We start from the raw sequence: 72089 nt of genomic DNA, 5'->3' as shown, positions 1-72089 counted from the left end.
TAGAGGATAGAGAGAGAGAGAGAACACAGATAGAGGATAGAGAGAGAGAGAGGGAACACAGATAGAGGATAGAGAGAGAGAGAGAGAGAGAGAGAACACATATAGAGGATAGAGAGAGAGAGAGAACGTAGATAGAGGATAGAGAGAGAGAGAGAACACAGATAGAGGATAGAGAGAGAGAGAGAGAACAGAGATAGAAGATAGAGAGAGAGAGAACATAGATAGAGGATAGAGAGAGAGAGAGAGAGAACATATATAGACGATAGAGAGAGAGAGGGAACACAGATAGAGGATAGAGAGAGATAGAGAGAAATATAGCGAGAGAGAGAGAACACAGATAGAGGATAGAGAGAGAGAGAGAACACAGATAGAGAGAGAGAGAGAGAGAGAAAGAAACATAGATAGAGGACAGAGAGAGAGAGAGAGAGAGAGAGAGGCAGAGAGAGAGAGAGAACATAGATAGAGGATACAGAAAGAGAGAGAGAGAGAGATAGCGAGAGAGAGAGAACACAGATAGAGGATAGAGAGAGAGAGAACATAGATAAAAGATAGAGAGAGACAGAGAGAGAGAGCACAGATAGAGGATCGAGAGAGAGAGAGAGAACATAGATAGAGGATAGAGAGAGAGAGAGAACGCAGATAGAGGATAGAGAGAGAGAGAACATAGATAGAAGATAGAGAGAGAGAGAGAGAACACAGATAGAGGACAGAGAGAGAGAGAACACAGATAGAGGACAGAGGAAGAGAGAGAGAGGCAGAGAGAGAGAGAGAACATAGATAGAAGAGAGAGAGACAGAGAGAGCACAGATAGAGAGAGAGAGAGAGAAAGAGAGAACACAGATAGAAGATAGAGAGAGAGAGATAGAGAGAGAGAGAGAGAGAACACAGATAGAGGACAGAGAGAGAGAGAGAACATAGATAGAAGATAGAGAGAGAGAGATAGAACACAGATAGAGAGAGAGAGAGAGAGAGAGAACACAGATAGAAGATAGAGAGAGAGAGAGAACATATATAGAGGATAGAGAGAGAGAGAGAACATAGATAGAAGATAGAGAGAGAGAGAGAGAGAGAGAACACAGATAGAGGAGCGAGAGAGAGAGAGAGAGACAGAGAACACAGATAGAAGATAGAGAGAGAGAGAGAGATAGCAAGAGAGAGAGAACACAGATAGAGGATAGAGAGAGAGAGAGAACATAGATAGAAGATAGAGAGAGAGAGAGAGAACACAATAGAGGACACAGAGAGAGAGAGAACACAGATAGAATACAGAGAAAGAGAGAGAGAGAGAGGCAGAGAGAGAGAGAGAACATAGATAGAGGATAGAGAGAGAGAGAGAGAACACAGATAGAGAGAGAGAGAGAACACAGCTAGAGGATAAAGAGAGAGAGAGAAAGAGAGAGAGAACATAGATAGAGGATAGAGAGAGAGAGAGAACACAGATAGAGGACAGAGAGAGAGAGAGAACATAGATAGAGGAGAGAGAGAGAGAGAGGCAGAGAGAGAGAGAGAACACAGATAGAGGATAGAGAGAGAGAGAGAGTGAACACAGATAGAGAGAGAGAGAGAACACAGATAGAGGATAGAGAGAGAAAGAGAGAGAGAACACAGATAGAGGATAGAGAGAGAGAGAGAACGCAGATAGAGGATATATATATATAGAGAGAGAGAACACAGATAGAGAAAGAGAGAGAGAGAGAACCCAGATAGATGATAAAGAGAGAGAGATAGAGGATAAAGAGAGAGAGAGAAAGAGGGAGAGAACTTAGATAGAGGATAGAGAGAGAGAGAACATAGATAGAGGACAGAGAGAGGGTGGGAACACAGATAGAGGAGAGAGAGAGAGAGAGAGAGAGAACACAGATAAAGGATAGAGAGAGAGCGAGAGAACACAGATAGAGGAGAGAGAGAGAGAGAGAGAGCACCGATATAGGATAGAGAGAAAGAGAGAGAACACAGATAGAGGATAGAGAGAGAGAGAACACAGATAGAGGATTGAGAGAGAGAGAGAACACATATAGAGGATAGAGAGAGAGAGAGAGAGAGAGAGAGAGACAGAACACAGCTAGAGGACAGAGAGAGAGAGAGAGAGAACACAGGTAGAGAAAGAGAGAGAGAGAACACAGATAGAGGATAAGGAGAGAGAGATAGAGGATAAAGAGAGAGAGAGAAAGAGAGAGAGAACATAGATAGAGGATAGAGAGAGAGAGAACATAGATAGAGGACAGAGAGAGGGAGGAAACACTGATAGAGGAGAGAGAGAGAGAACACAGATAGAGGATAGAGAGAGAGAGAGAGAACACAGATAGAGGAGAGAGAGAGAGAGAGAGAGAGAACACCGATATAGGATAGAGAGAAAGAGAGAGAACACAGATAGAGGATAGAGAGAGAGTGAACACAGATAGAGGATAGAGAGAGAGAGAGAACACAGATAGAGGATAGAGAGAGAGAACACTGATAGAGGATAGAGAGGGAGAGAACACAGATAGAGGATAGAGAGAAAGAGAGAGAGAGAGAGAGAACACAGATAGAGGATAGAGAGAGAGAGAACATAGATAGAGGATAGAGAGAGAGAGAGAGAACATATATAGAGGATAGAGAGAGAGAGGGAACACAGATAGAGGATAGAGAGAGAGAGAGAACACAGATAGAGAGAGAGAGAGAGAGAGAAAGAAACACAGATAGAGGACAGAGAGAGAGAGAAAGAGAGAGGCAGAGAGAGAGAGAGAACACAGATAGAGGATAGAGAGAGAGAAAGAGAGAGAGAGAACACAGAGAGAGAGAGCGAGAGAGAGAGAGAGAACACAGAGAGAGGATAGAGAGAGAGAGAGAACATAGATAGAGGATAGAGAGAGAGAGAACACAGATAGAGGATAGAGAGAGAGAGAGAGAGAGAGAACACAGATAGAGGATAGAGAGAGAGAGAGAGAGAGAACATAGATAGAGGATAGAGAGAGAGAGAGAACACAGATAGAGGACAGAGAGAGAGAGAGAGAGAGAGAGAGAACACAGATAGAGGATAGAGAGAGAGAGAGAACATAGATAGATGATAGAGAGAGAGAGAGAACACATATAGAGGATAGAGAAAGAGAGAGAGAGAACACAGATAGAGGATAGAGAGATCGACAACATAGATAGAGGATAGAGAGAGAGAGAAATAACATATATAGAGGATAGAGAGAGAGAGGGAACACAGATAGAGAGAGCGAGAGAGAGAGAGAGAGAAAGAAACACAGATAAAGGACAGAGAGAGAGAGAGAGAGAGAGGCAGAGAGAGAGAGAGAACACAGATAGAGGATAGAGAGAGAGAAAGAGAGAGAGAGAACACAGTGAGAGAGAGCGAGAGAGAAAGAGAGAACACAGATAGAGGATAGAGAGAGAGAGAGAGAGAGAGCACAGATAGAGGATAGAGAGAGAGAGAGAACATATATAGAGGATAGAGAGAGAGAGAGAACACAGATAGAGGATAGAGAGAGAGAGAGAGAGAGAGAGAGAGAGAGAACATAGATAGAGGATAGAGAGAGAGAGAGAACACAGATAGAGGATAGAGAGAGAGAGAGAGAGAACACAGATAGAGGATAGAGAGAGAGAGAAAACATAGATAGAGGATAGAGAGAGAGAGAACACAGATAGAGGATAGAGAGAGAGAGAGAGAACACAGATAGAAGATATATAGAGAGAGAGAACATAAATAGAGGATAGAGAGAGAGAGAACATAGATAGAAGATAGAGAGAGAGAGAGAGAACACAGATAGAGGAGCGAGAGAGAGAGAGAGAGACAGAGAACACAGATAGAAGATAGAGAGAGAGAGAGAGAGAGAGAGACCACAGATAGAGGATAGAGAGAGAGAGAGAACATAGATAGAGGATAGAGAGAGAGAGAGAACATAGATAGAGGATAGAGAGAGAGAGAGGGAACACAGATAGAGGATAGAGAGAGGATAGAGAGAGAGAGAACACAGATAGAGGATAGAGAGAGAGAGAGAGAACACAGATAGAAGATATAGAGAGAGAGAACATAAATAGAGGATAGAGAGAGAGAGAGAACATAGATAGAAGATAGAGAGAGAGAGAGAGAACACAGATAGAGGAGCGAGAGAGAGAGAGAGAGAGACAGAGAACACAGATAGAAATAGAGAGAGAGAGAGAGAGAACACAGATAGAGGATAGAGAGAGAGAGAGAACATAGATAGAGGATAGAGAGAGAGAGAGAGAACACAGATAGAGGATAGAGAGAGAGAGAACATAGATAGAGGATAGAGAGAGAGAGAGAACACAGATAGAGGATAGAGAGAGAGAGAGGGAACACAGATAGAGGATAGAGAGAGAGAGAGAGAGAGAGAGAACACAGATAGAGGATAGAGAGAGAGAGAGAACGTAGATAGAGGATAGAGAGAGAGAGAGAACACAGATAGAGGATAGAGAGAGAGAGAGAGAACAGAGATAGAAGATCGAGAGAGAGAGAACATAGATAGAGGATAGAGAGAGAGAGAGAGAGAACATATATAGACGATAGAGAGAGAGAGGGAACACAGATAGAGGATAGAGAGAGATAGAGAGAGATATAGCAAGAGAGAGAGAACACAGATAGAGGATAGAGAGAGAGAGAGAACACAGATAGAGAGAGAGAGAGAGAGAAAGAAACATAGATAGAGGACAGAGAGAGAGAGAGAGAGAGAGAGAGAGGCAGAGAGAGAGAGAGAACATAGATAGAGGATACAGAAAGAGAGAGAGAGAGAGATAGCGAGAGAGAGAGAACACAGATAGAGGATAGAGAGAGAGAGAACATAGATAGAAGATAGAGAGAGACAGAGAGAGAGAGCACAGATAGAGGATCGAGAGAGAGAGAGAGAACATAGATAGAGGATAGAGAGAGAGAGAGAACGCAGATAGAGGATAGAGAGAGAGAGAACATAGATAGAAGATAGAGAGAGAGAGAGAGAACACAGATAGAGGACAGAGAGAGAGAGAACACAGATAGAGGACAGAGGAAGAGAGAGAGAGGCAGAGAGAGAGAGAGAACATAGATAGAGGAGCGAGAGAGAGAGAGAGAGAACATAGATAGAAGAGAGAGAGAGAGAGAGCACAGATAGAGAGAGAGAGAGAGAAAGAGAGAACACAGATAGAAGATAGAGAGAGAGAGATAGAGAGAGAGAGAGAGAGAACACAGATAGAGGACAGAGAGAGAGAGAGAACATAGATAGAAGATAGAGAGAGAGAGATAGAACACAGATAGAGAGAGAGAGAGAGAGAGAGAGAACACAGATAGAAGATAGAGAGAAAGAGAGAACATATATAGAGGATAGAGAGAGAGAGAGAACATAGATAGAAGATAGAGAGAGAGAGAGAGAGAACACAGATAGAGGAGCGAGAGAGAGAGAGAGAGACAGAGAACACAGATAGAAGATAGAGAGAGAGAGAGAGATAGCGAGAGAGAGAGAACATAGATAGAGGATAGAGAGAGAGAGAGAACATAGATAGAAGATAGAGAGAGAGAGAGAGAACACAATAGAGGACAGAGAGAGAGAGAGAACACAGATAGAATACAGAGAAAGAGAGGGAGAGAGAGGCAGAGAGAGAGAGAGAACATAAATAGAGGATAGAGAGAGAGAGAGAGAACACAGATAGAGAGAGAGAGAGACAGAACACAGCTAGAGGATAAAGAGAGAGAGAGAAAGAGAGAGAGAACATAGATAGAGGATAGAGAGAGAGAGAGAACACAGATAGAGGACAGAGAGAGAGAGAGAGAACATAGATAGAGGAGAGAGAGAGAGAGAGGCAGAGAGAGAGAGAGAACACAGATAGAGGATAGAGAGAGAGAGAGAGAGTGAACACAGATAGAGAGAGAGAGAGAACACAGATAGAGGATAGAGAGAGAAAGAGAGAGAGAACACAGATAGAGGATAGAGAGAGAGAGAGAACGCAGATAGAGGATATATATATATAGAGAGAGAGAACACAGATAGAGAAAGAGAGAGAGAGAACCCAGATAGATGATAAAGAGAGAGAGATAGAGGATAAATAGAGAGAGAGAAAGAGGGAGAGAACATAGATAGAGGATAGAGAGAGAGAGAACATAGATAGAGGACAGAGAGAGGGTGTGAACACAGATAGAGGAGAGAGAGAGAGAGAGAGAGAGAGAACACAGATAAAGGATAGAGAGAGAGCGAGAGAACACAGATAGAGGAGAGAGAGAGAGAGAGAGAGCACCGATATAGGATAGAGAGAAAGAGAGAGAACACAGATAGAGGATAGAGAGAGAGAGAACACAGATAGAGGATAGAGAGAGAGAGAGAACACATATAGAGGATAGAGAGAGAGATAGAGAGAGAGAGAGACAGAACACAGCTAGAGGACAGAGAGAGAGAGAGAGAGAACACAGGTAGAGAAAGAGAGAGAGAGAACACAGATAGAGGATAAAGAGAGAGAGATAGAGGATAAAGAGAGAGAGAGAAAGAGAGAGAGAACATAGATAGAGGATAGAGAGAGAGAGAGGGAACACAGATAGAGGATAGAGAGAGAGAGAGAGAGAGAGAGAACACAGATAGAGGATAGAGAGAGAGAGAGAACGTAGATAGAGGATAGAGAGTGAGAGAGAACACAGATAGAGGATAGAGAGAGAGAGAACAGAGATAGAAGATAGAGAGAGAGAGAACATAGATAGAGGATAGAGAGAGAGAGAGAGACAACATATATAGACGATAGAGAGAGAGAGGGAACACAGATGGAGGATAGAGAGAGATAGAGAGAGATATAGCGAGAGAGAGAGAACACAGATAGAGGATAGAGAGAGAGAGAGAACACAGATAGAGAGAGAGAGAGAGAGAAAGAAACATAGATAGAGGACAGAGAGAGAGAGAGAGAGAGAGAGGCAGAGAGAGAGAGAGAACACAGATAGAGGATACAGAAAGAGAGAGAGAGAGAGATAGCGAGAGAGAGAGAACACAGATAGAGGATAGAGAGAGAGAGAGAACATAGATAGAAGATAGAGAGAGACAGAGAGAGAGAGCACAGATAGAGGATCGAGAGAGAGAGAGAGAACATAGAAAGAGGATAGAGAGAGAGAGAGAACGCAGATAGAGGATAGAGAGAAAGAGAGAGAGAGAACATAGATAGAAGATAGAGAGAGAGAGAGAGAACACAGATAGAGGACAGAGAGAGAGAGAACACAGATAGAGGACAGAGGAAGAGAGAGAGAGGCAGAGAGAGAGAGAGAACATAGATAGAGGATAGAGAGAGAGAGAGAGAGAGAGAGAGAGAACACAGATAGAGGAGCGAGAGAGAGAGAGAGAGAACATAGATAGAAGAGAGAGAGAGAGAGAGCACAGATAGAGAGAGAGAGAGAGAAAGAGAGAACACAGATAGAAGATAGAGAGAGAGATATAGAGAGAGAGAGAGAGAGAGAACACAGATAGAGGACAGAGAGAGAGAGAACATAGATAGAAGATAGAGAGAGAGAGATAGAACACAGAGAGAGAGAGAAAGAGAGAGAGAGAACACAGATAGAAGATAGAGAGAGAGAGAACATATATAGAGGATAGAGAGAGAGAGAGAACATAGATAGAAGATAGAGAGAGAGAGAGAGAGAACACAGATAGAGGAGCGAGAGAGAGAGAGAGAGACAGAGAACACAGATAGAAGATAGAGAGAGAGAGAGATAGCGAGAGAGAGAGAACACAGATAGAGGATAGAGAGAGAGAGAGAACATAGATAGAAGATAGAGAGAGAGAGAGAGAACACAGATAGAGGACAGAGAGAGAGAGAGAACACAGATAGAATACAGAGAAAGAGAGATAGAGAGGCAGAGAGAGAGAGAGAACATAGATAGAGGATCGAGAGAGAGAGAGAGAACACAGATAGAGAGAGAGAGAGAGAGAGAACACAGATAGAGGATAAAGAGAGAGAGAGAAAGAGAGAGAGAACATAGATAGAGGATAGAGAGAGAGAGAGAACACAGATAGAGGACAGAGAGAGAGAGAGAGAACATAGATAGAGGAGAGAGAGAGAGAGAGGCAGAGAGAGAGAGAGAACACAGATAGAGGATAGAGAGAGAGAGAGAGTGAACACAGATAGAGAGAGAGAGAGAACACAGATAGAGGATAGAGAGAGAAAGAGAGAGAGAACACAGATAGAGGATAGAGAGAGAGAGAGAACGCAGATAGAGGATATATATATAGAGAGAGAGAGAGAGAACACAGATAGAGAAAGAGAGAGAGAGAACACAGATAGATGATAAAGAGAGAGAGATAGAGGATAAAGAGAGAGAGCGAAAGAGGGAGAGAACATAGATAGAGGATAGAGAGAGAGAGAACATAGATAGAGGACAGAGAGAGGGAGGGAACACAGATAGAGGAGAGAGAGAGAGAGAGAGAGAGAACACAGATAAAGGATAGAGAGAGAGAGAGAGAACACAGATAGAGGAGAGAGAGAGAGAGAGAGAGAGCACCGATATAGGATAGAGAGAAAGAGAGAGAACACAGATAGAGGATAGAGAGAGAGAGAACACAGATAGAGGATAGAGAGAGAGAGAACACAGATAGAGGATAGAGAGAGAGAGAGATCACAGATAGAGGATAGAGAGAGAGAAAACTGATAGAGGATAGAGAGAGAGAGAACGCATATAGAGGATAGAGAGAGAGAGAGAGAGAGAGAGAGAGAACACAGCTAGAGAAAGAGAGAGAGAGAACACAGATAGAGGATAAAGAGAGAGAGATAGAGGATAAAGAGAGAGAGAGAGAAAGAGAGAGAGAACATAGATAGAGGATAGAGAGAGAGAGAACATAGATAGAGGACAGAGAGAGGGAGGGAACACTGATAGAGGAGAGAGAGAGAGAACACTGATAGAGGATAGAGAGAGAGAGAGAGAACACAGATAGAGGAGAGAGAGAGAGAGAGAGAACACCGATATAGGATAGAGAGAAAGAGAGCGAACACAGATAGAGGATAGAGAGAGAGAGAACACAGATAGAGGATAGAGAGAGCGAGAGAGAGAACACAGATAGAGGATAGAGAGAGAGAACACTGATAGAGGATAGAGAGGGAGAGAACACAGATAGAGGATAGAGAGAAAGAGAGAGAGAGAGAGAGAACACAGATAGAGGATAGAGAGAAAGAGAACATAGATAGAGGATAGAGAGAGAGAGAGAGAACATATATAGAGGATAGAGAGAGAGAGGGAACACAGATAGAGGATAGAGAGAGAGAGAGAACACAGATAGAGAGAGAGAGAGAGAGAGAAAGAAACACAGATAGAGGACAGAGAGAGAGAGAAAGAGAGAGGCAGAGAGAGAGAGAGAACACAGATAGAGGATAGAGAGAGAGAAAGAGAGAGAGAGAACACAGAGAGAGAGAGCGAGAGAGAGAGAACACAGATAGAGGATAGAGAGAGAGAGAGAACATAGATAGAGGATAGAGAGAGAGAGAGAGAGAGAACACAGATAAAGGATAGAGAGAGAGAGAGAGAACACAGATAGAGGAGAGAGAGAGAGAGCGAGAGCACCGATATAGGATAGAGAGAAAGAGAGAGAACACAGATAGAGGATAGAGAGAGAGAGAACACAGATAGAGGATAGAGAGAGAGAGAGATCACAGATAGAGGATAGAGAGAGAGAAAACTGATAGAGGATAGAGAGAGAGAGAACACATATAGAGGATAGAGAGAGAGAGAGAGAGAGAGAGAGAGAGAACACAGGTAGAGAAAGAGAGAGAGAGAACACAGATAGAGGATAAAGAGAGAGAGATAGAGGATAAAGAGAGAGAGAGAAAGAGAGAGAGAACATAGATAGAGGATAGAGAGAGAGAGAACATAGATAGAGGACAGAGAGAGGGAGGGAACACTGATAGAGGAGAGAGAGAGAGAGAGAGAGAGAGAACACAGATAAAGGATAGAGAGAGAGAGAGAGAACACAGATAGAGGAGAGAGAGAGAGAGAGAGAGCACCGATATAGGATAGAGAGAAAGAGAGAGAACACAGATAGAGGATAGAGAGAGAGAGAACACAGATAGAGGATAGAGAGAGAGAGAGATCACAGATAGAGGATAGAGAGAGAGAAAACTGATAGAGGATAGAGAGAGAGAGAACACATATAGAGGATAGAGAGAGAGAGAGAGAGAGAGAGAGAAAACACAGGTAGAGAAAGAGAGAGAGAGAACACAGATAGAGGATAAAGAGAGAGAGATAGAGGATAAAGAGAGAGAGAGAGAAAGAGAGAGAGAACATAGATAGAGGATAGAGAGAGAGAGAACATAGATAGAGGACAGAGAGAGGGAGGGAACACTGATAGAGGAGAGAGAGAGAGAACACAGATAGAGGATAGAGAGAGAGAGAGAGAACACAGATAGAGGAGAGAGAGAGAGAGAGAGAACACCGATATAGGATAGAGAGAAAGAGAGAGAACACAGATAGAGGATAGAGAGAGAGAGAACACAGATAGAGGATAGAGAGAGAGAGAGAAAGAACACAGATAGAGGATAGAGAGAGAGAACACTGATAGAGGATAGAGAGAGAGAGAGAGAGAACATAGATAGAGGATAGAGAGGGAGAGAACACAGATAGAGGATAGAGAGAAAGAGAGAGAGAGAGAGAGAACACAGATAGAGGATAGAGAGAGAGAACATAGATAGAGGATAGAGAGAGAGAGAGAGAACATATATAGAGGATAGAGAGAGAGAGGGAACACAGATAGAGGATAGAGAGAGAGAGAGAACACAGATAGAGAGAGAGAGAGAGAGAGAAAGAAACACAGATAGAGGACAGAGAGAGAGAGAAAGAGAGAGGCAGAGAGAGAGAGAGAACACAGATGGAGGATAGAGAGAGAGAAAGAGAGAGAGAGAACACAGAGAGAGAGAGCGAGAGAGAGAGAGAGAACACAGATAGAGGATAGAGAGAGAGAGAGAACATAGATAGAGGATAGAGAGAGAGAGAGAGAGAGAACACAGATAAAGGATAGAGAGAGAGAGAGAGAACACAGATAGAGGAGAGAGAGAGAGAGAGAGAGCACCGATATAGGATAGAGAGAAAGAGAGAGAACACAGATAGAGGATAGAGGGAGAGAGAACACAGATAGAGGATAGAGAGAGAGAGAGATCACAGATAGAGGATAGAGAGAGAGAAAACTGATAAGAGGATAGAGAGAGAGAGAACACATATAGAGGATAGAGAGAGAGAGAGAGAGAGAGAGAGAGAGAGAGAGAACACAGGTAGAGAAAGAGAGAGAGAGAACACAGATAGAGGATAAAGAGAGAGAGATAGAGGATAAAGAGAGAGAGAGAGAAAGAGAGAGAGAACATAGATAGAGGATAGAGAGAGAGAGAACATAGATAGAGGACAGAGAGAGGGAGGGAACACTGATAGAGGAGAGAGAGAGAGAGAACACAGATAAAGGATAGAGAGAGAGAGAACACAGATAGAGGAGAGAGAGAGAGAGAGAGCACCGATATAGGATAGAGAGAAAGAGAGAGAACACAGATAGAGGATAGAGAGAGAGAGAACACAGATAGAGGATAGAGAGAGAGAGAGAGATCACAGATAGAGGATAGAGAAAGAGAAAACTGATAGAGGATAGAGAGAGAGAGAACACATATAGAGGATAGAGAGAGAGAGAGAGAGAGAGAGAGAACACAGGTAGAGAAAGAGAGAGAGAGAACACAGATAGAGGATAAAGAGAGAGAGATAGAGGATAAAGAGAGAGAGAGAGAAAGAGAGAGAGAACATAGATACAGGATAGAGAGAGAGAGAACATAGATAGAGGACAGAGAGAGGGAGGGAACACTGATAGAGGAGAGAGAGAGAGAACACAGATAGAGGATAGAGAGAGAGAGAGAGAACACAGATAGAGGAGAGAGAGAGAGAGAACACAGATAGAGGATAGAGAGAGAGAGAGAGAGAACATAGATAGAGGATAGAGAGAGAGAACACTGATAGAGGATAGAGAGGGAGAGAACACAGATAGAGGATAGAGAGAAAGAGAGAGAGAGAGAGAGAACACAGATAGAGGTTAGAGAGAGAGAGAACATAGATAGAGGATAGAGAGAGAGAGAGAGAACATATATAGAGGATAGAGAGAGAGAGGGAACACAGATAGAGGATAGAGAGAGAGAGAGAACACAGATAGAGAGAGAGAGAGAGAGAAAGAAACACAGATAGAGGACAGAGAGAGAGAGAAAGAGAGAGGCAGAGAGAGAGAGAGAACACAGATAGAGGATAGAGAGAGAGAAAGAGAGAGAGAGAACACAGAGAGAGAGAGCGAGAGAGAGAGAGAGAACACAGATAGAGGATAGAGAGAGAGAGAGAACATAGATAGAGGATAGAGAGAGAGAGAACACAGATAGAGGATAGAGAGAGAGATAGAGAGAGAGAGAGAGAGAGAACACAGATAGAGGATAGAGAGAGAGAGAGAGAGAGAACATAGATAGAGGATAGAGAGAGAGAGAGAACACAGATAGAGGACAGAGAGAGAGAGAGAGAGAGAGAACACAGATAGAGGATAGAGAGAGAGAGAGAGAGAGAGAGAACACAGATAGAGGATAGAGAGAGAGAGAGAACATAGATAGATGATAGAGAGAGAGAGAGAACACATATAGAGGATAGAGAAAGAGAGAGAGAGAACACAGATAGAGGATAGAGAGATAGACAACATAGATAGAGGATAGAGAGAGAGAGAGAACATATATAGAGGATAGAGAGAGAGAGGGAACACAGATAGAGAGTTCGAGAGAGAGAGAGAGAGAAAGAAACACAGATAAAGGACAGAGAGAGAGAGAGAGAGAGAGAGGCAGAGAGAGAGAGAGAACACAGATAGAGGATAGAGAGAGAGAAAGAGAGAGAGAGAACACAGAGAGAGAGAGCGAGAGAGAGAGAGAGAGAACACAGGTAGAGGATAGAGAGAGAGAGAGAACATAGATAGAGGATAGAGAGAGAGAGATAGAACATAGATAGAGAGAGAGAGAGAACACAGATAGAGGATAGAGAGAGAGAGAGAGAAAGAACACAGATAGAGGATAGAGAGAGAGAGAACATAGATAGAGGATAGAGAGAGAGAGAGAGAGAACATATATAGAGGATAGAGAGAGAGAGGGAACACAGATAGAGGATAGAGAGAGAGAGAGAGAGACATAGCGAGAGAGAGAGAACACAGATAGAGGATAGAGAGAGAGAGAGAACACAGATAGAGAGAGAGAGAGAGAGAACACAGATAGAGGATAAAGAGAGAGAGAGAAAGAGAGAGAGTACATAGATAGAGGATAGAGAGAGAGAGAACACAGATAGAGGACAGAGAGAGAGAGAGAGAACATCGATAGAGGAGAGAGAGAGAGAGAGGCAGAGAGAGAGAGAGAACACAGATAGAGGATAGAGAGAGAGAGTGAACACAGATAGAGAGAGAGAGAGAACACAGATAGAGGATAGCGAGAGAAAGAGAGAGAGAACACAGATAGAGGATAGAGAGAGAGAGAACACAGATAGAGGATATATATAGAGAGAGAGAGAGAGAGAACACAGATAGATGATAAAGAGAGAGAGAGATAGAGGATAAAGAGAGAGAGAGAAAGAGAGAGAGAACATAGATACAGGATAGAGAGAGAGAGAACATAGATAGAGGACAGAGAGAGGGAGGGAACACAGATAGAGGAGAGAGAGAGAGAGAGAGAGAGAGAGAACACAGATAAAGGATAGAGAGAGAGAGAGAGAACACAGATAGAGGAGAGAGAGAGAGAGAGAGAGCACCGATATAGGATAGAGAGAAAGAGAGAGAACACAGATAGAGGATAGAGAGAGAGAGAACACAGATAGAGGATAGAGAGAGAGAGAGAGAACACAGATAGAGGATAGAGAGAGAGAAAACTGATAGAGGATAGAGAGAGAGAGAGAACACATATAGAGGATAGAGAGAGAGAGAGAGAGAGAGAGAGAGAGAGAGAACACAGCTAGAGGACAGAGAGAGAGAGAGAGAACACAGGTAGAGAAAGAGAGAGAGAGAACACAGATAGAGGATAAAGAGAGAGAGATAGAGGATAAAGAGAGAGAGAGAAAGAGAGAGAGTACATAGATAGAGGATAGAGAGAGAGAGAACATAGATAGAGGACAGAGAGAGGGAAAGAACACTGATAGAGGAGAGAGAGAGAGAACACAGATAGAGGATAGAGAGAGAGAGAGAGAACACAGATAGAGGAGAGAGAGAGAGAGAGAGAACACCGATATAGGATAGAGAGAAAGAGAGAGAACACAGATAGAGGATAGAGAGAGAGAGAACACAGATAGAGGATAGAGAGAGAGAGAGAGAGAACACAGATAGAGGATAGAGAGAGAGAACACTGATAGAGGATAGAGAGGGAGAGAACACAGATAGAGGATAGAGAGAAAGAGAGAGAGAGAGAGAGAACACAGATAGAGGATAGAGAGAGAGAGAACATAGATAGAGGATAGAGAGAGAGAGAGAACACAGATAGAGAGAGAGAGAGAGAGAGAAAGAAACACAGATAGAGGACAGAGAGAGAGAGAAAGAGAGAGGCAGAGAGAGAGAGAGAACACAGATAGAGGATAGAGAGAAAGAGAGAGAGAGAGAGAGAACACAGATAGAGGATAGAGAGAGAGAGAACATAGATAGAGGACAGAGAGAGGGAAAGAACACTGATAGAGGAGAGAGAGAGAGAACACAGATAGAGGATAGAGAGAGAGAGAGAACACAGATAGAGGAGAGAGAGAGAGAGAGAGAACACCGATATAGGATAGAGAGAAAGAGAGAGAACACAGATAGAGGATAGAGAGAGAGAGAACACAGATAGAGGATAGAGAGAGAGAGAGAGAGAACACAGATAGAGGATAGAGAGAGAGAACACTGATAGAGGATAGAGAGGGAGAGAACACAGATAGAGGATAGAGAGAAAGAGAGAGAGAGAGAGAGAACACAGATAGAGGATAGAGAGAGAGAGAACATAGATAGAGGATAGAGAGAGAGAGAGAGAACATATATAGAGGATAGAGAGAGAGAGGGAACACAGATAGAGGATAGAGAGAGAGAGAGAACACAGATAGAGAGAGAGAGAGAGAGAGAAAGAAACACAGATAGAGGACAGAGAGAGAGAGAAAGAGAGAGGCAGAGAGAGAGAGAGAACACAGATAGAGGATAGAGAGAGAGAAAGAGAGAGAGAGAAGACAGAGAGAGAGAGCGAGAGAGAGAGAGAGAACACAGATAGAGGATAGAGAGAGAGAGAGAACATAGATAGAGGATAGAGAGAGAGAGAACACAGATAGAGGATAGAGAGAGAGAGAGAGAGAGAGAGAGAACACAGATAGAGGATAGAGAGAGAGAGAGAGAGAGAGAACATAGATAGAGGATAGAGAGAGAGAGAGAACACAGATAGAGGACAGAGAGAGAGAGAGAGAGAGAGAGAGAACACAGATAGAGGATAGAGAGAGAGAGAGAGAGAGAGAGAACACAGATAGAGGATAGAGAGAGAGAGAGAACATAGATAGATGATAGAGAGAGAGAGAGAAAACATATAGAGGATAGAGAGAGAGAGAGAGAGAACACAGATAGAGGATAGAGAGATAGAGAACATAGATAGAGGATAGAGAGAGAGAGAGAGAGAACATATATAGAGGATAGAGAGAGAGAGGGAACACAGATAGAGAGAGCGAGAGAGAGAGAGAGAGAGAAACACAGATAAAGGACAGAGAGAGAGAGAGAGAGGCAGAGAGAGAGAGAGAACACAGATAGAGGATAGAGAGAGAGAAAGAGAGAGAGAGAACACAGAGAGAGAGAGCGAGAGAGAGAGAGAACACAGATAGAGGATAGAGATAGAGAGAGATAACATAGATAGAGGAGAGAGAGAGAGAGAACACAGATAGAGGACAGAGAGAGAGAGAGAGGCAGACAGAGAGAGAGAGAACACAGATAGAGGATAGAGAGAGAGAGAGAGAACACAGATAGAGAGAGAGAGAACACAGATAGAGGATAGAGAGAGAGAGAGAAAGAACACAGATAGAGGATAGAGAGAGAGAGAACATAGATAGAGGATAGAGAGAGAGAGAGAGAGAGAACATATATAGAGGATAGAGAGAGAGAGGGAACACAGATAGAGGATAGCGAGAGAGAGAGAGAGACATAGCGAGAGAGAGAGAACACAGATCGAGGATAGAGAGAGAGAGAGAACACAGATAGAGAGAGAGAGAGAGAAAGAAACACAGATAGAGGACAGAGAGAGAGAGAGAGAGAGAGAGAGGCAGAGAGAGAGAGAGAGAACACAGATAGAGGATAGAGAGAGAGAAAGAGAGAGGGAACACAGAGAGAGAGAGCGAGAGAGAGAGAGAGAACACAGATAGAGGATAGAGAGAGAGAGAGAACATAGATAGAGGATAGAGAGAGAGAGAGAGAGAGAACACAGATAGAGGATAGAGAGAGAGAGAGAACACAGATAGAGGATAGAGAGAGAGAGAGAACATAGATAGAGGATAGAGAGAGAGAGAACACAGATAGAGGATAGAGAGAGAGAGAGAACATAGAAAGAGGATAGAGAGAGAACACAGATAGAGGATAGAGAGAGAGAGAGAGAGAGAGAACACAGATAGAGGATAGAGAGAACACAGATAGAGGATAGAGAGAGAGAGAACATAGATAGAGGATAGAGAGCGAGAGAGAGAGAACACACATAGAGGATAGAGAGAGAATATAGATAGAGGATAGAGAGCGAGAGAGAGAGAACATATATAGAGGATAGAGAGAGACAGGGAACACAGATAGAGGATAGAGAGAGAGAGAGAGAGATATAGTGAGAGAGAGAGAGAACATAGATAGAGGATAGAGAGCGAGAGAGAGAGAACATATATAGAGGATAGAGAGAGACAGGGAACACAGATAGAGGATAGTGAGAGAGAGAGAGAGATATAGCGAGAGAGAGAGAGAACATAGATAGAGGATAGAGAGAGAGAGAGAACACAGATAGAGAGAGAGAGAGAGAGAGAGAGAAAGAAACACAGATAGAGGACAGAGAGAGAGAGAGAGAGAGAACACAGATAGAGGATAGAGAGAGAGAAAGAGAGAGAGAGAACACAGAGAGAGAGAGCGAGAGAGAGAGAGAGAACACAGATAGAGGATAGAGAGAGAGAGAGAGAACACAGATAGAGAGAGAGAGAGAACAGATAGAGGATAGAGAGAGAGAGAGAGAGAACACAGATAGAGGATAGAGAGAGAGAGAACACAGATAGAGGATAAAGAGAGAGAGAGAGAAAGAGAGAGAGAACACAGATAGAGGATAGAGGGAGAGAGAGAACACAGATAGAGGATAGAGAGACAGAGAACATAGATAGAGGATAGAGAGAGAGAGAGAGAGAGAGAGAGAGAGAGAGAGAGAACACAGATAGAGCACAGAGAGAGAGGGAGAGAGAACACAGATAGAGGATATATATATATAGAGAGAGAGAGAGAGAGAGAGAACACAGATAGAGAAAGAGAGAGAGAGAACACAGATAGAGGATAAAGAGAGAGAGATAGAGGATAAAGAGAGAGAGAGAAAGAGAGAGAGAACATAGATAGAGGATAGAGAGAGAGAACATAGATAGAGGACAGAGAGAGGGAGGGAACACAGATAGAGGAGAGAGAGAGAGAACACAGATAGAGGATAGAGAGAGAGAGAGAGAACACAGATAGAGGAGAGAGAGAGAGAGAGAGAACACCAATATAGGATAGAGAGAAAGAGAGAGAACACAGATAGAGGATAGGGAGAGAGAGAACACAGATAGAGGATAGAGAGAGAGAGAGAACACAGATAGAGGATAGAGAGAGAGAACACTGATAGAGGATAGAGAGAGAGAGAGAGAACATAGATAGAGGATAGAGAGAGAGAGAACACAGATAGAGGATAGAGAGAGAGAGAGAGAACACAGATAGAGAATAGAGAGAGAGAGAGAGAACACAGATCGAGGATAGAGAGAGAGAGAGAACATAGATAGAGGATAGAGAGAGAGAGAACACAGACAGAGGATAGAGAGAGAGAGAGAGAGAGAGAGAGAGAGAACACAGATAGAGGATAGAGAGAGAGAGAGAGAACATAGATGGAGAATAGAGAGAGAGGAAGAACATAGATAGAGGATAGAGAGAGAGAGAGAGAACACAGATAGAGGATAGAGAGAGAGAGAGAGAGAGAGAGAGAGAACACAGATAGAGGATAGAGAGAGAGAGAGAACATAGATAGAGGATAGAGAGAGAGAACACAGATAGAGGATAGAGAGAGAGAGAGAACACAGATAGAGGATAGAGAGAGAGAGAACATAGATAGAGGAGAGAGAGAGAGAGAGAGAGAGAACATATATAGAGGATAGAGAGAGAGAGGGAACACAGATAGAGGATAGAGAGAGATAGAGAGAGATATAGCGAGAGAGAGAACACAGATAGAGGATAGAGAGAAAGAGAGAACACAGATAGAGAGAGAGAGAGAGAGAGAAAGAAACACAGATAGAGGACAGAGAGAGAGAGAGAGAGGCAGAGAGAGAGAGAGAACACAGATAGAGGATACAGAAAGAGAGAGAGAGAGAGATAGCGAGAGAGAGAGAACACAGATAGAGGATAGAGAGAGAGAGAGAACATAGATAGAAGATAGAGAGAGACAGAGACAGAGAGCACATATAGAGGATAGAGAGAGAGAGAGAGAACATAGATAGAGGATAGAGAGAGAGAGAGAACACAGATAGAGGACAGAGAGAGAGAGAGAGAGAGAGAGAGAACACAGATAGAGGATAGAGAGAGAGAGAGAGAACATAGATGGAGAATAGAGAGAGAGAAAGAACATAGATAGAGGATAGAGAGAGAGAGAGAGAGAACACAGATAGAGGATAGAGAGAGAGAGAGAGAGAGAGAGAGAGAACACAGATAGAGGATAGAGAGAGAGAGAGAACATAGATAGAGGATAGAGAGAGAGAGAGAACACAGATAGAGGATAGAGAGAGAGAGAGAGAACACAGATAGAGGATAGAGAGAGAGAGAACATAGATAAAGGAGAGAGAGAGAGAGAGAGAGAGAACATATATAGAGGATAGAGAGAGAGAGGGAACACAGATAGAGGATAGAGAGAGATAGAGAGAGAGATAGCGAGAGAGAGAACACAGATAGAGGATAGAGAGAGAGAGAGAACACAGATAGAGAGAGAGAGAGAGAGAGAAAGAAACACAGATAGAGGACAGAGAGAGAGAGAGAGAGAGAGGCAGAGAGAGAGAGAGAACACAGATAGAGGATACAGAAAGAGAGAGAGAGAGAGATAGCGAGAGAGAGAGAACACAGATAGAGGATAGAGAGAGAGAGAGAACATAGATAGAAGATAGAGAGAGACAGAGAGAGAGAGCACATATAGAGGATAGAGAGAGAGAGAGAGAACACAGATAGAGGATAGCGAGAGAGAGAATATAGATAGAGGATAGAGTGAGAGATTAGAGAACATATATAGAGGATAGAGAGAGAGAGGGAACACAGATAGAGGATAGAGAGAGAGAGAGAGATATAGCGAGAGAGAGAACACAGATAGAGGATAGAGAGAGAGAGAGAACACAGAGAGAGAGAGAGAGAGAGAAATAAACACAGATAGAGGACAGAGAGAGAGAGAGAGAGAGAGGCAGAGAGAGAGAGAGAACACAGATAGAGGATACAGAAAGAGAGAGAGAGAGAGATAGCGAGAGAGAGAGAACACAGATAGAGGATAGAGAGAGAGAGATAGAGAACATAGATAGAAGATAGAGAGAGACAGAGAGAGAGCACAGATAGAGGATAGAGAGTGAGAGAGCACATAGATAGAGGATAGAGAGAGAGAGAGAACACAGATAGAAGATAGAGAGAGAGAGAGAGAACACAGATAGAGGACAGAGAGAGAGAGAGAGAGAACACAGATAGAGGACAGAGGAGGAGAGAGAGAGGCAGAGAGAGAGAGAGAACATAGATAGAGGATAGAGAGAGAGAAAGAGAGAGAGAGAGAGAGAGAGAACACAGATAGAGGAGCGAGAGAGAGAGAGAACATAGATAGAAGAGAGAGAGAACACAGATAGAGAGAGAGAGAAAGAGAGAACACAGACAGAAGATAGAGAGAGAGAGAGAGATAGCGAGAGAGAGAGAGAGAGAACACAGATCGAAGATAGAGAGAGAGAGAGAGATAGCGAGAGAGAGAGAACACAGATAGAGGACAGAGAGAGAGAGAGAACATAGATAGAAGATAGAGAGAGAGAGATAGAACACAGATAGAGAGAGAGAGAGAGAGAGAGAACACAGATAGAGGACAGAGAGAGTGAGAGAGAGAGAGAACACAGATAGAGGAGCGAGAGAGAGAGAGAGACAGTAAACACAGATAGAAGATAGAGAGCGAGAGAGAGAGATAGCGAGAGAGAGAGAACACAGATAGAGGATACAGAAAGAGAGAGAGAGAGATAGCGAGAGAGAGAGAACACAGATAGAGGATAGAGAGAGAGAGAGAGAACATAGATAGAAGATAGAGAGAGACAGAGAGAGAGAGCACAGATCGAGGATAGAGAGAGAGAGAGAACATAGATAGAGGATAGAGAGAGAGAGAGAGAACACAGATAGAGGATAGAGAGAGAACATAGATAGAAGATAGAGAGAGAGAGATAGAACACAGATAGAGAGAGAGAGAGAGAGAGAGAGAGAGAGAGAGAGAGAGAGAGAGAGAAAACAAGATAGAGGAGCGAGAGAGAGAGAGAGAGAGAGAGAGAACACAGATAGAAGATAGAGAGAGAGAGAGAGAGATAGCGAGAGAGAGAGAACACAGATAGAGGATACAGAAAGAGAGAGAGAGAGATAGCGAGAGAGAGAGAACACAGTTAAAGGATAGAGAGAGAGAGAGAGAGAGAACATAGATAGAAGATAGAGAGAGACAGAGAGAGAGAGCACAGATAAAGGATAGAGAGAGAGAGAGAACATAGATAGAGGATCGAGAGAGAGAGAGAGAGAACACAGATAGAGGATAGAGAGAGAACATAGATAGAAGATAGAGAGAGAGAGAGAGGACACAGATAGAGGACAGAGAGAGAGAGAGAACACAGATTGAGGACAGAGAAAGAGAGAGAGAGAGAGAACATAGATAGAGGATAGAGAGAGAGAGAGAGAGAGAGAGAGAACACAGATAGAGGAGCGAGAGAGAGAGAGAGAGAACATAGATAGAAGAGAGAGAGAGAGAACACAGATAGAGAGAGAGAGAGAGAGAGAGAGAGAACACAGATAAAAGATAGAGAGAGAGAGAGAGAGAGAGAGATAGCGAGAAAGCGAGAGAGAGAGAGAACACAGATAGAAGATAGAGAGAGAGAGAGAGATAGCGAGAGAGAGAGAACACAGATAGAGGACAGAGAGAGAGAGAGAACATAGATAGAAGATGGAGAGAGAGAGATAGAACACAGATAGAGAGAGAGAGAGAGAGAGAGAGAGAGAGAGAGAGAAAACAAGATAGAGGAGCGAGAGAGAGAGAGAGACAGAGAACACAGATAGAAGATAGAGAGAGAGAGAGAGAGATAGCAAGAGAGAGAACACAGATAGAGGATACAGAAAGAGAGAGAGAGAGATAGCGAGAGAGAGAGAACACAGTTAAAGGATAGAGAGAGAGAGAGAGAGAGAACATAGATAGAAGATAGAGAGAGACAGAGAGAGAGAGCACAGATAGAGGGTAGAGAGAGAGAGAGAGAGAACATAGATAGAAGAGAGAGAGAGAGAACACAGATAGAGAGAGAGAGAGAGAGAGAGAAAGAACACAGATAAAAGATAGAGAGAGAGCGAGAGATAGCGAGAGAGCGAGAGAGAGAGAGAACACAGATAGAAGATAGAGAGAGAGAGAGAGATAGCGAGAGAGAGAGAACACAGATAGAGGACAGAGAGAGAGAGAGAACATAGATAGAAGATAGAGAGAGAGAGATAGAACACAGATAGAGAGAGAGAGAGAGAGAGAGAGAGAGAGAAAACAAGATAGAGGAGCGAGAGAGAAAGAGACAGAGAACACAGATAGAAGATAGAGAGAGAGAGAGAGAGAGAGAGATAGCGAGAGAGAGAGAACACAGATAGAGGATACAGAAAGAGAGAGAGAGAGATAGCGAGAGAGAGAGAACACAGTTAAAGGATAGAGAGAGAGAGAGAGAGAGAACATAGATAGAAGATAGAGAGAGACAGAGAGAGAGAGCACAGATAGAGGATAGAGAGAGAGAGAGAACATAGATAGAGGATCGAGAGAGAGAGAGAGAGAACACAGATAGAGGATAGAGAGAGAACATAGATAGAAGATAGAGAGAGAGAGAGAGAGAGAGAGGACAAAGATAGAGGACAGAGAGAGAGAGAGAACACAGATAGAGGACAGAGAAAGAGAGAGAGAGAGGCAGAGAGAGAGAGAGAACATAGATAGAGGATCGAGAGAGAGAGAGAGAGAGAGAGAGAGAACACAGATAGAGGAGCGAGAGAGAGAGAGAACACAGATAGAGGATAGAGAGAGAACATAGATAGAAGATGGAGAGAGAGAGAGAGGACACAGATAGAGGACAGAGAGAGAGAGAGAACACAGGTAGAGGACAGAGAAAGAGAGAGAGAGAGGCAGGGAGAGCGAGAGAACATAGATAGAGGTTAGAGAGAGAGAGAGAGAGAGAGAACACAGATAGAGGATAGAGAGAGAGAGAGAGAGAACACAGATAGAGGATAGCGAGAGAGAGAACATAGATAGAGGATAGAGAGAGAGAGAGTGAGAACATATATAGAGGATAGAGAGAGAGAGGGAACACAGATAGAGGATAGAGAGAGAGAGAGATATATAGCGAGAGAGAGAACACAGATAGAGGATAGAGAGAGAGAGAGAACACAGAGAGAGAGAGAGAGAGAGAGAAATAAACACGGATAGAGGACAGAGAGAGAGAGAGAGAGAGAGAGAGAGGCAGAGAGAGAGAGAGAACACAGATAGAGGATACAGAAAGAGAGAGAGAGAGAGAACACAGATAGAGGAGCGAGAGAGAGAGAGAGAGAGAGAGAGAACACAGATAGAGGATAGAGAGAGAACATGGATAGAAGATGGAGAGAGAGAGAGAGAACACAGAAAGAGGACAGAGAGAGAGAGAGAACATAGATAGAAGATAGAGAGAGAGAGATAGAACACAGATAGAGAGAGAGAGAGAGAGAGAACACAGATAGAGGACAGAGAGAGAGAGAGGGAGAACACAGATAGAGGAGCGAGAGAGAGAGAGAGAGAGAGAAAACACAGATAGAAGATAGAGAGCGAGAGAGAGAGATAGCGAGAGAGAGAGAACACAGATAGAGGATACAGAAAGAGAGAGAGAGAGATAGCGAGAGAGAGAGAACACAGATAGAGGATAGAGAGAGAGAGAGAGAGAACATAGATAGAAGATAGAGAGAGAGAGAGAGAGAACACAGATAGAGGATATAGAGAGAACATAGATAGAAGATAGAGAGAGAGAGAGAGAGGACAAAGATAGAGGACAGAGAGAGAGAGAGAACACAGATAGAGGACAGAGAAAGAGAGAGAGAGAGGCAGAGAGAGAGAGAACATAGATAGATGATAGAGAGAGAGAGAGAGAGAGAGAGAGAACACAGATAGAGGAGCGAGAGAGAGAGAGAGAGAGAACACAGATAGAGGATAGAGAGACAACATAGATAGAAGATAGAGAGAGAGAGAGAGGACATAGATAGAGGACAGAGAGAGAGAGAGAACACAGATAGAGGACAGAGAAAGAGAGAGAGAGAGGCAGGGAGAGAGAGAGAACATAGATAGAGGATAGAGAGAGAGACAGAGAGAGAGAGAACACAGATAGAGGAGCGAGAGAGAGAGAGAACATAGATAGAGGATAGAGAGAGAGAGAGAACACAGATAGAGGATAGAGAGAGAGAGAGAGAGAACACAGATAGAGGATAGCGAGAGAGAGAATATAGATAGAGGATCGAGAGAGAGAGAGAGAGAGAACATATATAGAGGATAGAGAGAGAGAGGGAACACAGATAGAGGATAGAGAGAGAGAGAGAGATATAGCGAGAGAGAGAACACAGATAGAGGATAGAGAGAGAGAGAGAACACAGAGAGAGAGAGAGAGAGAGAAATAAACACAGATAGAGGACAGAGAGAGAGAGAGAGAGAGAGGCAGAGAGAGAGAGAGAACACAGATAGAGGATACAGAAAGAGAGAGAGAGAGAGATAGCGAGAGAGAGAGAACACAGATAGAGGATAGAGAGAGAGAGATAGAGAACATAGATAGAAGATAGAGAGAGACAGAGAGAGAGCACAGATAGAGGATAGAGAGTGAGAGAGCACATAGATAGAGGATAGAGAGAGAGAGAGAGAGAACATAGATAGAAGATAGAGAGAGAGAGAGAGAACACAGATAGAGGACAGAGAGAGAGAGAGAGAGAACACAGATAGAGGACAGAGGAAGAGAGAGAGAGAACATAGATAGAGGATAGAGAGAGAGAAAGAGAGAGAGAGAGAGAGAGAGAACACAGATAGAGGAGCGAGAGAGAGAGAGAACATAGATAGAAGAGAGAGAGAGAGAGAACACAGATAGAGAGAGAGAGAAAGAGAGAACACAGACAGAAGATAGAGAGAGAGAGAGAGAGAGAGAGAGAGAGAGAGATAGCGAGAGAGAGAGAGAGAGAGAGAACACAGATCGAAGATAGAGAGAGAGAGAGAGATAGCGAGAGAGAGAGAACACAGATAGAGGACAGAGAGAGAGAGAGAACATAGATAGAAGATAGAGAGAGAGAGATAGAACACAGATAGAGAGAGAGAGAGAGAGAGCGAACACAGATAGAGGACAGAGAGAGAGAGAGAGAGAACACAGATAGAGGAGCGAGAGAGAGAGAGAGACAGTAAACACAGATAGAAGATAGAGAGCGAGAGAGAGAGATAGCGAGAGAGAGAGAACACAGATAGAGGATACAGAAAGAGAGAGAGAGAGATAGCGAGAGAGAGAGAACACAGATAGAGGATAGAGAGAGAGAGAGAGAACATAGATAGAAGATAGAGAGAGACAGAGAGAGAGAGAGAGAACACAGATAGAGGATCGAGCGAGAGAGAGAGAACACAGATAGAGGATAGAGAGAGAACATAGATAGAAGATAGAGAGAGAGAGAGAGGACACAGATAGAGGACAGAGAGAGAGAGAGAACACAGATAGAGGAGCGAGAGAGAGAGAGAGAACATAGATAGAAGAGAGAGAGAGAGAACACAGATAGAGAGAGAGAGAGAGAGAGAGAGAACACAGATAAAAGATAGAGAGAGAGAGAGAGAGAGAGAGATAGCGAGAGAGCGAGAGAGAGAGAGAACACAGATAGAAGATAGAGAGAGAGAGAGAGATAGCGAGAGAGAGAGAACACAGATAGAGGACAGAGAGAGAGAGAGAACATAGATAGAAGATAGAGAGAGAGAGATAGAACACAGATAGAGAGAGAGAGAGAGAGAGAGAGAGAGAGAAAACAAGATAGAGGAGCGAGAGAGAGAGAGAGAGAGCGAACACAGATAGAAGATAGAGAGAGAGAGAGAGAGATAGCGAGAGAGAGAGAACACAGATAGAGGATACAGAAAGAGAGAGAGAGAGATAGCGAGAGAGAGAGAACACAGTTAAAGGATAGAGAGAGAGAGAGAGAGAGAACAGATAGAAGATAGAGAGAGACAGAGAGAGAGAGCACAGATAAAGGATAGAGAGAGAGAGAGAACATAGATAGAGGATCGAGAGAGAGAGAGAGAGAACACAGATAGAGGATAGAGAGAGAACATAGATAGAAGATAGAGAGAGAGAGAGAGGACACAGATAGAGGACAGAGAGAGAGAGAGAACACAGATTGAGGACAGAGAAAGAGAGAGAGAGAGGCAGAGAGAGAGAGAGAACATAGATAGAGGATAGAGAGAGAGAGAGAGAGAGAGAGAGAACACAGATAGAGGAGCGAGAGAGAGAGAGAGAGAACATAGATAGAAGAGAGAGAGAGAGAACACAGATAGAGAGAGAGAGAGAGAGAGAGAGAACACAGATAAAAGATAGAGAGAGAGAGAGAGAGAGAGATAGCGAGAGAGCGAGAGAGAGAGAGAACACAGATAGAAGATAGAGAGAGAGAGAGAGATAGCGAGAGAGAGAGAACACAGATAGAGGACAGAGAGAGAGAGAGAACATAGATAGAAGATAGAGAGAGAGAGATAGAACACAGATAGAGAGAGAGAGAGAGAGAGAGAGAGAGAGAGAGAGAGAGAGAGAGAGAGAAAACAAGATAGAGGAGCGAGAGAGAGAGAGACAGAGAACACAGATAGAAGATAGAGAGAGAGAGAGAGAGATAGCAAGAGAGAGAGAACACAGATAGAGGATACAGAAAGAGAGAGAGAGAGATAGCGAGAGAGAGAGAGAACACAGTTAAAGGATAGAGAGAGAGAGAGAGAGAGAACATAGATAGAAGATAGAGAGAGACAGAGAGAGAGAGCACAGATAGAGGGTAGAGAGAGAGAGAGAGAGAACATAGATAGAAGAGAGCGAGAGAGAACACAGATAGAGAGAGAGAGAGAGAGAGAGAGAGAACACAGATAAAAGATAGAGAGAGAGAGAGAGAGATAGCGAGAGAGCGAGAGAGAGAGAGAACACAGATAGAAGATAGAGAGAGAGAGATAGCGAGAGAGAGAGAACACAGATAGAGGACAGAGAGAGAGAGAGAACATAGATAGAAGATAGAGAGAGAGAGATAGAACATAGATAGAGAGAGAGAGAGAGAGAGAGAGAGAGAGAGAGAAAACAAGATAGAGGAGCGAGAGAGAGAGAGACAGAGAACACAGATAGAAGATAGAGAGAGAGAGAGAGAGATAGCGAGAGAGAGAGAACACAGTTAAAGGATAGAGAGAGAGAGAGAGAGAGAACATAGATAGAAGATAGAGAGAGACAGAGAGAGAGAGCACAGATAGAGGATAGAGAGAGAGAGAGAACATAGATAGAGGATCGAGAGAGAGAGAGAGAGAACACAGATAGAGGATAGAGAGAGAACATAGATAGAAGATAGAGAGAGAGAGAGAGGACAAAGATAGAGGACAGAGAGAGAGAGAGAACACAGATAGAGGACAGAGAAAGAGAGAGAGAGAGGCAGAGAGAGAGAGAGAACATAGATAGAGGATCGAGAGAGAGAGAGAGAGAGAGAGAGAACACAGATAGAGGAGCGAGAGAGAGAGAGAGAGAGAGAGAGAACACAGATAGAGGATAGAGAGAGAACATAGATAGAAGATGGAGAGAGAGAGAGAGGACACAGATAGAGGACAGAGAGAGAGAGAGAACACAGGTAGAGGACAGAGAAAGAGAGAGAGAGAGGCAGGGAGAGAGAGAGAACATAGATAGAGGTTAGAGAGAGAGAGAGAGAGAGAGAGAACACAGATAGAGGATAGAGAGAGAGAGAGAGAGAACACAGATAGAGGATAGCGAGAGAGAGAATATAGATAGAGGATAGAGAGAGAGAGAGAGAGAACATATATAGAGGATAGAGAGAGAGAGGGAACACAGATAGAGGATAGAGAGAGAGAGAGAGATATAGCGAGAGAGAGAACACAGATAGAGGATAGAGAGAGAGAGAGAACACAGAGAGAGAGAGAGAGAGAGAAATAAACACAGATAGAGGACAGAGAGAGAGAGAGAGAGAGGCAGAGAGAGAGAGAGAACACAGATAGAGGATACAGAAAGAGAGAGAGAGAGATAGCGAGAGAGAGAGAACACAGATAGAGGATAGAGAGAGAGAGATAGAGAACATAGATAGAAGATAGAGAGAGACAGAGAAAGAGCACAGATAGAGGATAGAGAGAGAGAGAGCACATAGATAGAGGATAGAGAGAGAGAGAACACAGATAGAGGATAGAGAGAGAGAGAGAGAGAGAACATAGATAGAAGATAGAGAGAGAGAGAGAGAACACAGATAGAGGACAGAGAGAGAGAGAGAGAACACAGATAGAGGACAGAGGAAGAGAGATAGAGGCAGAGAGAGACAGAGAACATAGATAGAGGATAGAGAGAGAGAGAGAGAGAGAGAGAGAGAACACAGATACAGGAGTGAGAGAGAGAGAGAGAACATAGATAGAAGAGAGAGAGAGAGAGAACACAGATAGAGAGAGAGAGAGAGAAAGAGAGAACACAGACAGAAGATAGAGATAGAGAGAGAGAGAGAGAGAGAGAGATAGCGAGAGAGAGAGAGAGAGAACACAGATCGAAGATAGAGAGAGAGAGAGAGATAGCGAGAGAGAGAGAACACAGATAGAGGACAGAGAGAGAGAGAGAACATAGATAGAAGATAGAGAGAGAGAGATAGAACACAGATAGAGAGAGAGAGAGAGAGAACACAGATAGAGGACAGAGAGAGAGAGAGAGAGAGAACACAGATAGAGCACAGAGAGAGAGAGAGAGAGAGAACACAGATAGAGGAGCGAGAGAGAGAGAGAGACAGAAAACACAGATAGAAGATAGAGAGCGAGAGAGAGAGATAGCGAGAGAGAGAGAACACAGATAGAGGATACAGAAAGAGAGAGAGAGAGATAGCGAGAGAGAGAGAGCACAGATAGAGGATAGAGAGAGAGAGAACATAGATAGAGGATCGAGAGAGAGAGAGAGAACACAGATAGAGGATAGAGAGAGAACATAGAAAGAAGATAGAGAGAGAGAGAGAGGACACAGATAGAGGACAGAGAGAGAGAGAGAACATAGATAGAGGATAGAGAGAGAGAGAGAGAGAGAGAACACAGATAGAGGAGCGAGAGAGAGAGAGAGAGAACATAGATAGAAGAGAGAGAGAGAGAACACAGATAGAGAGAGAGAGAGAGAGAGAGAGAGAGAGAGAACACAGATAAAAGATAGAGAGAGAGAGAGATAGCGAGAGAGCGAGAGAGAGAGAGAACACAGATAGAAGATAGAGAGAGAGAGAGAGATAGCGAGAGAGAGAGAACACAGATAGAGGACAGAGAGAGAGAGAGAACATAGATAGAAGATAGAGAGAGAGAGATAGAACACAGATAGAGAGAGAGAGAGAGAGAGAGAGAGAGAGAGAGAGAGAGAGAGAGAGAGAGAGAAAACAAGATAGAGGAGCGAGAGAAAGAGAGAGAGACAGAGAACACAGATAGAAGATAGAGAGAGAGAGAGAGAGAGATAGCGAGAGAGAGAGAACACAGATAGAGGATACAGAAAGAGAGAGAGAGAGATAGCGAGAGAGAGAGAACACAGTTAGAGGATAGAGAGAGAGAGAGAGAGAGAACATTGATAGAAGATAGAGAGAGACAGAGAGAGAGAGCACAGATAGAGGATAGAGAGAGAGAGAGAACATAGATAGAGGATCGAGAGAGAGAGAGAGAGAGAACACAGATAGAGGACAGAGAGAGAGAGAGAGAACACAGATAGAGGACAGAGAAAGAGAGAGAGAGAGAGGCAGAGAGAGAGAGAACATAGATAGAGGATAGAGAGAGAGAGAACACAGATAGAGAGAGAGAGAGAGAGAGAGAACACAGATAGAGGATAAAGAGAGACAGAGAGAGAGAGAGAACATAGATAGAGGAGAGAGAGAGAGAGGCAGAGAGAGAGAGAGAGAACACAGATAGAGGATAGAGAGAGAGAGAGAGAGAGAACACAGATAGAGAGAGAGAGAGAACACAGATAGAGGATAGAGAGAGAGAGAGAGAGAGAGAACACAGATAGAGAGAGAGAGAGAACACAGATAGAGGATAGAGAGGAAGAGAGAGAGAACACAGATAGAGGATAGAGAGAGAGAGAGAATACAGATAGAGGATAGAGAGAGAGAGAACATAGATAGAGGATAGAGAGTGAGAGAGAGGTAGAGAGAGAGAGAGAGAGAACACAGATAGACACAGAGAGAGAGAGAGAGAACACAGATAGAGGATATATATATATAGAGAGAGAGAGAGAGAGAGAGAGAACACAGATAGAGAAAGAGAGAGAGAGAACACAGATAGAGGATAAAGAGAGAGAGATAGAGGATAAAGAGAGGGAGAAAGAGAGAGAGAACATAGATAGAGGATCGAGAGAGAGAGAGAGAGAGAACACAGATAGAGGATAGAGAGAGAGAGAGAGAACATAGATAGAAGATAGAGAGAGAGAGAGAGAGAACACAGATAGAGGACAGAGAGAGAGAGAGAGAACACAGATAGAGGACAGAGAAAGAGAGAGAGAGAGAGGCAGAGAGAGAGAGAACATAGATAGAGGATAGAGAAAGAGAGAGAGAACACAGATAGAGGATAGAGAGAGAGAGAGAATACAGATAGAGGATAAAGAGAGACAGAGAAAGAGAGAGAACATAGATAGAGGATAGAGAGAGAGAGAACACAGATAGAGGACAGAGAGAGAGAGAGAACATAGATAGAGGAGAGAGAGAGAGAGGCAGAGAGAGAGAGAGAGAACACAGATAGAGGATAGAGAGAGAGAGAGAGAGAGAACACAGATAGAGAGAGAGAGAACACAGATAGAGGATAGAGAGGAAGAGAGAGAGAACACAGATAGAGGATAGAGAGAGAGAGAGAATACAGATAGAGGATAGAGAGAGAGAACATAGATAGAGGATAGAGAGTGAGAGAGAGAGAGAGAGAGAGAGAGAGAGAGAACACAGATAGACAGAGAGAGAGAGAGAGAGAACACAGATAGAGGATATATATATATATATAGAGAGAGAGAGACAGAGAGAACACAGAAAGAGAAAGAGAGAGAGAGAACACAGATAGAGGATAAAGAGAGAGAGATAGAGGATAAAGAGAGGGAGAAAGAGAGAGAGAACATAGATAGAGGATCGAGAGAGAGAGAGAGAGAGAACACAGATAGAGGATAGAGAGAGAGAGAGAACATTGATAGAAGATAGAGAGAGACAGAGAGAGAGAGCACAGATAGAGGATAGAGAGAGAGAGAGAACATAGATAGAGGATCGAGAGAGAGAGAGAGAGAACACAGATAGAGGATAGAGAGAGAACATAGATAGAAGATAGAGAGAGAGAGAGAGGACACAGATAGAGGACAGAGAGAGAGAGAGAACACAGATTGAGGACAGAGAAAGAGAGAGAGAGAGGCAGAGAGAGAGAGAGAACATAGATAGAGGATAGAGAGAGAGAGAGAGAGAGAGAGAGAACACAGATAGAGGAGCGAGAGAGAGAGAGAGAGAACATAGATAGAAGAGAGAGAGAGAGAACACAGATAGAGAGAGAGAGAGAGAGAGAGAGAGAACACAGATAAAAGATAGAGAGAGAGAGAGAGAGAGAGATAGCGAGAGAGCGAGAGAGAGAGAGAACACAGATAGAAGATAGAGAGAGAGAGAGAGATAGCGAGAGAGAGAGAACACAGATAGAGGACAGAGAGAGAGAGAGAACATAGATAGAAGATAGAGAGAGAGAGATAGAACACAGATAGAGAGAGAGAGAGAGAGAGAGAGAGAGAGAGAGAGAGAGAGAAAACAAGATAGAGGAGCGAGAGAGAGAGAGACAGAGAACACAGATAGAAGATAGAGAGAGAGAGAGAGAGATAGCAAGAGAGAGAGAACACAGATAGAGGATACAGAAAGAGAGAGAGAGAGATAGCGAGAGAGAGAGAGAACACAGTTAAAGGATAGAGAGAGAGAGAGAGAGAGAACATAGATAGAAGATAGAGAGAGACAGAGAGAGAGAGCACAGATAGAGGGTAGAGAGAGAGAGAGAGAGAACATAGATAGAAGAGAGCGAGAGAGAACACAGATAGAGAGAGAGAGAGAGAGAGAGAGAGAACACAGATAAAAGATAGAGAGAGAGAGAGAGAGATAGCGAGAGAGCGAGAGAGAGAGAGAACACAGATAGAAGATAGAGAGAGAGAGATAGCGAGAGAGAGAGAACACAGATAGAGGACAGAGAGAGAGAGAGAACATAGATAGAAGATAGAGAGAGAGAGATAGAACATAGATAGAGAGAGAGAGAGAGAGAGAGAGAGAGAGAGAGAAAACAAGATAGAGGAGCGAGAGAGAGAGAGACAGAGAACACAGATAGAAGATAGAGAGAGAGAGAGAGAGATAGCGAGAGAGAGAGAACACAGTTAAAGGATAGAGAGAGAGAGAGAGAGAGAACATAGATAGAAGATAGAGAGAGACAGAGAGAGAGAGCACAGATAGAGGATAGAGAGAGAGAGAGAACATAGATAGAGGATCGAGAGAGAGAGAGAGAGAACACAGATAGAGGATAGAGAGAGAACATAGATAGAAGATAGAGAGAGAGAGAGAGGACAAAGATAGAGGACAGAGAGAGAGAGAGAACACAGATAGAGGACAGAGAAAGAGAGAGAGAGAGGCAGAGAGAGAGAGAGAACATAGATAGAGGATCGAGAGAGAGAGAGAGAGAGAGAGAGAGAGAACACAGATAGAGGAGCGAGAGAGAGAGAGAGAGAGAGAGAGAACACAGATAGAGGATAGAGAGAGAACATAGATAGAAGATGGAGAGAGAGAGAGAGGACACAGATAGAGGACAGAGAGAGAGAGAGAACACAGGTAGAGGACAGAGAAAGAGAGAGAGAGAGGCAGGGAGAGAGAGAGAACATAGATAGAGGTTAGAGAGAGAGAGAGAGAGAGAGAGAACACAGATAGAGGATAGAGAGAGAGAGAGAGAGAACACAGATAGAGGATAGCGAGAGAGAGAATATAGATAGAGGATAGAGAGAGAGAGAGAGAGAACATATATAGAGGATAGAGAGAGAGAGGGAACACAGATAGAGGATAGAGAGAGAGAGAGAGATATAGCGAGAGAGAGAACACAGATAGAGGATAGAGAGAGAGAGAGAACACAGAGAGAGAGAGAGAGAGAGAAATAAACACAGATAGAGGACAGAGAGAGAGAGAGAGAGAGGCAGAGAGAGAGAGAGAACACAGATAGAGGATACAGAAAGAGAGAGAGAGAGATAGCGAGAGAGAGAGAACACAGATAGAGGATAGAGAGAGAGAGATAGAGAACATAGATAGAAGATAGAGAGAGACAGAGAGAGAGCACAGATAGAGGATAGAGAGAGAGAGAGCACATAGATAGAGGATAGAGAGAGAGAGAACACAGATAGAGGATAGAGAGAGAGAGAGAGAGAGAACATAGATAGAAGATAGAGAGAGAGAGAGAGAACACAGATAGAGGACAGAGAGAGAGAGAGAGAACACAGATAGAGGACAGAGGAAGAGAGATAGAGGCAGAGAGAGACAGAGAACATAGATAGAGGATAGAGAGAGAGAGAGAGAGAGAGAGAGAGAACACAGATACAGGAGTGAGAGAGAGAGAGAGAACATAGATAGAAGAGAGAGAGAGAGAGAACACAGATAGAGAGAGAGAGAGAGAAAGAGAGAACACAGACAGAAGATAGAGATAGAGAGAGAGAGAGAGAGAGAGAGATAGCGAGAGAGAGAGAGAGAGAACACAGATCGAAGATAGAGAGAGAGAGAGAGATAGCGAGAGAGAGAGAACACAGATAGAGGACAGAGAGAGAGAGAGAACATAGATAGAAGATAGAGAGAGAGAGATAGAACACAGATAGAGAGAGAGAGAGAGAGAACACAGATAGAGGACAGAGAGAGAGAGAGAGAGAGAACACAGATAGAGCACAGAGAGAGAGAGAGAGAGAGAACACAGATAGAGGAGCGAGAGAGAGAGAGAGACAGAAAACACAGATAGAAGATAGAGAGCGAGAGAGAGAGATAGCGAGAGAGAGAGAACACAGATAGAGGATACAGAAAGAGAGAGAGAGAGATAGCGAGAGAGAGAGAGCACAGATAGAGGATAGAGAGAGAGAGAACATAGATAGAGGATCGAGAGAGAGAGAGAGAACACAGATAGAGGATAGAGAGAGAACATAGAAAGAAGATAGAGAGAGAGAGAGAGGACACAGATAGAGGACAGAGAGAGAGAGAGAACATAGATAGAGGATAGAGAGAGAGAGAGAGAGAGAGAACACAGATAGAGGAGCGAGAGAGAGAGAGAGAGAACATAGATAGAAGAGAGAGAGAGAGAACACAGATAGAGAGAGAGAGAGAGAGAGAGAGAGAGAGAACACAGATAAAAGATAGAGAGAGAGAGAGATAGCGAGAGAGCGAGAGAGAGAGAGAACACAGATAGAAGATAGAGAGAGAGAGAGAGATAGCGAGAGAGAGAGAACACAGATAGAGGACAGAGAGAGAGAGAGAACATAGATAGAAGATAGAGAGAGAGAGATAGAACACAGATAGAGAGAGAGAGAGAGAGAGAGAGAGAGAGAGAGAGAGAGAGAGAGAGAGAAAACAAGATAGAGGAGCGGGAGAAAGAGAGAGAGACAGAGAACACAGATAGAAGATAGAGAGAGAGAGAGAGAGAGATAGCGAGAGAGAGAGAACACAGATAGAGGATACAGAAAGAGAGAGAGAGAGATAGCGAGAGAGAGAGAACACAGTTAGAGGATAGAGAGAGAGAGAGAGAGAGAACATTGATAGAAGATAGAGAGAGACAGAGAGAGAGAGCACAGATAGAGGATAGAGAGAGAGAGAGAACATAGATAGAGGATCGAGAGAGAGAGAGAGAGAGAACACAGATAGAGGACAGAGAGAGAGAGAGAGAACACAGATAGAGGACAGAGAAAGAGAGAGAGAGAGAGGCAGAGAGAGAGAGAACATAGATAGAGGATAGAGAGAGAGAGAACACAGATAGAGAGAGAGAGAGAGAGAGAGAGAACACAGATAGAGGATAAAGAGAGACAGAGAGAGAGAGAGAACATAGATAGAGGAGAAGAGAGAGAGAGGCAGAGAGAGAGAGAGAGAACACAGATAGAGGATAGAGAGAGAGAGAGAGAGAGAACACAGATAGAGAGAGAGAGAGAACACAGATAGAGGATAGAGAGAGAGAGAGAGAGAGAGAACACAGATAGAGAGAGAGAGAACACAGATAGAGGATAGAGAGGAAGAGAGAGAGAACACAGATAGAGGATAGAGAGAGAGAGAGAATACAGATAGAGGATAGAGAGAGAGAGAACATAGATAGAGGATAGAGAGTGAGAGAGAGAGAGAGAGAGAGAGAGAGAGAACACAGATAGACAGAGAGAGAGAGAGAGAGAACACAGATAGAGGATATATATATATATATATAGAGAGAGAGAGAGAGAGAACACAGATAGAGAAAGAGAGAGAGAGAACACAGATAGAGGATAAAGAGAGAGAGATAGAGGATAAAGAGAGGGAGAAAGAGAGAGAGAACATAGATAGAGGATCGAGAGAGAGAGAGAGAGAACATAGATAGAAGATAGAGAGAGAGAGAGAGAACACAGATAGAGGACAGAGAGAGAGAGAGAGAACACAGATAGAGGACAGAGAAAGAGAGAGAGAGAGAGGCAGAGAGAGAGAGAACATAGATAGAGGATAGAGAAAGAGAGAGAGAACACAGATAGAGAGAGAGAGAGAGAGAGAGAGAACACAGATAGAGGATAAAGAGAGACAGAGAAAGAGAGAGAACATAGATAGAGGATAGAGAGAGAGAGAACACAGATAGAGGACAGAGAGAGAGAGAGAACATAGATAGAGGAGAGAGAGAGAGAGGCAGAGAGAGAGAGAGAGAACACAGATAGAGGATAGAGAGAGAGAGAGAGAGAGAACACAGATAGAGAGAGAGAGAGAACACAGATAGAGGATAGAGAGGAAGAGAGAGAGAACACAGATAGAGGATAGAGAGAGAGAGAGAATACAGATAGAGGATAGAGAGAGAGAACATAGATAGAGGATAGAGAGTGAGAGAGAGAGAGAGAGAGAGAGAGAGAGAGAGAGAACACAGATAGACAGAGAGAGAGAGAGAGAGAACACAGATAGAGGATATATATATATATATAGAGAGAGAGAGACAGAGAACACAGAAAGAGAAAGAGAGAGAGAGAACACAGATAGAGGATAAAGAGAGAGAGATAGAGGATAAAGAGAGGGAGAAAGAGAGAGAGAACATAGATAGAGGATCGAGAGAGAGAGAGAGAGAGAACACAGATAGAGGATAGAGAGAGAGAGAGAACATAGATAGAAGATAGAGAGAGACAGAGAGAGAGCACAGATAGAGGATAGAGAGAGAGAGAGCACATAGATAGAGGATAGAGAGAGAGAGAGAACACAGATAGAGGATAGAGAGAGAGAGAGAGAGAGAACATAGATAGAAGATAGAGAGAGAGAGAGAGAACACAGATAGAGGACAGAGAGAGAGAGAGAGAACACAGATAGAGGACAGAGGAAGAGAGATAGAGGCAGAGAGAGACAGAGAACATAGATAGAGGATAGAGAGAGAGAGAGAGAGAGAGAGAGAGAGAACACAGATACAGGAGTGAGAGAGAGAGAGAGAACATAGATAGAAGAGAGAGAGAGAGAGAACACAGATAGAGAGAGAGAGAGAGAAAGAGAGAACACAGACAGAAGATAGAGATAGAGAGAGAGAGAGAGAGAGATAGCGAGAGAGAGAGAGAGAGAACACAGATCGAAGATAGAGAGAGAGAGAGAGATAGCGAGAGAGAGAGAACACAGATAGAGGACAGAGAGAGAGAGAGAACATAGATAGAAGATAGAGAGAGAGAGATAGAACACAGATAGAGAGAGAGAGAGAGAGAACACAGATAGAGGACAGAGAGAGAGAGAGAGAGAGAACACAGATAGAGCACAGAGAGAGAGAGAGAGAGAGAACACAGATAGAGGAGCGAGAGAGAGAGAGAGAGAGAAAACACAGATAGAAGATAGAGAGCGAGAGAGAGAGATAGCGAGAGGAGAGAACACAGATAGAGGATACAGAAAGAGAGAGAGAGAGATAGCGAGAGAGAGAGAGCACAGATAGAGGATAGAGAGAGAGAGAACATAGATAGAGGATCGAGAGAGAGAGAGAGAACACAGATAGAGGATAGAGAGAGAACATAGAAAGAAGATAGAGAGAGAGAGAGAGGACACAGATAGAGGACAGAGAGAGAGAGAGAACATAGATAGAGGATAGAGAGAGAGAGAGAGAGAGAGAGAGAACACAGATAGAGGAGAGAGAGAGAGAGAGAGAGAACATAGATAGAAGAGAGAGAGAGAGAACACAGATAGAGAGAGAGAGAGAGAGAGAGAGAGAGAGAACACAGATAAAAGATAGAGAGAGAGAGAGATAGCGAGAGAGCGAGAGAGAGAGAGAACACAGATAGAAGATAGAGAGAGAGAGAGAGATAGCGAGAGAGAGAGAACACAGATAGAGGACAGAGAGAGAGAGAGAGAACATAGATAGAAGATAGAGAGAGAGAGATAGAACACAGATAGAGAGAGAGAGAGAGAGAGAGAGAGAGAGAGAGAGAAAACAAGATAGAGGAGCGAGAGAAAGAGAGAGAGACAGAGAACACAGATAGAAGATAGAGAGAGAGAGAGAGAGAGATAGCGAGAGAGAGAGAACACAGATAGAGGATACAGAAAGAGAGAGAGAGAGATAGCGAGAGAGAGAGAACACAGTTAGAGGATAGAGAGAGAGAGAGAGAGAGAACATTGATAGAAGATAGAGAGAGACAGAGAGAGAGAGCACAGATAGAGGATAGAGAGAGAGAGAGAACATAGATAGAGGATCGAGAGAGAGAGAGAGAGAGAACACAGATAGAGGATAGAGAGAGAGAGAGAGAGAGAGAACATAGATAGAAGATAGAGAGAGAGAGAGAGAACACAGATAGAGGACAGAGAGAGAGAGAGAGAACACAGATAGAGGACAGAGAAAGAGAGAGAGAGAGAGGCAGAGAGAGAGAGAACATAGATAGAGGATAGAGAGAGAGAGAACACAGATAGAGAGAGAGAGAGAGAGAGAGAACACAGATAGAGGATAAAGAGAGACAGAGAGAGAGAGAGAACATAGATAGAGGAGAGAGAGAGAGAGGCAGAGAGAGAGATAGAGAACACAGATAGAGGATAGAGAGAGAGAGAGAGAGAGAACACAGATAGAGAGAGAGAGAGAACACAGATAGAGGATAGAGAGAGAGAGAGAGAGAGAGAACACAGATAGAGAGAGAGAGAGAACACAGATAGAGGATAGAGAGGAAGAGAGAGAGAACACAGATAGAGGATAGAGAGAGAGAGAGAATACAGATAGAGGATAGAGAGAGAGAGAACATAGATAGAGGATAGAGAGTGAGAGAGAGAGAGAGAGAGAGAGAGAGAGAGATCACAGATAGACACAGAGAGAGAGAGAGAGAACACAGATAGAGGATATATATATATATATAGAGAGAGAGAGAGAGAGAGAACACAGATAGAGAAAGAGAGAGAGAGAACACAGATAGAGGATAAAGAGAGAGAGATAGAGGATAAAGAGAGGGAGAAAGAGAGAGAGAACATAGATAGAGGATCGAGAGAGAGAGAGAGAGAGAACACAGATAGAGGATAGAGAGAGAGAGAGAGAGAACATAGATAGAAGATAGAGAGAGAGAGAGAGAACACAGATAGAGGACAGAGAGAGAGAGAGAGAACACAGATAGAGGACAGAGAAAGAGAGAGAGAGAGAGGCAGAGAGAGAGAGAACATAGATAGAGGATAGAGAAAGAGAGAGAGAACACAGATAGAGAGAGAGAGAGAGAGAGAGAGAACACAGATAGAGGATAAAGAGAGACAGAGAAAGAGAGAGAACATAGATAGAGGATAGAGAGAGAGAGAACACAGATAGAGGACAGAGAGAGAGAGAGAACATAGATAGAGGAGAGAGAGAGAGAGGCAGAGAGAGAGAGAGAGAGAACACAGATAGAGGATAGAGAGAGAGAGAGAGAGAGAACACAGATAGAGAGAGAGAGAGAACACAGATAGAGGATAGAGAGGAAGAGAGAGAGAACACAGATAGAGGATAGAGAGAGAGAGAGAATACAGATAGAGGATAGAGAGAGAGAACATAGATAGAGGATAGAGAGTGAGAGAGAGAGAGAGAGAGAGAGAGAACACAGATAGACAGAGAGAGAGAGAGAGAGAACACAGATAGACAGAGAGAGAGAGAGAGAGAACACAGATAGAGGATATATATATATATATAGAGAGAGAGAGACAGAGAGAACACAGAAAGAGAAAGAGAGAGAGAGAACACAGATAGAGGATAAAGAGAGAGAGATAGAGGATAAAGAGAGGGAGAAAGAGAGAGAGAACATAGATAGAGGATCGAGAGAGAGAGAGAGAGAGAACACAGATAGAGGATAGAGAGAGAGAGAGAACATAGATAGAAGATAGAGAGAGAGAGAGAACACAGATAGAGGACAGAGAGAGAGAGAGAGAACACAGATAGAGGACAGAGAAAGAGAGAGAGAGAGTGGCAGAGAGAGAGAGAACATAGATAGAGGATAGAGAGAGAGAGAGAGAACACAGATAGAGAGAGAGAGAGAGAGAGAGAACACAGATAGAGGATAAAGAGAGACAGAGAAAGAGAGAGAACATAGATAGAGGATAGAGAGAGAGAGAACACAGATAGAGGACAGAGTGAGAGAGAGAACATAGATAGAGGAGAGAGAGAGAGAGGCAGAGAGAGAGAGAGAGAACACAGATAGAGGATAGAGAGAGAGAGAGAGAGAGAACACAGATAGAGAGAGAGAGAGAACACAGATAGAGGATAGAGAGGAAGAGAGAGAGAACACAGATAGAGGATAGAGAGAGAGAGAGAATACAGATAGAGGATAGAGAGAGAGAGAACATAGATAGAGGATAGAGAGTGAGAGAGAGAGAGAGAGAGAGAACACAGATAGACACAGAGAGAGAGAGAGAGAACACAGATAGAGGATATATATATATATATATATAGAGAGAGAGAGAGAGAGAACACAGATAGAGAGAGAGAGAGAGAGAACACAGATAGAGAAAGAGAGAGAGAGAACACAGATAGAGGATAAAGAGAGAGAGATAGAGGATAAAGAGAGGGAGAAAGAGAGGGAGAACATAGATAGAGGATAGAGAGAGAGAGAACATAGATAGAGGACAGAGAGAGGGAGGGAACACAGATAGAGGAGAGAGAGAGAGAACACAGATAGAGGATAGAGAGAGAGAGAGAGAACACAGATAGAGGAGAGAGAGAGAGTGACACCGATATAGGATAGAGAGAAAGAGAGAGAACACAGATAGAGGATAGAGAGAGAGAGAACACAGATAGAGGATAGAGAGAAAGAGAGAGAGAGAGAGAGAGAGAACACAGATAGAGGATAGAGAGAGAGAACATAGATAGAGGATAGAGAGAGAGAGAGAACATATATAGAGGATAGAGAGAGAGAGGGAACACAGATAGAGGATAGAGGGAGAGAGAGAGAGAGAGAGAGATAGCGAGTGAGAGAGAACACAGATAGAGGATAGAGAGAGAGAGAGAACACAGATAGAGAGAGAGAGAGAGAGAGAAAGAAACACAGATAGAGGACAGAGAGAGAGAGAGAGAGGCAGAGAGAGAGAGAGAGAACACAGATAGAGGATAGAGAGAGAGAAAGAGAGAGAGAGAACACAGAGAGAGAGCGAGAGAGAGAGAGCGAGAGAGAACACAGATAGAGGATAGAGAGAGAGAGAGAACATAGATAGAGGATAGAGAGAGAGAGAACACAGAGAGAGGAGAGAGAGAGCGAGAGAGAGAACACAGATAGAGGATAGAGAGAGAGAGAGAGAACATAGATAGAGGATAGAGAGAGAGAGAGAACACAGATAGAGGATAGAGAGAGAGAGAGAGAGAGAGAACACAGATAGAGGATAGAGAGAGAGAGAGAGAGAGAGAACACAGATAGAGAGAGAGAGAGAACATAGATAGAGGATAGAGAGAGAGAGAGAACACAGATAGAGGATAGAGAGAGAGAGAGAGAGAGAGAGAACACAGATAGAGGATAGAGAGAGAGAGAACATAGATAGAGGATAGAGAGAGAGAGAGAGAGAACATATATAGAGGATAGAGAGAGAGAGGGAACACAGATAGAGGATAGAGAGTGAGAGAGAGAGAGAGATAGCGAGAGAGAGAGAGAACACAGATAGAGGATAGAGAGAGAGAGAGAACACAGATAGAGAGAGAGAGAGAGAGAAACACAGATAGAGGACAGAAAGAGAGAGAGAGAGAACACAGATAGAGGATAGAGAGAGAGAAAGAGAGAGAGAGAACACAGAGAGAGAGAGCGAGAGATAGAGAGAGAACACAGATAGAGGATAGAGAGAGAGAGAGAACATAGATAGAGGAGAGAGAGAGGGAACACAGATAGAGGACAGAGAGAGAGAGAGAGAACATAGATAGAGGAGAGAGAGAGAGAGAGGCAGAGAGAGAAAGAACACAGATAGAGGATAGAGAGAGAGAGAGAGAACACAGATAGAGAGAGAGAGAGAACACAGATAGAGGATAGAGAGAGAGAGAGAGAGAACACAGATAGAGGATAGAGAGAGAGAGAGAGAACACAGACAGAGGATAGAGAGAGAGAGAGAGAAAACACAGATAGAGGATAGAGAGAGAGAGAGAGAACACAGACAGAGGATAGAGAGAGAGAGAGAGAGAACACAGATAGAGGATAGAGAGAGAGAGAGAGAGAACATAGATAGAGGATAGAGAGAGAGAGAGAACACAGATAGAGGATAGAGAGAGACAGAGAGAGACAGAGAGAGAGAGAACATAGATAGAGGATAGAGAGAGAGAGAGAGAGAGAGAGAGAACACAGATAGAGAGAGAGAGAGAGAGAGAACACAGATAAAAGATAGAGAGAGAGAGAGAGAGAGAGAGATAGCGAGAGAGCGAGATAGAGAGAGAACACAGATAGAAGATAGAGAGAGAGAGAGAGATAGCGAGAGAGAGAGAACACAGATAGAGGACAGAGAGAGAGAGAGAACATAGATAGAAGATAGAGAGAGAGATATAGAACACAGATAGAGAGAGAGAGAGAGAGAACATAGATAGAAGATAGAGAGAGAGAGAGAGAACACAGATAGAGGACAGAGAGAGAGAGAGAGAACACAGATAGAGGACAGAGAAAGAAAGAGAGAGAGAGGCAGAGAGAGAGAGAGAACATAGATAGAGGATAGAGAGAGAGAGAGAGAACACAGATAGAGAGAGAGAGAGAGAGAGAGAGAGAACACAGATAGAGGATAAAGAGAGACAGAGAAAGAGAGAGAACATAGATAGAGGATAGAGAGAGAGAGAACACAGATAGAGGACAGAGAGAGAGAGAGAGAACATAGATAGAGGAGAGAGAGAGAGAGGCAGAGAGAGAGAGAGAACACAGATAGAGGATAGAGAGAGAGAGAGAGAGAACACAGATAGAGAGAGAGAGAGAACACAGATAGAGGATAGAGAGGAAGAGAGAGAGAACACAGATAGAGGATAGAGAGAGAGAGAGAACACAGATAGAGGATAGAGAGAGAGAGAACATAGATAGAGGATAGAGAGTGAGAGAGAGAGAGAGAGAGAGAGAGAGAGAACACAGATAGACAGAGAGAGAGAGAGAGAGAGAACACAGATAGAGGATATATATATATATATAGAGAGAGAGAGAGAGAGAAAGAGAACACAGATAGAGAAAGAGAGAGAGAGAACACAGATAGAGGATAAAGAGAGAGAGATAGAGGATAAAGAGAGAGAGAAAGAGAGAGAGAGAACATAGATAGAGGATAGAGAGAGAGAGAACATAGATAGAGGACAGAGAGAGGGAGGGAACACAGATAGAGGAGAGAGAGAGAGAGAACACAGATAGAGGATAGAGAGAGAGAGAGAGAACACAGATAGAGGAGAGAGAGAGAGTGACACCGATATAGGATAGAGAGAAAGAGAGAGAACACAGATAGAGGATAGAGAGAGAGAGAACACAGATAGAGGATAGAGAGAAAGAGAGAGAGAGAGAGAGAGAGAACACAGATAGAGGATAGAGAGAGAGAACATAGATCGAGGATAGAGAGAGAGAGAGAGAGAGAACATATATAGAGGATAGAGAGAGAGAGGGAACACAGATAGAGGATAGAGAGAGAGAGAGAGAGAGATATAGCGAGAGAGAGAGAACACAGATAGAGGATAGAGAGAGAGAGAACACAGATAGAGAGAGAGAGAGAGAGAGAAAGAAACACAGATAGAGGACAGAGAGAGAGAGAGAGAGGCAGAGAGAGAGAGAGAGAGAACACAGATAGAGGATAGAGAGAGAGAAAGAGAGAGAGAGAACACAGATAGAGGATAGAGAGAGAGAAAGAGAGAGAGAGAACACAGAGAGAGAGAGCGAGAGAGAGAGAGAGAGAGAGAGAGAACACAGATAGAGGATAGAGAGAGAGAGAACACAGATAGAGGATAGAGAGAAAGAGAGAGAGAGAGAGAGAGAACACAGATAGAGGATAGAGAGAGAGAACATAGATCGAGGATAGAGAGAGAGAGAGAGAGAGAACATATATAGAGGATAGAGAGAGAGAGGGAACACAGATAGAGGATAGAGAGAGAGAGAGAGAGAGAGAGATATAGCGAGAGAGAGAGAACACAGATAGAGGATAGAGAGAGAGAGAACACAGATAGAGAGAGAGAGAGAGAGAGAAAGAAACACAGATAGAGGACAGAGAGAGAGAGAGAGAGGCAGAGAGAGAGAGAGAGAGAACACAGATAGAGGATAGAGAGAGAGAAAGAGAGAGAGAGAACACAGATAGAGGATAGAGAGAGAGAAAGAGAGAGAGAGAACACAGAGAGAGAGAGCGAGAGAGAGAGAGAGAGAGAACACAGATAGAGGATAGAGAGAGAGAGAGAACACAGATAGAGGAGAGAGAGAGAGAGAGAGAACACAGATAGAGGATAGAGAGAGAGAGAGAGAACATAGATAGAGGATAGAGAGAGAGAGAGAACACAGATAGAGGATAGAGAGAGAGAGAGAGAGAGAGAGAACACAGATAGAGGATAGAGAGAGAGAGAGAGAGAGAGAGAGAACACAGATAGAGAGAGAGAGAGAGAACATAGATAGAGGATAGAGAGAGAGAGAGAACACAGATAGAGGATAGAGAGAGAGAGAGAGAGAGAGAGAGAACACAGATAGAGGATAGAGAGAGAACATAGATAGAGGATAGAGAGAGAGAGAGAGAGAGAACATATATAGAGGATAGAGAGAGAGAGGGAACACAGATAGAGGATAGAGAGAGAGAGAGAGAGAGAGATAGCGAACACAGATAGAGGATAGAGAGAGAGAGAGAACACAGATAGAGAGAGAGAGAGAGAGAGAGAGAGAAACACAGATAGAGGACAGAGAGAGAGAGAGAGAGAGAGAGAGGCAGAGAGAGAGAGAGAGAACACAGATAGAGGATAGAGAGAGAGAAAGAGAGAGAGAGAACACAGAGAGAGAGAGCGAGAGATAGAGAGAGAACACAGATAGAGGATAGAGAGAGAGAGAGAGAACATAGATAGAGGAGAGAGAGAGAGAACACAGATAGAGGACAGAGAGAGAGAGAGAGAGAGAACATAGATAGAGGAGAGAGAGAGAGAGAGGCAGAGAGAGAAAGAACACAGATAGGGGAGAGAGAGAGAGAGAGAGAACACAGATAGAGAGAGAGAGAACACAGATAGAGGATAGAGAGAGAACACAGATAGAGGATAGAGAGAGAGAGAGAGAACACAGACAGAGGATAGAGAGAGAGAGAGAGAACACAGATAGAGGATAGAGAGAGAGAGAGAACATAGATAGAGGATAGAGAGAGAGAGAACACAGATAGAGGATAGAGAGAGACAGAGAGAGAATAGAGAGAGAGAGGACACAGATAGAGGACAGAGAAAGAGAGAAGAGAAAGACAGAGATAGAATAGAGAGAGAGACACACAGATAGAGAGAGAGAGAGCACCGGCAGAGGACACCCTGTCAGTGAATTAAAGTGTACCTGAGCGATTTGTTTAAACTGAACTTTGTTCTGAGCGCATTTTTCTGCGGTCTCCACGGCGATTAGGTAATTGTTCACAAAGGCTTGATAAATCCCAAATTGGTTCACCTGTAATATAATCACACAACCCGTCAATACTCGCAATAAGTGTCTGCCTGTGGAGGCTGGTCAGACAGCAGTGTCACACCTGTGGAGTCACGTCCTACAGTGTCACACCCAACAGTGTCACACATGTGGTGTCACGCCCGATAGTGTCACGCCCGACAATGTCACACCCAACAGTGTCACACATGTGGAGTCACGCCCGACAGTGTCACACCCAACAGTGTCACACATGTGGAGTCACGCCCGACAGTGTCACGCCCGACAGTGTCACATCTGTGGTGTCACGCCCGACAGTGTCACGCCCGACAGTGTCACACCTGTGGAGTCACGCCCGACAGTGTCACACCTGTGGAGTCACGCCCGACAGTGTCACGCCCGACAGTGTCACACCCAACAGTGTCACACCTGTGGTGTCACGCCCAACAGTGTCACGCCCGACAGTGTCACACCTGTGGAGTCACGCCCGACAGTGTCACACCCAACAGTGTCACATCTGTGGTGTCACGCCCGACAGTCTCACGCCCGACAGTGTCACACCTGTGGAGTCACGCCCGACAGTGTCACGCCTGACAGTGTCACCCCCGACAGTGTCACACCCGACAGTGTCACCCCGACAGTGTCACGCCCGACAGTGTCACACCTGTGGAGTCACGCCCGACAGTGTCACGCCCGACAGTGTCACACCTGTGGTGTCACGCCCGACAGTGTCACGCCCGACAGTGTCACACCTGTGGAGTTACGCCCGACAGTGTCACGCCCGACAGTGTCACACCCAACAGTGTCAGATATGTGGAGTCACGCCCGACAGTGTCACGCCCGACAGTGTCACGCCCAACAGTGTCACACCTGTGGAGTCACGCCCGACAGTGTCACGCCCAACAGTGACACGCCCAACAGTGTCACACCTGTGGAGTCACGCCCGACAGTGTCACGCCCAACAGTGTCACACCTGTGGAGTCACGCCCGACAGTGTCACGCCCAACAGTGACACGCCCAACAGTGTCACACCTGTGGTGTCACGCCCGACAGTGTCACGCCCGACAGTGTCACACCTGTGGTGTCACGTCCGACAGTGTCACACCTGTGGAGTCACGCCCGACAGTGTCACACCTGTGGAGTCACGCCCGACAGTGTCACACCTGTGGTGTCACGTCCGACAGTGTCACACCTGTGGAGTCACGCCCGACAGTGTCACACCTGTGGAGTCATGCCCGACAGTGTCACGCCCGACAGTGTCTCACCTGTGGTGTCACACCCGACAGTGTCACCCTCGACAGTGTCACCCCCGACAGTGTCACGCCCGACAGTGTCACACCTGTGGAGTCACACCCGACAGTGTCACCCCCGACAGTGTCACACCCGACAGTGTCACCCCCGACAGTGTCACGTCCGACAGTGTCACCCCGACAGTGTCACCCCCGACAGTGTCACGTCCGACAGTGTCACCCCCGACAGTGTCACACCCGACAGTGTCACCCCGACAGTGTCACCCCCGACAGTGTCACGTCCGACAGTGTCACCCCGACAGTGTCACCCCCGACAGTGTCACGTCCGACAGTGTCACACCCGACAGTGTCATCCCCGACAGTGTCACGTCCGACAGTGTCACCCCGACAGTGTCACTCCGACAGTGTCACCCCCGACAGTGTCACATCCGACAGTGTCACCCCCGACAGTGTCACCCCCGACAGTGTCACATCCGACAGTGTCACCCCCGACAGTGTCACCCCGACAGTATCACGTCCGACAGTGTCACCCCCGACAGTGTCACACCCGACAGTGTCACCCCCGACAGTGTCACGTCCGACAGTGTCACCCCCGACAGTGTCACACCCGACAGTGTCACGTCCGACAGTGTCACACCCGACAGTGTCACCCCCGACAGTGTCACGTCCGACAGTGTCACCCCGACAGTGTCACGTCCGACAGTGTCACCCCCGACAGTGTCACCCCCGACAGTGTCACCCCCGACAGTGTCACGTCCGACAGTGTCACCCCGACAGTGTCACACCCGACAGTGTCACCCCCGACAGTGTCACGCCCGACAGTGTCACACCCGACAGTGTCACCCCGACAGTGTCACCCCCGACAGTGTCACATCCGACAGTGTCACCCCCGATAGTGTCACCCCCGACAGTGTCACGCCCGACAGTGTCACCCCCGACAGTGTCACCCCCGACAGTGTCACCCCCGACAGTGTCACACCCGACAGTATCACACCCGACAGTGTCACCCTCGACAGTGTCACCCCGACAGTGTCACCCCCGACAGTGTCACCCCCGACAGTGTCACCCCGACAGTGTCACCCCCGACAGTGTCACCCCGACAGTGTCACCCCCGACAGTGTCACCCCCGACAGTGTCACCTCCGACAGTGTCACCCCCGACAGTGTCACACCCGACAGTGTCACCCCCGACAGTATCACACCCGACAGTGTCACCCCCGACAGTGTCACCCCCGACAGTATCACACCCGACAGTGTCACCCCCGACAGTGTCACCCCCGACAGTGTCACGTCCGACAGTGTCACCCCCGACAGTGTCACACCCGACAGTGTCACCCCCGACAGTATCACACCCGACAGTGTCACCCCCGACAGTGTCACCCTCGACAGTGTCACGTCCGACAGTGTCACCCCCGACAGTGTCACCTCCGACAGTGTCACCCCTAACAGTGTCACCCCCGACAGTGTCACCCCCGACAGTATCACACCCGACAGTGTCACCCCGACAGTGTCACACCCGACAGTGTCACCCCGACAGTGTCACATCCGACAGTGTCACCCCCGACAGTGTCACCCCGACAGTGTCACCCCCGACAGTGTCACCCCCGACAGTGTCTAGTCCGACAGTGTCACACCCGACAGTGTCACCCCCGACATTGTCACACCCGACAGTGTCACCCCGACAGTGTCACCCCCGACAGTGTCACACCTGACAATGTCACCCCGACAGTGTCACGTCCGACAGTGTCACACCCGACAGTGTCACGCCCGACAGTGTCACGTCCGACAGTGTCACCCCCGACAGTGTCACACCCGACAGTGTCACGTCCGACAGTGTCACCCCCGACAGTGTCACACCCGACAGTGTCACCCCCGACAGTGTCACACCCGACAGTGTCACGTCCGACAGTGTCACACCAGACAGTGTCACCCCCGACAGTGTCACCCCCGACAGTGTCACACCCGACAGTGTCACGTCCGACAGTGTCACACCAGACAGTGTCACCCCCGATAGTGTCACCCCCGACAGTGTCACGTCCGACAGTGTCACCCCCGACAGTGTCACGTCCGACAGTGTCACCCCCGACAGTGTCACCCCCGACAGTGTCACCCCCGACAGTGTCACCCCCGACAGTGTCACCCCGACAGTGTCACGTCCGACAGTGTCACCCCGACAGTGTCACCCTCGACAGTGTCACCCCGACAGTGTCACACCCGACAGTGTCACATCCGACAGTGTCACATCCGACAGTGTCACCCCGACAGTGTCACCCACGACAGTGTCACCCCCGACAGTGTCACCTCCGACAGTGTCACCCCCGACAGTGTCACCCCCGACAGTGTCACCTCCGACAGTGTCACCCCCAACAGTGTCACCCCCGACAGTGTCACGTCCGACAGTGTCACCCCGACAGTGTCACCCTCGACAGTGTCACCCCGACAGTGTCACCCCGACAGTGTCACCCCCGACAGTGTCACACCCGACAGTGTCACCCCGACAGTGTCACCTCCGACAGTGTCACCCCGACAGTGTCACCCTCGACAGTGTCACCCCCGACAGTGTCACCCCCGACAGTGTCACACCCGACAGTGTCACACCCGACAGTGTCACCTCCGACAGTGTCACGTCCGACAGTGTCACGCCCGACAGTGTCACGCCCGACAGTGTCACCTCCGACAGTGTCACCCCCGACAGTGTCACACCCGACAGTGTCACCTCCGACAGTGTCACCCCCGACAGTGTCACCTCCGACAGTGTCACACCAGACAGTGTCACCCCGACAGTGTCACCCCGACAGTGTCACGCCCGACAGTGTCACCTCCGACAGTGTCACGCCCGACAGTGTCACCCCGACAGTGTCACCCCCGACAGTGTCACGCCCGACAGTGTCACACCCGACAGTGTCACCCCGACAGTGTCACGCCCGACAGTGTCACCTCCGACAGTGTCACCCCCGACAGTGTCACCCCCGACAGTGTCACCTCCGACAGTGTCACCCCCAACAGTGTCACCCCCGACAGTGTCACCTCCGACAGTGTCACACCCGACAGTGTCACCCCCAACAGTGTCACCCCCGACAGTGTCACCCCCGACAGTGTCACCTCCGACAGTGTCACCCCGACAGTGTCACGTCCGACAGTGTCACCCCGACAGTGTCACCCTCGACAGTGTCACCCCGACAGTGTCACACCCGACAGTGTCACATCCGACAGTGTCACGTCCGACAGTGTCACCCCGACAGTGTCACCCCCGACAGTGTCACCCCCGACAGTGTCACCCCCGACAGTGTCACCCCCGACAGTGTCACGTCCGACAGTGTCACCCCGACAGTGTCACCCTCGACAGTGTCACCCCGACAGTGTCACCCCCGACAGTGTCACCCCCGACAGTGTCACCCCGACAGTGTCACCCCCGACAGTGTCACCTCCGACAGTGTCACGCCCGACAGTGTCACACCCGACAGTGTCACCTCCGACAGTGTCACCCCCGACAGTGTCACCCCCGACAGTGTCACACCCGACAGTGTCACCTCCGACAGTGTCACCCCCGACAGTGTCACACCAGACAGTGTCACCCCGACAGTGTCACCCCGACAGTGTCACGCCCGACAGTGTCACCTCCGACAGTGTCACGTCCGACAGTGTCACCCCGACAGTGTCACGCCCGACAGTGTCACACCCGACAGTGTCACCCCGACAGTGTCACGCCCGACAGTGCCACGTCCGACAGTGTCACGCCCGACAGTGTCACGCCCGACAGTGTCACCTCCGACAGTGTCACCCCGACAGTGTCACGCCCGACAGTGTCACCTCCGACAGTGTCACGTCCGACAGTGTCACGCCCGACAGTGTCACCCCCGACAGTGTCACCTCCGACAGTGTCACCCCCGACAGTGTCACACCCGACAGTGTCACCCCCGACAGTGTCACGTCCGACAGTGTCACACCCGACAGTGTCACCTCCGACAGTGTCACGTCCGACAGTGTCACCCCCGACAGTGTCACGTCCGACAGTGTCACCCCCGACAGTGTCACGTCCGACAGTGTCACCCCGACAGTGTCACCCCCGACAGTGTCACGTCCGACAGTGTCACCCCCGACAGTGTCACACCCGACAGTGTCACGTCTGACAGTGTCACCCCCGACAGTGTCACCCCCGACAGTGTCACCCCGACAGTGTCACGTCCGACAGTGTCACCCCCGACAGTGTCACCCCCGACAGTGTCACGTCCGACAGTGTCACGTCCGACAGTGTCACCCCCGACAGTGTCACCCCCGACAGTGTCACATCCGACAGTGTCACCCCCGACAGTGTCACCCCCGACAATGTCACACCCGACCGTGTCACACCCGACAGTGTCACGTCCGACAGTGTCACCCCCGACAGTGTCACCCCCGACAGTGTCACACCCGACAGTGTCACCCCCGACAGTGTCACCCCGACAGTGTCACCCCCGACAGTGTCACACCCGACAGTGTCACACCCGACAGTGTCACGTCCGACAGTGTCACCCCCGACAGTGTCACGTCCGACAGTATCACGTCCGACAGTGTCACGCCCGACAGTGTCACACCCGACAGTGTCACCCCGACAGTGTCACGCCCGACAGTGTCACCTCCGACAGTGTCACGTCCGACAGTGTCACGCCCGACAGTGTCACACCCGACAGTGTCACCTCCGACAGTGTCACCCCGACAGTGTCACGCCCGACAGTGTCACCTCCGACAGTGTCACGTCCGACAGTGTCACGCCCGACAGTGTCACACCCGACAGTGTCACCCCCGACAGTGTCACCTCCGACAGTGTCACCCCCGACAGTGTCACACCCGACATTGTCACCCCCGACAGTGTCACGTCCGACAGTGTCACACCCGACAGTGTCACCTCCGACAGTGTCACGTCCGACAGTGTCACCCCCGACAGTGTCACCTCCGACAGTGTCACACCAGACAGTGTCACCCCGACAGTGTCACCCCGACAGTGTCACGCCCGACAGTGTCACCTCCGACAGTGTCACGCCCGACAGTGTCACCCCGACAGTGTCACCCCCGACAGTGTCACGCCCGACAGTGTCACACCCGACAGTGTCACCCCGACAGTGTCACGCCCGACAGTGTCACCCCCGACAGTGTCACCCCCGACAGTGTCACCCCCGACAGTGTCACCTCCGACAGTGTCACCCCCAACAGTGTCACCCCCGACAGTGTCACCCCCGACAGTGTCACACCCGACAGTGTCACCCCCGACAGTGTCACCCCCGACAGTGTCACCCCCGACAGTGTCACCTCCGACAGTGTCACCCCGACAGTGTCACCCCCGACAGTGTCACGTCCGACAGTGTCACCCCGACAGTGTCACCCTCGACAGTGTCACCCCGACAGTGTCACACCCGACAGTGTCACATCCGACAGTGTCACGTCCGACAGTGTCACCCCGACAGTGTCACCCCCGACAGTGTCACCCCCGACAGTGTCACCCCCAACAGTGTCACCCCCGACAGTGTCACCCCCGACAGTGTCACGTCCGACAGTGTCACCCCGACAGTGTCACCCTCGACAGTGTCACCCCGACAGTGTCACCCCCGACAGTGTCACCCCGACAGTGTCACCCCCGACAGTGTCACACCCGACAGTGTCACACCCGACAGTGTCACCTCCGACAGTGTCACGCCCGACAGTGTCACACCCGACAGTGTCACCTCCGACAGTGTCACCCCCGACAGTGTCACCCCCGACAGTGTCACACCCGACAGTGTCACCTCCGACAGTGTCACCCCCGACAGTGTCACACCAGACAGTGTCACCCCGACAGTGTCACCCCGACAGTGTCACGCCCGACAGTGTCACCTCCGACAGTGTCACGTCCGACAGTGTCACGCCCGACAGTGTCACGCCCGACAGTGTCACGTCCGACAGTGTCACGCCCGACAGTGTCACACCCGACAGTGTCACCTCCGACAGTGTCACCCCGACAGTGTCACGCCCGACAGTGTCACCTCCGACAGTGTCACGTCCGACAGTGTCACGCCCGACAGTGTCACACCCGACAGTGTCACCCCCGACAGTGTCACCCCCGACAGTGTCACACCCGACAGTGTCACCCCCGACAGTGTCACGTCCGACAGTGTCACACCCGACAGTGTCACCTCCGACAGTGTCACCCCCGACAGTGTCACCCCCGACAGTGTCACCCCCGACAGTGTCACGTCCGACAGTGTCACCCCCGACAGTGTCACGTCCGACAGTGTCACCCCGACAGTGTCACCCCCGACAGTGTCACGCCCGACAGTGTCACCCCCGACAGTGTCACACCCGACAGTGTCACCCCCGACAGTGTCACGTCCGACAGTGTCACCCCCGACAGTGTCACCCCCGACAGTGTCACCCCCGACAGTGTCACCCCCGACAGTGTCACACCCGACAGTGTCACACCCGACAGTGTCACGTCCGACAGTGTCACCCCCGACAGTGTCACCCCCGACAGTGTCACGTCCGACAGTATCACGTCCGACAGTGTCACCCCCGACAGTGTCACGCCCGACAGTGTCACACCCGACAGTGTCACCCCGACAGTGTCACGCCCGACAGTGTCACCTCCGACAGTGTCACGTCCGACAGTGTCACGCCCGACAGTGTCACACCCGACAGTGTCACCTCCGACAGTGTCACCCCGACAGTGTCACGCCCGACAGTGTCACCTCCGACAGTGTCACGTCCGACAGTGTCACGCCCGACAGTGTCACACCCGACAGTGTCACCTCCGACAGTGTCACCCCCGACAGTGTCACACCCGACATTGTCACCCCCGACAGTGTCACGTCCGACAGTGTCACACCCGACAGTGTCACCTCCGACAGTGTCACGTCCGATAGTGTCACCCCCGACAGTGTCACCCCCGACAGTGTCACGTCCGACAGTGTCACCCCCGACAGTGTCACGTCCGACAGTGTGACCCCCGACAGTGTCACCCCCGACAGTGTCACCCCCGACAGTGTCACCCCCGATAGTGTCACACCCGACAGTGTCACGTCTGACAGTGTCACCCCCGACAGTGTCACACCCGACAGTGTCACCCCCGACAGTGTCACACCCGACAGTGTCACACCCGACAGTGTCACGTCCGACAGTGTCACCCCCGACAGTGTCACCCCCGACAGTGTCACGTCCGACAGTGTCACCCTCGACAGTGTCACCCCCGACAGTGTCACCCCCGAAAGTGTCACCCCCGACAGTGTCACCCCCGACAGTGTCACATCCGACAGTGTCACCCCCGACAATGTCACACCCGACAGTGTCACACCCGACAGTGTCACGTCCGACAGTGTCACCCCCGACAGTGTCACCCCCGACAGTGTCACCCCCGACAGTGTCACACCCGACAGTGTCACACCCGACAGTGTCACCCCCGACAGTGTCACGTCCGACAGTGTCACCCCCGACAGTGTCACCCCGACAGTGTCACCCCCGACAGTGTCACCCCCGACAGTGTCACACCCGACAGTGTCACACCCGACAGTGTCACGTCCGACAGTGTCACCCCCGACAGTGTCACGTCCGACAGTATCACGTCCGACAGTGTCACACCCGACAGTGTCACACCCGACAGTGTCACGTCCGACAGTGTCACGTCCGACAGTGTCACACCCGACAGTGTCACCCCCGACAGTATCACGTCCGACAGTGTCACCCCGACAGTGTCACCCCCGACAGTGTCACGCCCGACAGTGTCACCCCCGACAGTGTCACCCCCGACAGTGTCACGTCCGGCAGTGTCAACCCCGACAGTGTCACCCCGACAGTGTCACCCCCGACAGTGTCACCCCCGACAGTGTCACCCCGACAGTGTCACCCCCGACAGTGTCACGTCCGACAGTGTCACCCCCGACAGTGTCACCCCGACAGTGTCACCCTGACAGTGTCACGTCCGACAGTGTCACGTCCGACAGTGTCACCCCGACAGTATCACGTCCGACAGTGTCACCCCCGACAGTGTCACCCCGACAGTGTCACCCCCGACAGTGTCACCCCCGACAGTGTCACCCCGACAGTGTCACCCCCGACAGTGTCACCCCGACAGTGTCACACCCGACAGTGTCACCCCGACAGTGTCACCCCCGACAGTGTCACCCCCGACAGTGTCACGTCCGACAGTGTCACCCCCGACAGTGTCACGTCCGACAGTGTCACCCCCGACAGTGTCACGTCCGACAGTGTCACCCCCGACAGTGTCACCCCCGACAGTGTCACGTCCGACAGTGTCACCCCGACAGTGTCACACCCGACAGTGTCACGTCCGACAGTGTCACACCCGACAGTGTCACCCCCGACAGTGTCACCCCCGACAGTGTCACACCCGACAGTGTCACCCCCGACAGTGTCACATCCGACAGTGTCACGTCCGACAGTGTCACCCCCGACAGTGTCACGTCCGACAGTGTCACCCCCGACAGTGTCACCCCCGACAGTGTCACGTCCGACAGTGTCACCCCCGACAGTGTCACCCCCGACAGTGTCACACCCGACAGTGTCACCCCCGACAGTGTCACATCCGACAGTGTCACCCCGACAGTGTCACCCCCGACAGTGTCACGTCCGACAGTGTCACCCCCGACAGTGTCACACCCGACAGTGTCACCCCCGACAGTGTCACATCCGACAGTGTCACCCCGACAGTGTCACCCCCGACAGTGTCACGTCCGACAGTGTCACCCCCGACAGTGTCACCCCCGACAGTGTCACGTCCGACAGTGTCACGTCCGACAGTGTCACCCCGACAGTGTCACGTCCGACAGTGTCACCCCCGACAGTGTCACCCCCGACAGTGTCACCCCGACAGTGTCACACCCGACAGTGTCACCCCCGACAGTGTCACGTCCGACAGTGTCACGCCCGACAGTGTCACGTCCGACAGTGTCACCCCCGACAGTGTCACCCCGACAGTGTCACACCCGACAGTGTCACACCGACAGTGTCACCCCCGACAGTGTCACACCCGACAGTGTCACCCCCGACAGTGTCACACCCGACAGTGTCACGTCCGACAGTGTCACCCCCGACAGTGTCACGTCCGACAGTGTCACCCCCGACAGTGTCACCCCCGACAGTGTCGCCCCCGACAGTGTCACGTCCGACAGTGTCACCCCCGACAGTGTCACCCCCGACAGTGTCACACCCGACAGTGTCACCCCCGACAGTGTCACCCCGACAGTGTCACCCCCGACAGTGTCACCCCCGACAGTGTCACGTCCGACAGTGTCACGTCCGACAGTGTCACACCCGACAGTGTCACGTCCGACAGTGTCACCCCCGACAGTGTCACCCCGACAGTGTCACGTCCGACAGTGTCACCCCCGACAGTGTCACGTCCGACAGTGTCACGTCCGACAGTGTCACGTCCGACAGTGTCACCCCCGACAGTGTCACGTCCGACAGTGTCACACCCGACAGTGCCACGTCCGACAGTGTCACCCCCGACAGTGTCACCCCCGACAGTGTCACATCCGACAGTGTCACCCCGACAGTGTCACCCCCGACAGTGTCACATCCGACAGTGTCACATCCGACAGTGTCACGTCCGACAGTGTCACCCCCGACAGTGTTACGTCCAACAGTGTCACCCCCGACAGTGTCACCCCGACAGTGTCACACCCGACAGTGTCACGTCCGACAGTGTCACCCCCGACAGTGTCACCCCCGACAGTGTCACACCCGACAGTGTCACCCCCGACAGTGTCACCCCGACAGTGTCACCCCCGACAGTGTCACCCCCGACAGTGTCACCCCCGACAGTGTCACGCCCGACAGTGTCACGTCCGACAGTGTCACACCCGACAGTGTCACCCCCGACAGTGTCACGACCGACAGTGTCACCCCCGACAGTGTCACCCCCGACAGTTTCACCCCCGACAGTGTCACGTCCGACAGTGTCACCCCCGACAGTGTCACCCCGACAGTGTCACGTCCGACAGTGTCACCCCCGACAGTGTCACCCCCGACAGTGTCACCCCGACAGTGTCACCCCCGACAGTGTCACGTCCGACAGTGTCACCCCCGACAGTGTCACCCCGACAGTGTCACACCCGACAGTGTCACCCCGACAGTGTCACCCCCGACAGTGTCACCCTCGACAGTGTCACCCCCGACAGTGTCACCCCAGACAGTGTCACACACGACAGTGTCACGTCCGACAGTGTCACCCCCGACAGTGTCACCCCGACAGTGTCACCCCCGACAGTGTCACGCCCGACAGTGTCACACCCGACAGTGTCACCCCCGACAGTGTGTGTCACGTCCGACAGTGTCACCCCCGACAGTGTCACCCCCGACAGTGTCACACCCGACAGTGTCACGCCCGACAGTGTCACCCCCGACAGTGTCACCCCCGACAGTGTCACCCCCGACAGTGTCACGTCCGACAGTGTCACCCCCGACAGTGTCACCCCCGACAGTGTCAACCCCGACAGTGTCACGTCCGACAGTGTCACCCCCGACAGTGTCACACCCGACAGTGTCACCCCCGACAGTGTCACACCCGACAGTGTCACGCCCGACAGTGTCACCCCCGACAGTGTCACCCCCGACAGTGTCACACCCGACAGTGTCACGTCCGACAGTGTCACCCCCGACAGTGTCACCCCCGACAGTGTCACACCCGACAGTGTCACCCCCGACAGTGTCACGTCCGACAGTGTCACCCCCGACAGTGTCACGTCCGACAGTGTCACCCCCGACAGTGTCACCCCAGACAGTGTCACCCCCGACAGTGTCACCCCGACAGTGTCACGTCCGACAGTGTCACCCCGACAGTGTCACCCCGACAGTGTCACCACCGACAGTGTCACCCCCGACATTGTCACACCCGACAGTGTCACCCCGACAGTGTCACCACCGACAGTGTCACCCCCGACATTGTCACACCCGACAGTGTCACCCCGACAGTGTCACATCCGACAGTGTCACCCCCGACAGTGTCACCCCCGACATTGTCACACCCGACAGTGTCACCCCCGACAGTGTCACGTCCGACAGTGTCACCCCGACAGTGTCACCCCCGACAGTGTCACACCCGACAGTGTCACCCCCGACAGTGTCACACCCGACAGTGTCACCCCCGACAGTGTCACGTCTGACAGTGTCACACCCGACAGTGTCACACCGACAGTGTCACCCCCGACAGTGTCACCCCCGACAGTGTCACCCCGACAGTGTCACCCCCGACAGTGTCACACCCGACAGTGTTACCCCGCCAGTGTCACCCCCGACAGTGTCACACCCGACAGTGTCACGTCCGACAGTGTCACATCCGACAGTGTCACCCCCGACAGTGTCACCCCCGACAGTGTCACCCCCGACAGTGTCACCCCGACAGTGTCACCCCCGACAGTGTCACACCGACAGTGTCACCCCGACAGTGTCACGTCCGACAGTGTCACCCCCGACAGTGTCACCCCCGACAGTGTCACCCCGACAGTGTCACCCCCGACAGTGTCACCCCGACAGTGTCACCCCCGACAGTGTCACCCCCGACAGTGTCACCCCTACAGTGTCACCCCCGACAGTGTCACGTCAGACAGTGTCACCCCCGACAGTGTCACCCCCGACAGTGTCACGTCCGACAGTGTCACGTCCGACAGTGTCAGTGTCACGTCCGACAATGTCACACCCGACAGTGTCACCCCCGACAGTGTCACCCCAGACAGTGTCACCCCCGACAGTGTCACCCCCGACAGTGTCACACCCGACAGTGTCACCCCCGACAGTGTCACGTCCGACAGTGTCACGTCCGACAGTGTCACCCCCGACAGTGTCACCCCAGACAGTGTCACACCCGACAGTGTCACCCCCGACAGTGTCACACCCGACAGTGTCACCTCCGACAGTGTCACCCCCGACAGTGTCACCCCCGACAGTGTCACGTCCGACAGTGTCACGTCCGACAGTGTCACCCCCGACAGTGTCACCCCCGACAGTGTCACGTCCGACAGTGTCACCCCCGACAGTGTCACCCCCGACAGTGTCACGTCCGACAGTGTCACCCCCGACAGTGTCACCCCCGACAGTGTCACCCCGACAGTGTCACCCCCGACAGTGTCACCCCCGACAGTGTCACGTCCGACAGTGTCACCCCCGACTGTGTCACCCCCGACAGTGTCACCCCCGACAGTGTCACGTCCGACAGTGTCACCCCCGACAGTGTCACCCCCGACAGTGTCACGTCCGACAGTGTCACCCCCGACAGTGTCACCCCCGACAGTGTCACACCCGACAGTGTCACCCCCGACAGTGTCACCCGCGACAGTGTCACCCCCGACAGTGTCACGTCCGACAGTGTCACCCCCGACAGTGTCACCCCCGACAGTGTCACGTCCGACAGTGTCACCCCCGACAGTGTCACCCCCGACAGTGTCACGTCCGACAGTGTCACGTCCGACAGTGTCACCCCCGACAGTGTCACCCCGACAGTGTCACGTCCGACAGTGTCACGTCCGACAGTGTCACCCCCGACAGTGTCACGTCGGACAGTGTCACCCCCGACAGTGTCACCCCCGACAGTGTCACCCCCGACAGTGTCACCCTCGACAGTGTCACCCGCGACAGTGTCACCCTCGACAGTGTCACCCTCGACAGTGTCACCCCCGACAGTGTCACATCCGACAGTGTCACGTCCGACAGTGTCACCCCGACAGTGTCACCCCCGACAGGTGTCACCCCCGACAGTGTCACACCCGACAGTGTCACCCCCGACAGTGTCACCCCCGAGAGTGTCACGTCCGACAGTGTCACACCCGACAGTGTCACCCCGACAGTGTCACGTCCGACAGTGTCACCCCCGACAGTGTCACCCCGACAGTGTCACGTCCGACAGTGTCACCCCGACAGTGTCACCCCCGACAGTGTCACGTCCGACAGTGTCACGTCCGACAGTGTCACCCCGACAGTGTCACCCCCGACAGTGTCACCCCGACAGTGTCACGTCCGACAGTGTCACCCCCGACAGTGTCACACCCGACAGTGTCACCCCGACAGTGTCACGTCCGACAGTGTCACCCCCGAGAGTGTCACGTCCGACAGTGTCACGTCCGACAGTGTCACCCCCGACAGTGTCACCCTCGATAGTGTCACACCCGACAGTGTCACGTCCGACAGTGTCACCCCCGACAGTGTCACCCCGACAGTGTCACGTCCGACAGTGTCACCCTCGACAGTGTCACCCCCGACAGTGTCACCCCCGACAGTGTCACGTCCGACAGTGTCACCCCGACAGTGTCACCCCCGACAGTGTCACCCCGACAGTGTCACGTCCGACAGTGTCACCCCCGACAGTGTCACCCCGACAGTGTCACGTCCGACAGTGTCACCCCCGACAGTGTCACACCCGACAGTGTCACCCCCGACAGTGTCACACCCGACAGTGTCACACCTGACAGTGTCACCCCCGACAGTGTCACCCCCGACAGTGTCACACCCGACAGTGTCACCCCCGACAGTGTCACCCCCGACAGTGTCACCCCCGACAGTGTCACCCCGACAGTGTCACACCCGACAGTGTCACCCCGACAGTGTCACCCCCGACAGTGTCACCCCGACAGTGTCACCCCCGACAGTGTCACCCCGACAGTGTCACCCCCGACAGTGTCACCCCGACAGTGTCACCCCCGACAGTGTCACCCCCGACAGTGTCACCCCCGACAGTGTCACGTCCGACAGTGTCACGTCCGACAGTGTCACACCCGACAGTTTCACCCCCGACAGTGTCACCCCGACAGTGTCACCCCCGACAGTGTCACCCCGACAGTGTCACCCCCGACAGTGTCACCCCCGACAGTGTCACCCCCGACAGTGTCACCCCGACAGTGTCACCCCCGACAGTGTCAACCCGACAGTGTCACCCCCGACAGTGTCACCCCCGACAGTGTCACACCCGACAGTGTCACACCCGACAGTCTCACCCCCGACAGTGTCACGCCCGACAGTGTCACACCCGACAGTGTCACCCCGACAGTGTCACCCCCGACAGTGTCACGTCCGACAGTATCACCCCCGACAGTGTCACACCCGACAGTGTCACCCCGACAGTGTCACCCCCGACAGTGTCACACCCGACAGTGTCACCCCCGACAGTGTCACCCCGACAGTGTCACCCCCGACATTGTCACACCCGACAGTGTCACCCCGACAGTGTCACCCCCGACAGTGTCACCCCCGACAGTGTCACCCCGACAGTGTCACCCCCGACAGTGTCACCCCCGACAGTGTCACACCCGACAGTGTCACCCCGACAGTGTCACCCCCGACAGTGTCACCCCCGACAGTGTCACCCCCGACAGTGTCACCGACAGTGTCACCCCCGACAGTGTCACCCCCGACAGTGTCACACCCGACAGTGTCACACCCGACAGTGTCACCCCCGACAGTGTCACCCCGACAGTGTCACCCCCGACAGTGTCACACCGACAGTGTCACACCCGACAGTGTCACGTCCGACAGTGTCACCCCGACAGTGTCACCCCCGACAGTGTCACCCCCGACAGTGTCACCCCGACAGTGTCACCCCCGACAGTGTCACCCCCGACAGTGTCACGTCCGACAGTGTCACCCCCGACAGTGTCACCCCCGACAGTGTCACCCCCGACAGTGTCACCCCCGACAGTGTCACCCCGACAGTGTCACGTCCGACAGTGTCACCCCCGACAGTGTCACCCCCGACAGTGTCACCCCGACAGTGTCACCCCCGACAGTGTCACACCCGACAGTGTCACCCCCGACAGTGTCACCCCCGACAGTGTCACGTCCGACAGTGTCACCCCCGACAGTGTCACCCCCGACAGTGTCACCCCCGACAGTGTCACCCCCGACAGTGTCACCCCCGACAGTGTCACACCCGACAGTGTCACCCCCGACAGTGTCACACCCGACAGTGTCACCCCCGACAGTGTCACCCCGACAGTGTCACCCCCGACAGTGTCACACCCGACAGTGTCACCCCCGACAGTGTCACCCCGACAGTGTCACACCCGACAGTGTCACGTCCGACAGTGTCACCCCCGACAGTGTCACCCCCGACAGTGTCACACCCGACAGTGTCACGTCCGACAGTGTCACCCCGACAGTGTCACCCCCGACAGTGTCACCCCCGACAGTGTCACCCCCGACAGTGTCACGTCCGACAGTGTCACCCCCGACAGTGTCACCCCCGACAGTGTCACACCCGACAGTGTCACGTCCGACAGTGTCACGTCCGACAGTGTCACCCCGACAGTGTCACCCCCGACAGTGTCACCTCCGACAGTGTCACCCCCGACAGTGTCACACCCGACAGTGTCACACCCGACAGTGTCACCCCGACAGTGTCACCCCCGACAGTGTCACACCCGACAGTGTCACCCCCGACAGTGTCACCCCCGACAGTGTCACACCTCTGGTGTCAGCAGTAGCTCAGTGGGTTAGCACACTCCTCTCTGAGTCAGACGGTTGTCGGTTCCAGTCCCACTCGAGGGACTTGAGCACATAAATCTCGGCTGACACTCCCAGGGCAGTGCTGAGGGAGCGCCGCACTGTCGGATGAGACGTTAAACTGATGCCCTGTCTGATCTCTCAGGTGGATGTAAAAGATCCCAAGGCACTATTTCGAAGGCCGTTAAGAATCATAAAACCGTTCCAGCAAAGAAGTAGGCCCCGTTCAAGCCTGTGACGTGTCTCAGCAAAACCCACTCCCCTGCCCTTTCCCCTTCGTGCTGCAAATATCACCCCATACCCACGTGCTCGCTGATGTACACTGGCTAACAGTTAAGCAAATGGCTCCATGGACTCACCCTATCTCTGTAATCTCCTCCTGCCCTATTATCCCCCTAGACTGCGACACTCCACCTACTCTGGCATTTTGACCGTCAACGATTTTAATTGGTCCGCCATTGACGGCCGTGCCTTCAGCTGCCTTGGTCCGAAGCCAATATTTATCCCACAGATGATCTGGTCTTTATCACGCTTGTGGGAGCTTGCTGTGCATAAATTAGCTGCCGAGTTTCCTACATTACAACAGTGACTACACTTCAAAAAGTGCTTCATTGGCTGTAAAGGGCGTTGCGACGTCCTAAGGTCCTGAAAGGCGCTATAGAAATGCAAGCCATTCTGTTTTTTGTAACTATCTCCCAATTGAAAGTGCCACAAGTTAAATGTAACACTTAAACGTGTCACAGCTTTAAAGTGTCACGCCTGAAAGTGTGCATCACACGTACTCCCACATTGTCTCAAGTATCACGTTCATCAAACACCAACACACCACAGCCCCGGGATGCACCTTCAAACATCAGCACAACACAATCAGGCAGCCAGTAATTTCAGGCTGGTTTCTCAGGCTGGTGCCTAGTCGCCAGCACAAACTCTCAGCGATGTGCGACCCTCACCAGTTGCTGGAACAGGTCTCCCACGGGCTGAAGCGCGTCACCGCCCTCAGTCCGCTCCTTCAGCTTGGAGCAGAAGTCCTTGTGAAGGTTGTGCAGCTCGGGCACGTTGAAGAAGATGGTCTGTATCTCCTGGCTGGTCAGCACGGGCTGCGATGTATACGCGACAGCCTTCAGCGGCCTGATTGGCTGCGGAGAGAGGGAACGAGAAGGTAACGGGCAGAACATCGACCTTTGCTTCTCTGCGGCCCCGTCAGACGCGCGTGACCTCTGACCTTTCAAACAAGACGTCAATGGCTCACTCTGACTCTCCTTCACTCTCTCCCTCTCTCAGTTACCGGGGGAAATTGAGACGCAGCTCGGCCTGATGCCAGCTTCTGTTGCGTCTTGAGCCGCAACATTGTCAACGATCTCATTGTGATGAAACTCATCGAGGTCGTGAGCACGGGGAGCCAAACTCGTGTCGGGACACGAGGGAGCTTTACTCTGTATCTAACCCCCTGTACCTGCCCTGGGAGTGTTTGATGGGACAGTGTAGAGAGAGCTTTACTCTGTATCTAACCCTGTGCTGTACCTACCCTGGGAGTGTTTGATGAAACAGTTTCGAGGGAGCTTTATTCTGTATCTAACCCCGTGCTGTACCTGCCCTGGGAGTGTTTGATGGGACAGTGCAGAGGGAGCTTTACTCTGTATCTAACCCCCTGTACCTGCCCTGGGAGTGTTTGATGGGACAGTGCAGAGGGAGCTTTACTCTGTATCTAACCCATGCTGTACCTGCCCTGGGAGTGTTTGATGGGACAGTGTAGAGGGAGCTTTACTCTGTATCTAACCCCCTGTACCTGCCCTGGGAGTGTTTGATTCGACTGTGTAGAGGGAGCTTTACTCTGTATCTCACCCCCTGTACCTGCCCTGGGAGTGTTTGATGGGGACAGTGTAGAGGGAGCTTTACTCTGTATCTCACCCCGTGCTGTACCTGCAGTGGGAGTGTTTGATGGGACAGGATAGAGGGAGCTTTACTCTGTATCTAACCCATGCTGTGCCTGCCCTGGGAGTGTTTGATGGGACAGTGTGGAGGGAGCTTTACTCTGTATCTAACCCATGCTGTACCTGCCCTGGGAGTGTTTGATGGGACAATGTAGAGGGAGCTTTACTCTGTATCTAACCCCGTGCTGTACCTGCCCTGGGAGTGTTTGATCGGACAGTGTAGAGGGAGCTTTACTCTGTATCTAACCCTGTGCTGTACCTGCCCTGGGAGTGTTTGATGGGACAGTGTAGAGGGAGCTTTACTCTGTATCTAACCCTGTGCTGTCCCTGCCCTGGGAGTGTTTGATGGGACAGTGTAGAGGGAGCTTTACTCTGTATCTAACCCATGCTGTTCCTGCCCTGGGAGTGTTTGATGGGACAGTGTAGAGGGAGCTTTACTCTGTATCTAACCTCGTGCTGTACCTGCCCTGGGAGTGTTTGATGGGACAGTGTAGAGGGAGCTTTACTCTGTATCTAACCCGTGCTGTACCTGCCCTGGGAATGTTTGATGGGACAGTGTCGAGGGAGCTTTACTCTGTAGCTCACCCCCTGTACCTGCCCTGGGAGTGTTTGATGGGACAGTGTAGAGGGAGCTTTACTCTGTATCTAACCCGTGCTGTTCCTGCCCTGGGAGTGTTTGATGGGACAGTGTAGAGGGAGCTTTACTCTGTATCTCACCCCCTGTATCTGCCCTGGGAGTGTTGGATGGGACAGTATAGAGGGAGCTTTGCTCGGTATCTAACCCCGTGCTGTACCTGCCCTGGGAGTGTTTGATGGGGACAGTGTAGAGGAAGCTTTACTCTGTATCTAACCCCCTGTACCTGCCCTGGGAGTGTTTGATGGGACAGTGTAGAGGGAGCTTTACTCTGTGTCTAACCCCCTGTACCTGCTCTGGGAGTGTTAGATGAGACAGTGTTCTTTACACAGCCTACTCACCATTAGGAGACTCTCCAGCTCAGAGACGTATATGCCTTCGTTCTCCAACACTTTACTCAGGACCATCCTCCTCCTCTGAAGCTGTTTCTCAGGGTCCTCCTCCAACTAGGCAAGAGGGGGGAACATGGAGAGCAAACCTGAGAGATTGGAAACACACACCGTGCTTCTCAAATCCAGCTGGCCATACTACAGGTGAATGTGTGAGTGTGAGTGTGTGTGTGTGTTTTAATGTGTGAGTGAGTGAGTGAGAGTGTGAGTGATAGTGATTGTGAGTGTTGGGTTTTTGAGAGAGAGTGAGAGAGAGAGAGTGTGTGTGTATGTGTGCGTGTGTGTGAGTGTGAGTATGTGTGTGTGAGTGTGTGTGTGTGAGTGTGTGTGAGTGTGTGAATGTGTGAGTATGTGTGAGTGAGTGTGTGTGAGTGTGTGTGTGTGTGAGAGTGTGTGTGAGTGTGTGTGAGTGTGAGTGAGTGTCTGTGTGTGTGTGTGAGTGTGTGTGAGTGTGAGTGAGTTTGTGTGTGTGTGAGTGTGTGTGTGAGAGTGTGTGTGAGTGTGTGTGTGTGTGAGTGTGAGTGTGAGTGAGTGTGTGAGAATGTGTGTGAGTGTGAGTGAGTGTGTGTGTGTGTGAGTGTGTGTGTGAGTGTGTGTGAGTATGTGTGTGTGTGAGTGTGAGTGAGTGTGTGAGAATGTGTGTGAGTGTGAGTGAGTGTGTGTGTGTGTGAGTGAGTGTGTGTGAGTGTGTGTGAGTGTGTGAGTATGTGTGAGTGAGTGTGTGTGAGTGTGATTGTGTGTGTGTGTGTGTGTGAGTGTGATTGTGTGTGTGTGAGTGTGTGTGAATGTGTGAGTATGTGTGAGTGAGTGTGTGTGAGTGTGTGTGAGTGTGTGAGTATGTGTGAGTGAGTGTGTGTGAGTGTGATTGTGTGTGTGTGAGTGTGTGTGAATGTGTGAGTATGTGTGAGTGAGTGTGTGTGAGTGTGAGTGTGTGTGAGTGTGAGTGTGTGTGTGAGTGTGTGTGAATGTGTGAGTATGTGTGAGTGAGTGTGTGTGAGTGTGAGTGTGTGTGAGTGTGAGTGTGTGTGTGAGTGTGTGTGCGTGTGTGTGAATGTGTGAGTGAGTGTGTGTGAGTGCGTGTGAGTGTGATTGTGTGTATGTGAGTGTGTGTGAGTGTGAGTGTGAGTGTGTGTGTGAGTGTGTGTGCGTGTGAGTGAGTGTGTGAGTGTGTGTGCGTGTGTGTGAATGTGTGAGTATGTGTGAGTGAGTGTGTGTGTGAGTGTGAGTGTGAGTGAGTGTGAGTGAGTGTGTGAGAATGTGATTTTTCGGGACCTACCGGTGTGAGCGGACCAATGGGCGACAACGTTCCACTGTCCTCCGACGATCGGTCACCGTGGCTGCGATCTGATTGGACGAGGCCATACGGCAGGGGATCCTGGGTGAACACCTGGTCATCCTCTTGATCTTCCCCTTCGTCTCCGTAAACTGGGGGGGGAACGGAGAAATACCCGGATCGGTTGTTAGGGGAGCGGATGTGGAGACAATTGCAAATCTTTGCCCACCATAGAGTCATCGGGGGAGAAATTGGGCTCATTGGTTCCTCTCGTGAGCGCCCCGGACCCAATATCGCGAAGGGGGGAGCAGGACCTCCGCGCCTGGGGCAGGAACATCTGCCTCGTGGCTGTTACCCCCCGGCCCACGCCCCCGCCCCTCCGCCCACCCCCCTGCACCATCCCTCAGTATCATAGTGTCAGCCGTGGCTCAGTGGGCAGCACTCTTGCCCTGAGTCAGAAGGTTGTGGGTTCAAGTCCCACTCCAGGGGCTTGAGCACAAAAATCTAGGCCGACACTCCAGTGCAGTACTGAGGGAGTGCCGCACTGTCGGAGGGGCAGTACTGAGGGAGTGCCGCACTGTCGGAGGGGCAGTACTGAGGGAGCGCCGCACTGTCGGAGGGGCAGTACTGAGGGAGCACCGCATTGTCGGAGGGGCAGTACTGAGGGAGCACCGCATTGTCGGAGGGGCAGTACTGAGGGAGTGCCGCACTGTCGGAGGGGCAGTACTGAGGGAGCGCCGCACTGTCGGAGGGGCAGTACTGCGGGAGCGCCGCACTGTCGGAGGGGCAGTACTGAGGGAGCACCGCATTGTCGGAGGGGCAGTACTGAGGGAGCACCGCACTGTCGGAGGGGCAGTACTGAGGGAGCGCCGCACTGTCGGAGGGGCAGTACTGAGGGAGCGCCCCACTGTCGGAGGGGCAGTACTGAGGGAGTGCCGCACTGTCGGAGGGGTAGTACTGAGGGAGTGCCGCACTGTCGGAGGGGCAGTACTGAGGGAGCGCCGCACTGTCGGAGGGGCAGTACTGAGGGAGTGCCACACTGTCGGAGGGGCAGTACTGAGGGAGCGCCGCACTGTCGGAGGGGCAGTACTGAGGGAGCACCGCATTGTCGGAGGGGCAGTACTGAGGGAGCACCGCACTGTCGGAGGGGCAGTACTGAGGGAGCGCCGCACTGTCGGAGGGGCAGTACTGCGGGAGCGCCGCACTGTCGGAGGGGCAGTACTGAGGGAGTGCAGCACTGTCGGAGGGGCAGTACTGAGGGAGTGCAGCACTGTCGGAGGGGCAGTACTGAGGGAGTGCTGCACTGTCGGAGGGGCAGTACTGAGGGAGTGCCGCACTGTCGGAGGGGCAGTACTGAGGGAGTGCCGCACTGTCGGAGGGGCAGTACTGGGGGAGTGCCGCACTCGCCAAATAAAATAGTTTTTGCTCATATTGCATTTGGTTCTTCTGCCAATCATCTTAAATCTGTATCCTCTGGTTCTAGACCCTTCCCCCAGTGGGAACAGTTTCTCATGATCTACTCTGTCCAGATTCCTCATGATATTGAGCTCCTCTGTCAAATCCCCTCTCAAATAAGTTTACTCAATTGAACTGTTGCTGATCAGCGAAGCTCTCGCTCTGCCTGCTCAGTTACAGCGAACCCTCGCATGTGGTTTGCTCAGGAAGTTCCAGTCTCTGTTGTACTTTGCAAAACTCAGCCACACTGAGGCCTCAGGATTTCCGGGTTTCTCAAGGGACCTGAAGGCCCTGTAGTCAGTTGCCTGGGAATCCTCTCCATTTGATGTGAGGGTGCGTCAACTTAAACCGGTGGGTGTTACCCCATCACGGACCCCTTTTATAGAGAGTCTCCCCATCACGGACCCCTTTTATAGAGGGAGTCTCCCCATCAGGGACCCCTTTTATAGAGGGAGTCTCCCCATCAGGGACCCCTTTTATAGAGAGTCTCCCCATCACGGACCCCTTTTATAGAGGGAGTCTCCCCATCAGGGACCCCTTTTATAGAGGGAGTCTCCCCATCAGGGACCCCTTTTATAGAGAGTCTCCCCATCACGGACCCCTTTTATAGAGGGAGTCTCCCCATCAGGGACCCCTTTTATAGAGAGTCTCCCCATCAGGGACCCCTTTTATAGAGAGTCTCCCCATCACGGACCCCTTTTATAGAGGGAGTCTCCCCATCAGGGACCCCTTTTATAGAGAGTCTTCCCATCAGGGACCCCTTTTATAGAGAGTCTTCCCATCAGGGACCCCTTTTATAGAGAGAGTCTCCCCATCAGGGACCCCTTTTATAGAGAGTCTCCCCATCAGGGACCCCTTTTATAGAGAGTCTCCCCATCACGGACCCCTTTTATAGAGAGTCTCCCCATCAGGGACCCCTTTTATAGAGAGTCTCCCCATCAGGGACCCCTTTTATAGAGGGTCTCCCCATCAGGGACCCCTTTTATAGAGGGAGTCTCCCCATCACGGACCCCTTTTATAGAGAGTCTCCCCATCAGTGGGGGAGGGGATCACACAGTGTGATTGGGGGAGTGAGGGAGGGGATCACACAGTGTGATTGGGGGAGTGAGGGAGGGGGATCACACAGTGTGATTGGGGGAGTGAGGGAGGGGGAATCACACAGTGTGATTGGGGGAGTGAGGGAGGGGGAATCACACAGTGTGATTGGGGGAGTGAGGGAGGGGGAATCACACAGTGTGATTGGGGAAGTGAGGGAGGGGGATCACACAGTGTGATTGGGGAAGTGAGGGAGGGGGATCACACAGTGTGATTGGGGGAGTGAGGGAGGGGGATCACACAGTGTGATTGGGGGAGTGAGGGAGGGGGAATCACACAGTGTGATTGGGGGAGTGAGGGAGTGGGATCACACAGTGTGATTGGGGGAGTGAGGGAGGGGATCACACAGTGTGATTGGGGGAGTGAGGGAGGGGATCACACAGTGTGATTGGGGGAGTGAGGGAGGGGGATCACACAGTGTGATTGGGGGAGTGAGGGAGGGGGATCACACAGTGTGATTGGGGGAGTGAGGGAGGGGGATCACACAGTGTGATTGGGGGAGTGAGGGAGGGGGAATCACACAGTGTGATTGGGGGAGTGAGGGAGGGGGATCACACAGTGTGATTGGGGGAGTGAGGGAGGGGGAATCACACAGTGTGATTGGGGGAGTGAGGGAGGGGGATCACACAGTGTGATTGGGGGAGTGAGGGAGGGGGAATCACACAGTGTGATTGGGGGAGTGAGGGAGGGGGATCACACAGTGTGATTGGGGGAGTGAGGGAGGGGGAATCACACAGTGTGATTGGGGGAGTGAGGGAGTGGGAATCACACAGTGTGATTGGGGGAGTGAGGGAGTGGGAATCACACAGTGTGATTGTGGGAGTGAGGGAGGGGGAATCACACAGTGTGATTGGGGGAGTGAGGGAGAGGGAATCACACAGTGTGATTGGGGGAGTGAGGGAGGGGGATCACACAGTGTGATTGGGGGAGTGAGGGAGGGGGATCACACAGTGTGATTGGGGGAGTGAGGGAGGGGGATCACACAGTGTGATTGGGGGAGTGAGGGAGGGGGATCACACAGTGTGATTGGGGGAGTGAGGGAGGGGGAATCACACAGTGTGATTGGGGGAGTGAGGGAGGGGGAATCACACAGTGTGATTGGGGGAGTGAGGGAGTGGGATCACACAGTGTGATTGGGGGAGTGAGGGAGGGGGATCACACAGTGTGATTGGGGGAGTGAGGGAGGGGGAATCACACAGTGTGATTGGGGGAGTGAGGGAGGGGGATCACACAGTGTGATTGGGGGAGTGAGGGAGGGGGAGCACACAGTGTGATTGGGGGAGTGAGGGATTGCAAAGTGCCGCAGTACAGCGGGACCTGGGGGTCCTTGTGCATGAAACACAAAAGGTTAGTATGCAGGTACAGCAAGTGATCAGGAAGGACAATGGTATCTTGGCCTTTATTGCAAAGGGGCTGGAGTATAAAAGCAGGGAAGTCTTGCTCCAGTTATACAGGGTGTTGGTGAGGCCACACCTGGAGTACTGCGTGCAGTTTTGGTCTCCGTATTTACGAAAGGATATACTTGCTTTGGAGGCAGTTCAGAGAAGGTTCACTCGGTTGATCCCGGGGATGAGGGGGTTGACTTATGAGGAAAGGTTGAGGAGGTTGGGCCTATACACATTGGAATTCAGAAGAATGAGAGGTGATCTTATGGAAACGTATCAGATTATGAGGGGGGCTTGACAAGGTGGATGCAGAGAGGATGTTTCCACTGATGGGGGAGACTAGAACTAGGGGGCATGGTCTTAGAATAAGGGGCCGCCCATTTAAAACTGAGATGAGGAGGAATTTCTTCTCTCAGAGGGTTGTAAATCTGTGGAATTCTCTGCCTCAGAGAGCTGTGGAGGCTGGGTCATTGAATATATTTAAGACAGAGATAGACAGTTTCTTAACCGATAAATAAAGGGTTATGGGGTGCGGGCGGGGAAGTGGAGCTGAGTCCATGATCGGATCTGCCATGATCGTATTAAATGGCGGAGCAGGCTCGAGGGGCCGAATGGCCGACTCCTGCTCCTATTTCTTCTGTTCTAATGTTATGTTCTCATGTGTGTATCCCGCTTGCCCTTAAATTTGTCTGTACCAGTCACCTCAAACACTCCGCTGTGGCAGCCCGTTTCACTGTTGTGTATCTGTAAAACATGCACTCCCATGTTCCGCCACCAGGGGGCTCATCTCCTGAAGTCCCAAGGGATCCCAGCATCCCTTGGGAGCACTGTATATAAGACATGTTCCTCACTCTGGAGTGTCTTATTAAAGACTGAGGTCACTCTGACTTTAACCTCCCTGTGTGCAGTCTCATCTGTGTTCGGAATACAACACTCACCACTCTCACCACTGTCTCGTGAATTCACGATTGGGTTTCGTGGGGACCAACCTGTATTGATAGCTCCGAGTTCTGGTCTCCTTTGCAAGTGGAAACATCTCCTGTACCGACACTACTGCAACAAGCCGCTTTGTAATTCTAAACACCTCTATCAGGTCTCCAAGTGAAGTCTAGTCAAAGTACTGAGGCCAACTGGACCAGGCAGCGATCAGCTGACAACCCCCCCCCCTCCACCCGCCCGCAATGGGACGCTCCATTTCCCTGCTCCACACACCCCCCCACCCATGGGATGCTCCATCTCCCTGCTCCACGCTCCACACACAACCCCCATGGGCGAATAGCCCTGCCATCAATCAAGCGTCCCTTGTATCTCAGTCTGCCCCCAAGGGGTCAGGCGAGCCTGGGGTGGGGGGGGAAAACGGACGTGAGGACCCCCAATGATTGCGAAACAGCGGGCCAGCGGGAAAGTTGGGAGTTGTGTTCCCACAGCTGAAGCTCCGCCCCATAAACACCACAAACATCACATTCAACCGAAATAGGAACTTCTCTCCGGAAACTCGGAGACTTCCCATCCACGGCCCAGTTATAGAGATAGATTTGTATACAGAACAACAGAGAGGGAGACAGTGAGAGAGAGACAGAGGGAGAAAGAGAGAGAGAGAGAGACAGAGGGAGAGAGAGAGAGAGAGAGAGACAGAGGGAGAGAGAGAGAGAGACAGAGAGCAGAGAGAAAGACAGAGAGAAAGGGAGAGGGCGAGGGAGAGGGAGAGAGAGAGAGAGACAGAGGGAGAGAGAGAGAGACAGAGACAGAGGGAAAGAGAGAGAGAGAGAGACAAAGGGAGAGAGAGAGAGAGAGACAGAGGGAGAGCGAGAGAGTGAGAGAAAGGGTGAGACAGAGGGGGAGAGAGAGAGAGAGAGAGAGAGACAGAGGGAGAGAGAGAGAGACAGAGAGCAGAGAGAGAGTGAGAGAAAGGGAGAGACAGAGGGAGAGAGAGAGGGAGAGAGGGACAGAGAGAGAGAGAGAGAGGGTGAGTGAGAGACAGAGGGAGAGAGAGAGAGAGAGAGAGACGGAGGGAGAAAGAGAGAGAGAGAGACAGAGGGAGAGAGAGAGAGAGAGACAGCGAGCAGAGAGAGTGAGAGAAATGGAGAGACAGAGGGAGAGAGACAGAGGGAGAGAGAGAGGGACAGAGAGAGAGAGAGTGAGTGAGAGACAGAGGGAGAGACAGAGGGAGAGAGAGAGGGACAGAGAGAGGGTGAGTGTGAGAGAGAGACAGAGAGAGAGAGAGAGAGAGAAAGATTGAGAGAGAGAGAAAGATTGAGAGAGAGAGAGAAAGAAAGATTGAGAGAGAGAGAAAGAGTGAGAGAGAGAGAGAAAGATTGAGAGAGAGAGAGAGAGAGAAAGATTGAGAGAGAGAGAGAGAGAGATTGAGAGAGAGAGAGAC

At 49.5% G+C, this 72089-nt stretch overlaps 1 protein-coding gene across 1 annotated transcript; it reads right to left on the bottom strand.

Annotated features, from left to right (window-relative positions):
- Positions 1-44728: 44728 nt before the first annotated feature.
- LOC139242259 (breakpoint cluster region protein-like) lies at positions 44729-65926 on the bottom strand (the record flags this gene model as incomplete). The annotated part of the gene is made up of 4 exons (XM_070870294.1): positions 44729-44872; positions 62498-62683; positions 64454-64558; positions 65778-65926. Coding segments are annotated over 4 exons (584 nt in total), but the record flags the coding sequence as incomplete, so codon positions are not given.
- Positions 65927-72089: the final 6163 nt, after the last annotated feature.

The sequence above is a fragment of the Pristiophorus japonicus genome, unplaced genomic scaffold (genome assembly GCF_044704955.1).
Source record: "Pristiophorus japonicus isolate sPriJap1 unplaced genomic scaffold, sPriJap1.hap1 HAP1_SCAFFOLD_1279, whole genome shotgun sequence".
Classification (NCBI taxonomy): Eukaryota; Metazoa; Chordata; class Chondrichthyes; family Pristiophoridae; genus Pristiophorus; species Pristiophorus japonicus.
This window is presented reverse-complemented; position numbering and strand designations above follow the sequence as displayed.